Source organism: Otolemur garnettii, unplaced genomic scaffold (genome assembly GCF_000181295.1).
Source record: "Otolemur garnettii isolate 467f Iridium unplaced genomic scaffold, OtoGar3 scaffold00006, whole genome shotgun sequence".
In the NCBI taxonomy this organism is placed as follows: Eukaryota; Metazoa; Chordata; class Mammalia; order Primates; family Galagidae; genus Otolemur; species Otolemur garnettii.
The window spans coordinates 31336751-31408839 of NW_003852401.1; the positions used below are offsets into that span (position 1 = coordinate 31336751).

At 38.6% G+C, this 72089-nt stretch overlaps 1 pseudogene; it reads right to left on the bottom strand.

Moving 5' to 3' along the window:
• Positions 1–8969: 8969 nt before the first annotated feature.
• On the bottom strand, positions 8970–58602 carry LOC100940775 (annotated as a pseudogene).
• Between the last annotated feature and the right edge of the window lie 13487 nt (positions 58603–72089).

Genomic DNA, 72089 nt, shown 5'->3' on the forward strand with positions numbered 1-72089 from the left:
CTCATAGTCGAGGCAAGATGGGGGAGGGGCAGATGACACTAGAGAGCATAATACAAGTCACAGTTACACAACACAGGCTCAGTAGTGAAGGGGCCCCTAACTCTGGAGCAGGGTTGTGACACAGTTTTCTGTATTTATGGTCTATTAGCACACTATCCCAAATCAAGTGCATGAACATCAACACAGGAACCAGAGTTGTCACTGAAGCTTTACTAAATCTGTGTATTTAATTGTGGATTATTGTCTGTGAAATCAGGAATGGAGGAGAAAAAAGCCAGCAACATTCAGCCTCAAATAGCTCAGTGCATATGAAGAGTCAGAGAGAATATGCCTGTCTGTCCAATCTCTGACAGTCAGGCATAAATCACCGTAGAGAGATGGGCCAAATGCTTGTCTGGTGGTGTGTTCTGGTCTCAATGACTTGATTTAAAGGAAGAATAACTTGTAGGTAGGACATCATTTATATGCCTAATTCAAGTTTGCCCTTATGCCATTCAAGTGGAGATGAAGAGATCCAGGTCTGCTACTTAATATAATAAACCTCCCACTAGAAGCAGGAAGATTGGCTAACTTAAAATGCAAAGCTAATTGTTTTCATGCACTTATAAATTACCTTCGAAGTAAGAGTTGGAAAATACTGGGATGTTAACAAATTTAAATTGCTACCTTCAATTACTACAAGAAGCAAACATAAAACAAAAAACCACTCTCAATATAATCAAACTATATATAATATTTTACAGATTCCCACAGCCAAGAGTTTATACTAATTTGGATAAGATATCCCCAATATATTTACTCCACAGTAAAATGATAAGCTGTCTACATAATAAATCTTGGGCTCATGTATATGTGGGAAACAGTTACATTTCTTCTGGTTCCAACCCTTTATAACTGATCAAAAGTACTGCCCCACTGTTTATCTAAGCAACTCCTAATCGTCTGTTTAGGTGTATTCTTAAATGTCACTTTAAAAAGTTTATTTATTAATCTCATAATTGTAATTAAGTTTCCACATATACTCTCTCTTAAAAACTATAAATTTTGAGTGATCCCATCTCAGGGTGGGCAAGGGATTTGAAGAGAAATTTCTCTAAAGAAGATCGGCGCACGGCCTACAGATATATGAAAAAATACTCACCATCCCTAATCATCAGAGAAATGCAAATCAAAACAACTTTGAGATATCATTTAACTCCAGTGAGATTAGCTTATATCACAAAATCCCAAAACTAGAGATGCTGGCATGGATGTGGAGAAAAGGGAACACTCCTACACTGCTGGTGGGAATGTAAACTAATACATTCCTTTTGGAAAGACATCTGGAGAACACTTAGAAAACTAAAAATAGACCTGCCGTTTGACCCTGCAATTCCTTTATTAGGTATATTCCCAGATGACCAAAAATCGCATTACAACAAAGATATTTGTATCAGAATGTTTATTGCAGCCCAATTCATAATTGCCAGGTCATGGAAGAAGCCCAAGTGCCCATCAATCCACGAATGGATCAACAAACTGTGGTATATGTACACCATGGAATACTATGCAGCCATAAAGAAAGATGGAGACTTTACATCCTTCATGTTCACATGGATGGAGCTGGAAAATGTTCTTTCTTAGCAAAGTATCACAAGAATGGAAGAAAAAGTATCCAATGTACACACCCCTATTATGAAACTAATTTATACCTTGCATATGAAAGCTATAACCTAATAACAGCCTAAGAATACGGGAAGGGGGGAGACAGAAGGAAGGGGGGTATTGGGTGGAGGGAGGGGGATTGGAGGGATCACTTCTGAGGTTTATCTTACCAGGGTACAAGTGAATCTTTCTAAGAGCAGAATGTGAACGTTTTAAAATAATAACTAAGAAAATGACATGAAGGCTATGTTAACCAGTTTGATGGAAGTGTTTCAGATTATGTGTGAAAACTCCACACTGTACCCCAGAAGAGCAGTAATGTACATAGTTACCATTCAATTAAAAAAAAACCTATAAATTTTATTCCTAGTTTTTATAGAAGTTTATGATTTTCTGTGTGTGTGCTGACTTGTTCCCTGCCTGTCTTCCTATTGAATGCTTTATCTGCTTGTGTAAATCCCAGCCCCAGTACCACAGTGGAGACTCTACTGAATCTATTTAGTGAATAAATGGGAAACAAAAATAAAGGGGACCATGTGTTCCTTAAGAGAAGCACAGCACAGTGCAGCACCTGTTCCAGGTAAGCCCTGGCTCTGTTTGTTTCTCACCTAGAAATGTCTGTGATTTTACTTGTATATTTGTGATAAAATTCTTTATTCTTGAGCCAGCTGGAATCAGTCTCTGTTCTTTGCACCAGAAGTGTCCTCAGTCATAGTCAGAGAATGGGGACACACTGACATACCAGCCAGAGTGAATATGGTAATAACAAGGGAACATTCCAGCAAGACCATCTGAGGAAAGCAGTCCCCTCAGTGTTATCTTTCTGTCATCTCTTCAGAAACAAAACCCTTCACCAATTCACTTCCAAAGTTTAACCCATTAATAACCTGGCCTCTGACTCCACCTGGTGGAAATAGGTAAACTTGTAGAAATAAATCAACCCAAATGAAGATTTAGAAGGCACTAGATCTCTCCTGTCTCAAAAAGAAAAGACATGGCCCCAAATTCAAATAGATGACCTTCCGGGATGTGCCTCACTCACCCAGAGGTGCTGAAGAAGGAATAGTCTGTGATGATTGCCTGACTGTTGCTCTCAGTCCCCATTGTTGCCCTTCCATGCTCTGGTCTGCATTTTAAGAGTCCAGGGGCCCAGTAGGGTCCATTTTCCTTGTTACCTGCTGCTATGGTTTGAATATTTATTCCCTCATATAAAAACTCATGTTAAAATGTGGGGATGTTGGCTCAGTGCCCACTTATACTAAGGTTGAGAGGGGGAACCCAGCTTGACCCTGCTAAATGAAAATGACAACTGCAACCAAAAAATAGCCAAGCATTGTGGCGGGCGCCTGTAGTCCCAGCTACTTGGGAGGCTGAGGCAAGAGAATCACTTAAGCCCAGGAGTTGGAGGTTGCTGTGAGCTGTAACGTCACAGCACTCTACTCAAAGCGACATAGTGGGACTCTGTCTGAAAAAAAAAAAAAAGTGGGGATGTTGACATGTGGGCTTTTCAAAAGAGACTGGGTCATGAGTGCTCTGCCCTCAGGAATTGAGTTATCCATTCATGGATTTGTGGATTAACTGGTTAATGGATTAATGGCTTCTCATAATGAGACTGGTGGAAGCAGGACTTGAGCTAGCATGCTTACCCCCTTGTCATGTGATGTCCTGTGCTGTCTCCGGACACTGCCAAGAGTCCAGCAGCAAGAAGGCCCTCATTGGATATGACTCTTCTAAAAACAAATAAAATAATGTCATTTGCAGCAACTTAGGTGGAACTAGAGACCATTATCCTAAGTGAAGTTTCCTAGGAGGGGAAAAACATGCGCCAGGTGTTCTCACTAACAAGTGGGAGTGAATGATGGGTACACACAGCACAAAGAGATCTAAAGGACAGTGGAAATCAAGAAAGAGAGAGGCTGGGAGGAGTGAGGAATCAAACTGACCTACCAGGTACGGTGAACACTACTCTGGGGATGGGCACACAAGTGCCCAGACTTAAGCATTATACAAATATTCATGTAACAAAAAATTTGTATTATTTTATTATTTTGAAATAAATAAATAAACTTTTATAATGACAAAGTTGGTTTTATCAATGTTTTTCAATTTTGTTTCTTCCTCAAAAAATATTTCCTTGCTTGTCATGAGGATATTCTCCTTTATTCATTTATTTTTAACAGCTTTTCTTTTTTTTTTCTTTCACTTTCTTGGCCTTGATAGAAGGTCATGGGGTCATAGCTCACAGCAACCTCAAACTCTTAGGCTCATGATCCTCTTGCCTCAGCCTCCAGAGTAGCTGGGACCATAGGAGTCCACCACAACGTACAATGCCCAGCTAGTTTTAGAGACTGGGTCTCACTCTGGTTCTGGCTGGTCTTGAACTCTGAGTTCAGACAATCCACCTGCCTCGGCCTCCCAGAGCACTAGGATTACAGGCGTGAGCCACATTGCCTGACTGTTTTTCTCATGGGAGGTTTTACTCATCCGAAATATGAGGTAAAGAACCTAAGTGGAGGTATTTTCCTTATTGCTTTGTGAAGCATTTATTGCCATACACTAATGTCTTTTACATGTTGTTTTTAGGTTTTTGGTGTTTTTTTTCACTGGAATATTTTGATCATATGATAGAAAGTCCATATGGTCAATTAAATGCCATAGTGTAAGAAAAGTGGGGTACAGGAACATATTTAGTGAATTTGGAAACATTAATACCAATGTATGACCTTAAAGATATATACCTCTTTTAAACCTTTAGCAAAAATTGATCCCTGTCCACTATAACCACTGATATTTATCCAGCTGGTAATTTTTGGTCTTAAAACTATTATGGACTAAAAAGGGTTAGGGTCCTTTAGAAGGTACTTCTTTCCAAGCCATTTGGAAGCAGGGAAAGTTTTCATGGACCTGTATTATCCTGCTTTTGTCAGAAATCTTACAATGAATTTTAAATCTTTTTCTTTTTTTTTCTTTTTTTTGCAGTTTTTGGCTGGGGCCAGGTTTGAACCTGCCACCTCCGGTATGTGGGGCTGGTGCCTTTCTCCTTTGAGCCACAGGTACTGTCCTAATTCTTATTTTTTATTTTATTGATTTTATTTATTTTTTTGAAACAGAATCTCACTCTGTCACCCTGCATAGAGTGCTGTGGTATCACAGCTCACAGCAACCTCAAACTCTTGGGCTCAAATGATCCTTTTGCTGCAGCCACCCAAGTAGCTGAGACTACAGGTATCTACCACAACGTCCAGCTATTTTTTTTTATTATAGACAGGCTTCTCCCTTTTGCTCAGTCAGATCTTGAACTCCTGAGCTCAGGCAACGCACCTGCCTTGGCCTCCCAGAATGCTAGGATTATAGCCATGAGGCACTGAACCCAGCCGGAATTTGAATTTTTAAAAAGTAGTGCTTCTCACAATTTCTAAGTCCAAAACAAATGTTTGTTCCGTGTACATTGCTCCATTTGTTTTGTTCTAGAAGACAGTATCTCTGATGACCCTACTAGTAATATTAAAAACACTTATAATAAAAGGAAATTCTACATATTTACAGCCTTGGGCCATTTGGTTGTTTCTTTTCTTGAAATATAGACAATCCTATACTTATGTACATAACACAGGCTTGTGAAATGGGTTACACTGTTGAGTGTATAAGGAAAGTTCTACTCTCAGAAAGCTAAAATACTATAAAAATCTTCAATAGATAAATTTAATATTTCAGCCTATTACACATTTGTGCTATATTGATACAAAGACATCTACAGTTCCCCCATACTCCTTTGCATAACCTTCGCCACTCCTTAAGAAGTGGCCACTACCCTCCCCTTCCCTTGGAATTTGGTTTGGCTTTGTGACATGCTGTGATGAGTTTAGGCCTGAGTTTTAACAGGGCATTTAGTTTCTACTTTCATTCTCTTGAAACCCTGAGATCACTATGCTGTGAAAAAGTCCAGTCTCTGTTGGGAGGATGAGGGATCGCATAGAGAAGAAGCCAGGTCCCAGCCAACCAATAGGTCCAGCTGCCCAAGAGAGACTGATTCTATCTTGGACAGTCCAGCCCAGGACCAGTTGAATGCAGCAGGTTGATGAAATGTAGGCAGCAGCAGCAGAACAATCCACACAATTCTCTCAATTAATAAGTCAGTATACTTTTAAGTCACTACATTTCAGGGTGAGGTTTTACACAGCAATAGGTGACTCAAATAACAACACATATGAAGTACAAACAATAACAATTTAAAAAACCTACCCTCTCACATCAGTTCAAATTTCTCAGCTTACTAGAGGACAACGTAAATTTTGTAAGAAAATGAGCAGATTTTTACCTCAATTTTGATGGAGGCCTCAGAGATTTCTCACAAAATGAGCAAGAAGAATGTGGAACACCAGATTTTTCCTTACTTTGGTAAATGAATGTATTGTGAAATGTTTCCCTCCCAGCATATGTGTGGCGTTTTCTCTGCGTTTGGGTCACTAATGTGCCTTTGCTGCTGTTTAGTTTTACGTTGCTTAATAGCCCTCAATACTGAACCTCAATACATGCAAATATTTCTCCTTTTGTTTCTACTTCTAAACTTTGGCTTTTACACATAATCAGTCCGAGTTCTCAAGCATAGGCAAAAACAAACTCTGACTTTTTTTTTTTTTTCCAGTTTTTGACCAGGGCTGGATTTGAACCTGCCACCTCTGGCACTGTGGGCGCCCTACTCCTTTGGGCCACAGGCGCTGCCCAAACTCTGATACTTTTGAGAAAAACAGAAAATTATTGCAAGAAAATTGGTGAAAAGATAGAAGATCAGACCTAAGGAATTGAGAACTAAACACCTCCGAAGAGTTCTGCGGGAGAAGCCAGGGCGAACCCGGGAGCTCAGGCAATCCACCGGCTTTGGCCTCCCAGAGTGCTAGGATTACAGGCATGAGCCACCGTGCCCGGTCTGGGTACCTCTTCCTCAGAGGAGTCCAGGTCGTAAGGAAGACAGGTGTGAGCAGTTCATAGATTTGAAGTAAGTTTGCTCATCATAGGAAAGTTGTCTCTAGTCACAGCCTGTCATTTTGAAAGCACAGTATAAATGAAACATGGCATTGAATCAGAAAGATATTAAAAGAATTAGTGCCACAGGAATGGTTCATTGTTATACAAATTTTAAAAATTAAAAATCAAACCATAGTTTGATCAAATTGCTTACCTCCTGGTTGGTGACTAAAGCAACAGTTCAATATAACACCATGCATAGCTACAGCAGGTGAGAATCTTACCTCTCCTTCATCCCCAAACTGTATTTCCACAGGGCCTCCACTTATCTTTTTGCTACAGTAATGAAGTTCCAAAATGGAAAAGTTAAACTTTCTTTTCATTTTTTTTTTCTAGACAAGAGTCTCAAGCTGTCACCTTGGTAGAGTGCCCTGGCGTCATAACTCACAGCAACCTTCAATTTGGGCTAAAGTGATCCTCTTGCCTCAGACTTCCTATTTTTAGTAGAGAGGAGGGCTCTACTTGAGGGCTCAGGCTTCTATTGAACTCGTGAGCTTAAGCAATCCACCTGCCTCGGCCTCCCAGAGTGCTAGGATTAAAGGTGTGAGCCAACACGCCCAGCCGGAAAAGCTAAACTTTCATTCAAGATAGTAGAAAGGACCAATCTTTCTGAAAAATAAAGAGGAGAATTGAGATAAGAAATTGTAAGAAATCCTGGGAACACAAAGGGCCAGCAGACTGGATTTGTGAGGAAGCTCTCAGCACAAGTTCAGTGTGAGAAAGTTCCAGTACAGAAGGTAGGAGAAGCTCTAGAGTATTCTGCACTAGTGTCAAATGTAGACATTTGTTCCCAATATTTTTTGGAAAATTTATGTTTTCCAGAATCTTAAAAAAATTAATTGAGAAATCGAGGAAAAATTAAAGACTAACAATCAACATGGAGGCATTACTAGTTAGAAAGAATTACTGATGTCTAGTTGAAAGCAAGATATTTGGCAGCTGAAGTTTAAGGCCAACATTTCCAGGAATCTACACCAGGGCAGTGTTGCGGTGACTGTTGTCAGTTATGAATGGGTGCCCATGGCCTTGTCTGCTGTTAATGGTGAGTTATTCTTGCAAATAAAATAAATATCAATAAGTTTATCTGTATGATATACTTTAAATGAGTACTATGAATGGTGTGACAAAAAAATAACAAGTTTGAAAAGCAAAGTCTGCCGGGAAATTAGCAACTTCAACTCATCTTTCTGTGCAGTACTGTTACTTTGCTAGCAGATTCTAATGTTATGTCATTCAATGCTGCCCCAACTATATTTTTTATCATTTTTCAGTTCTGAATATTTGCTGTAGACTACAATTCTTTGTAAATATGTGAAGAGAGGAAATGGAAGAAGATGATTTTGGATGCATTCTTTTTTTTTTTTTTTTTTGCAGTTTGGCCAGGGCTGGGTTTGAGCCCACCACCTCTGACCTCTGGCATATTTGAGCCACAAGTGCCACCCTCTGGATGCATTCTTAATAAGTGAACAAACATCGATGCAAAATAAAACTCTATTGGGTTGGGTGTGTTGAAATTCAAGAATAGTAACTTTTAAACATTAAATATACAGAATTTAATGCTTACATTTCTAACTGATTTCTGTTCAGCACTTGTTTTATTTTAACATTCCCTTCTTTCAATTATGTGTTCTATCATAAAATGTCACTGTCAGTTAAAGACAATTTTAATAAGTCATTGAAACATATAATTTTATCTCAATATATCAGTTTATTATAATAATGAAGAAAATTTATGAACTTTTAGTAAAATCCTATTGGAGAAAAATGATTCATAGCTGATTATTATGGTCACTATTACTACTTAAAATATGGTTTTAAAAGTATCTTTAAAATACAGAATCATATCATTTTAGGAATTCTCAAGAATTATTGGGAATGTTGAAATACGTCAGTTTGAATCTCAGAATTCTCAATTCAGTATGATTCATCCATATCTAGTGTCTGCTATAACAATTCATAGCACATAGGGAGTTCCATAGGCTAGACCCACGTCCAGCACTTCACTGACTTAACTCAGCCACCTCCCATAAAACTCTGTTGTGGAAGTGCTATTTTACTACTTTTTGCCATGCTTTGCAGGGGGGACACTAAGGCTAAGAGATGGTGCATCTTTCCCAGACCCCATGGCTAACATGTGGGAGAGCTGGGATTCCACTTGGACTTTAGCCTCCATAATCTGTTCTCTTCACCATTGAACTATAGCACCCCTCCCCCCATGCACACATCCTGTGCCAACAACCCCAGAGCAGGCAGTCCTGAGCTCACACAGTGAAGAGACTTAGCATCTGGGTTTCAAGAATTCAGTCTCTAACAGAGTCAACAAATACATAAGCAGCTGTGATGATAATGATGACGATGAGGATGAGGATGAAGAAGATGATACCTGGCAGATAAGACTCTGCATGGAGACGGCCCCAGCGCCAGCCAAGCTTCAGAGGCTCATCCTTATCTGTAAAGCAAGGATGTCCCTCAACAGAACTCAGAGGAGGGACATGGGGTTGAATGAGTGAATCTATACCAGGTGCTCAGAGCGGGCCAGAAAACCCAAGTTAGTACCATTATGATCATGGAGGAGGAGATGATTGAAGGTGATTGAAATCTGAAAGACTTCTTGAAGGGCTTTAGATTTCAACTGAACCTTGAAACAAGACTTGTCATTTGAAAACAAAACCAAAACCAAAACCCTATAATCAGCTGTAGAAAGTGCTAAATTGTAACCAATAAAGCACTTTCTAGACAGCAAAAGCAACCAAGAAACAAAACAACAAACCAACCGCCTGTCAGTCCGGGAACCGTGAGTGCACTGCTGTATTTGGAGAGTGAGGTTTAAGGAATCCCATGGGAGTGGGAGGAAGATGGAAGCCTGAAGAAGGACTGGATTCTACGCTGGAAAGGCTTCCTCAGGGCCTCAGCCCGCAGGGGCTCATCTTTGGTCTTTACCTCTATAAAATATATTTCTTCTCTCAGAAAATCATATCTTGGTTTTGGTTTATTTTCTATTTTAAATTTAAAATTCAACTTGCAAGCCTGTAGGATCACAATGGCTCCAAACTCTATATTATTATTGTTCCTTTATCCTGGCCTGTAGCGTGTGTTATGGCAAAGTAACTCAAATATATAAAGTAAAAACAATAAGAATTAAAATAAAAATTGGACCCATAAGCTAATATACTGGGTTTTCAGGCTATTTGTTGTATGTTTGCTGTTTGTTTTCACAGTTAGTAATTCCAGGGGAAATAAACAAATAAACAAAAACAAAAAACAAGGCCACATAAGCAATCTCAGCAGGAGAAAACTAACCTACCATAGGATAATAGTTTTAATTGTTGTACAGGTATTAATTATGATTAACTTCATGGACAACTGGAAAAAAAGAAAACGTTGAGCTCCACCTTGTGGCAGCTCATTCTGAGAGTCAAACTCAAGTCCCAGATTCTTGGAGCAGGAAAAGCACATCTTATGTCTTAGTGAGGCAGCAAAAACTCACATTTTTATTAAAGAAGAAAAAGACTAGGAAAGCCTTGAAAAACAGTTTCAGAATGTACAAAAAGGCGCTGTTTATTTGAAGGGCTTCTTATCAGAAATATAAGGTGCATACTGATGGCCTTTGGGCAGTGTCCAACAGATGGCGAATATGTGTCTATTAATTTGTGCTAATTGATAACATTTTAATATTTTGGTATGTGATGTAAAAATCCAGGTTCCAGCTTCCATTTTAAAAGCAGAAGAACTGGGAGCCCTTCCTCTGCAGTAATGAGCTGGGACTGAGTAGTCAACGCCCCTTTGGGACAGCACATGTGTTCATTATAGTCCCCACTAGGCTGCTCATCTGTTACTCCCTGGGACATTGTTGGTATCTTGGATTGTGACTCCTGTTAAAGCAGGAGGCACACAGTAAAAAGGGTCCAACATCTTTGAAAGAGCACAAAATGTGGAATAAAAATTGTTCTGGATCCTACTTCACCACTTCCTGGCTGGGTCTCCATACTCACTCAATTCTGCTGGACTTAGTTTACCAAACAGGGTGGTCATTATGCAGAGTAGGTATGGATTTTACTCTATGGTTTTCTTTCTTTCCTTTTTTCTTATGTATTTTTTGAAATAGAGTCTCGCTTTATCACCCTTGGTAGAGCAATGTGGCCTCCTAGCTCACAGCAACCTCAAATTCTTGAGCTCAAGCCAACCTCTTGCCTCAGGCTCCCGAGGAGGTAGGACTACAAGTGCCAACTACAATGCATGCCTATTTTTAGAGATGGGGGTCTCCCTTTTGCTCAGGCTGGTCTCAAACTCCTGAGCTCAAGTAATCTACCACCCAGAGTGCTAGGATTACAGGCGTGAGCCACTGCTCCCAGCCAGTCTATGGCACTACTTATAAAACAATGTTTATTTCTCTAAAATAAGTGAATGAGGATGGAGCTTCCAACTACAATTATGTGTCACGTAACAGCGTTTTGGCCAATGATAGACTGCATATATGATGGAAGTAACCCTTATTATCCTTTATAATGGCACCAAAGCACAAAAGTAGTGAAGCTGGCAGTTCAGATATGCCAAAGAGAAGCTGTTAAATGTTTCCTTAACATGAGAAGATGAAAGTTCTCAACTTAATAAAAAAGAAAAAATTGTAGGCTGAAATTGTTACGATCTATGATAGTAACAAAATTTCTATACATGACGTTGTGAATAGGATGGCCTTTTTTTTTTTTTTTTTTTTTTTTTTTTGCGACAGAGTCTCACTCTGTTGCCCCAAGCTAGAGTGCCAGGGCATCAGCCTAACTCAGAGCAAACTCACATTCTTAGGTTCAAGTTGTCCTCCTGCCCCACACTCCTGAGTAGCTGAGACTACAGGAGCACACCACAATGCCTGGCTAATTTTTTGCTATTCTTAGTAGAGATGGAGGTCTCACTCTTGCTTAGGCTGGTCTTGAACTCCTGAGCTCAAAGGATCCTCTTGCCTGAGCTTCCCAGAATGCTAGGATAACAGGCATGAATTACATGATAGAGCAAGTAATTAGAGAATAAAAAAGAATATATATACATACATATATATATATATATTCTTTTGAGACAGAGTGTCATTATGTCACCCTTGGTAGAGTGCTGTGGTGTCACAGCTCTTAGCAACCTCAAACTCTTGGGCTTATGTGATTCTCTTGCCTCAGCCTCCCAAAGACTGGGCCTACAGGCACCTGCCACAATGCCTGGCTACTTTTGTTGTTGTTTCAGTTGTCATGGTTGTTTAGCTGGCCTGGGCTGGGTTTGAACCTACTAACCTCAGTGTATGTGGCCAGCGCCCTACTCACTGAGCCTTGGGTGCTGCCAAGAATATATATTTTTTCAGAAAGAAGCATCTGACTTCACCATGCATGTACATGTAATGTTTTTACGCTAATTAAGCTTCCTTTTAAATTGGAAGTTAAATTAGAGCATCAATATTTGTAGTGTACCTTCTTGTGAAAATCATAATAGGCTTTGACTGATTTTCATTTCACTGATGTTCTCAATTACTTCACAGAGTTTATAAGTGTGGTCAAGCAGAAAAATCAATTACGCCACAGCTAAAAATATTCATAACTCCATAACAATGAGGGTGACAACCCTGACTATTATTGAGCTCTAAGTAGATGCCAGGCTTGGTGCTATTTACTTTGCATGCATTTAACTCATTTAATCCCCAATAAAAACTTCATGAGGTAAGACTACTCTTGCCACCATTTCTAGAGAGAAGGAACATGAGGTTTGAGAGGTTAAATAACTTTCTTAAAGTTGCATGATATATGCTAATTTTTTCCATCTTTAGGTATGAACATGCTCTTCTTTAGAAATGTTTTATTGATTAACTGATATAAAAACAAAAAATTCAAGCAATCTGGGTTTTTTTGAATCATGACAGTAGTAACCTGAGAGATGTGGCTTTCATGAACAGAGGCATCTGTTGTTAAGCCATACTAAAATCTCACTGATTTACCTGTTCTCTTTGATTTAGATAAATCAGTTTTTGCTTTTGTTTTTGTTTTTGGAGATGGGGTCTCACTCTGTTAGCCAGGCTTATTTCAAACTCCTGCCTGAAGCCATCCTCCTACCTGGGCCTCCCAGAGTGCTGGGACAAAGTCAAAACGTAAATATAACAATACCAAAATATTTATAAATTAAGTGAAATAGGAGAGAAGTGAATTTCCCAGGTGGCACTTTGGATTGGTTTTCAAATATGGATGGTACTTAATTTGATGCAGTATGTGAGATTTGTTTTCTAAGAAATCAATTTTAAATATTTTCCTTAAAGTTAAAACTTCTTAAAAAATGAGATAGTTCCTGAAAAGATATTTTTTTTTTGTAACCACAAATAAAACAGCATCAAAAGGAAAACTCAGTGACTTCCAGGGCTTATTGCTATGAAAAAACAAACATATTCTTAAGTAATAGAAAGTAATATGATTATGTCAATAAGTTGAACAAAACTGCCTTGAAATGTGCATCCACTGATTTAAAAGTCTATATTGACAATTATTGTGTTTACATAACAATGTTTGCCAAAAGGTCTCAAGTTTTAAAGTTAATATTTAATATTCAAATGAGCAATTCAAATGTACAACAATAGAATAAACTAATTATATTAATATTAAAGAATATTTTAAGGTTATAAATAAATATCCTAAAAATTTTTATGATATAGAGAAATGTTTAATAATAACGTAGAATAAAACTAGATATATTTTAGATCAAAACTATTTTATTGAGTCAGTGTATAATTGTGATTTTGAAAAAAAAATTTAGAAGTGATTCTGAATGGTGAAATTGTGGTGAATAGAATTTTTATTCTATTAAAAATTTTAAAATGTGTTATAATGAACATATATCACTAGTACAAATTTTTATAACCAAAAAGATTTATATAAAAACTTTTTGTTGGAATATATGGATAAGATGTGTGTCATATAATATCTAAGTTTTCAGGAGTCCAAATATTCATGTACACATTTTTGCATTATTGATAGCTGGAAAAAGTAGTCCTGGAAAAGGCACATGGACAAGGGCAATACCTGTGACTCAAAGAGTAGGGCACCAGCCCCATATTCTGGAGGTGGTGGGTTCAAATCCGACCCTGGCCAAAAACTGCAAAAACAAGTTAAAAAAAAGAAAAAGGCATATGGACCATCTAAGGCCAAGTAGCCAAGGTGACCCATTACCAAAGAACTTTAAGAGAAAGAAATTCCATATAGTGGCTTGAGAACTCCTGACACCTTCAAATAATGGCATTTACTTCTTATAAAAAGTGGGTAGGAATGAAGTCTAGATAATAGTTTATTTTTTTTTAATTAAATCATAGCTGTGTACATTAACACAATCATGGGGTACAGTATAGTACAATTTAAAATATTTTCATCAAACCGGTTAACATAGCTTTTATGTCATTTTATCAATTATTGTGTTAAGATGTTTATATTCTACTTTTAGAAAGATTCACTTGTACCCTTGTAAGATAAACCATAGAGGTGATCCCTCCAATCATCCTCCTTCCACCCATCCACTTCCCTCCCCCCCTCATATTCTTAGGCTATAATTAGGTTATAGCTTTCATATTAGTTCAAATTAGTTTCATAATAGGACTGAGTACATTGGATGCTTTTTCTTCCACTCTTGAGATACTTTGCTAAGAAGAACATTTTCCAGCTCTATTCATGTGAACATGAAGGAGCTTAAGTCTCCATCTTTCTTTAGGGCTACATAATATTCCATGGTGTAATATACCACAATTTATTGATCCATTCGTGGGTCAATGGGCACTTGGGCTTTCAAAAGAAAAAGTTATAGTCTCAATGTCTCTTTCAAACAATTCAAGTGCATGGGGACATTGAAAGCTAAGAACAGCTGGGCATGGTGGCTCACGCCTGTTATCCCAGCACTGTGGGAGGCTGAAGCGGGTGGATCGCCTGAGCTCAGCCGAGTTAGAAACTAGTGGAAGACCAACATGAGGCAGAATGAGCCAGAGTGAGACCCTGTCTCTACAAAAAAAAAAAAAGAAAGAAAGAAAAGAAAAGAAGCCAGATGTTGTGGTGAGCACCTGTAATCCCAGCTACATGGGGGGCAAGAGGGCAAGAAAATCGCTAAAGGAGGAAGAAAGAAAAAAAAAAATAAAAAAAGCTAAGAACATTTTTGAATTCTGTTCTTAAGTCTCTTGTTTTTGAAGCCTTGATGATTTATTCTTATGGTACTTTTGGGGATCCACTGGCTAAGAAAACATAACTAAGGTCAAATTTTTATAATTGTAAAAATGGCTGGATATGGCAAAAAATCTGTGGTTTTTTTCAGATGTCAAAAAAAATTCTAAGAATACGATAAAATGTAGTTTTGGAGTTTTTCAAATGGATGGCAAAACTCTTTAGATAAGCAAATACAGTGTTTGTCTATATTTGTCAGCTTTACTATGCCTGAAAGAGTAGGTATAGTCTAGATTTTTGTTTCTTAGCCTAAATTTTCCCTACAGCTTTGGTTATCAGATATGGAAATAAAAATATAGAAAAAGTGATAGCAATCAGATCCTCCTAGGACACGGCTATTTTTTGAATAGCTGTAAGACAGCTTGAGAAGTGACGTCTACTGTTTCAGAGTCCCTGTCCATTTAGCAATATGAAAATATTTTCAACACCTCTCTGGAGACTGAAGGGTTAAAATTTCAAAAAAAAAAAAACCCTTAAGTCAGGTGACTATTTAGATGCTATAAAATCCAACTAATTTTTTTAATTTATAGAAAAATTTTAAACTTGGCATATTCTGTCTGAATGATTGTTCTAAAAGTACATTGCCTTTCAGAGATGAACGTCCTGGGGAAGCTCTTTGTCATCTCTCATCCTCCTTAGGAAGTACAGAAAGAGTATGGGAATGTCATCCACATTGTAAGTTTGAGAGCCCAATATATCGATTCTCTAATTTTGTTACTAAATAGTGCACTAGCTTTATTTACTCATCTGCATTGTAATCTAAGAAGATAATAGCCTATCAAGAGATAATGTATTACACATATTAATATTTTTCATTCAGACAACAGAAGGGTTTGTTTCATAACACAGCTGCTGTAGATTAAATTGATTCAATTTAATTAACAAGCATTTATTCAGTACCCACCTGTGCACAGCACTATACTAGGCATACAAAAGAGTCAGAATATATGATTCCTGCTCATAGGAAGCTTATAGTCTGGATAGTAAAGATCATCCATGCATTCGAGGAACAATAAAGGACCATGACAAATCATATGAAAATCAACATAAGTAAAAGACTCTGAATTAAAGACTTAAGAGCCCAAGGAAGCCTATTAAGGGAATAATATGGTTGGGAATGGAAGATAATCTGGAAAAGGTGATCAGAGGAATTAAGCTTTGACTTGGCCAGTAGGAGATTGAAAAGGAGAAACTCAAAGGCAGAGTAACAAAAGTCAGCAAGTCAATTGCAGGGAATGGCAGCTAAAGTGGCTTAGCTCTGGAAAGGGACCCTGTGAGTTAGGAGATGCAGCCACAGTCACACAGAACAGCTAGTGGGGGCAGTGAGTGTTCCCATTCAAAGTTGATTCAAACTTTAAATGAATAATAATGCTTAAACACATCTATAAACTAATGCTCCCAAATAACAGTGTATTTTCCTAACCTGAACAAAAAGTAAAGAAAAATTATAGACTATTAATATCTAAACACAGAAGACATAATGACTGGAATTTATTTATTTATTTGTTTGTTTGCTTGTTTTTGCAGTTTTTGGCCGGGGCTGGGTTTAAACCCGTCACGTCTGGCATATGGGGTCAGTGCCCTAACCCTTTGAGCCACAGGCACCACCCATGATTGGAATTTAAATGAGCAGACTGTGATGGAACAGCTGTCCCTTGTAGTATCATTTTTTCATTTTTAAAGAGCGCATAAGAAGTTGAGTTATCTCAGACCCATGTATCTCTTCAAGCTGAGAAACCTTCACTCCACTGCTGATCAGGTCCTATTTCACCTGGGATTTTTCTTCTAAAAAACCTATTCATTTTCATACTGAATCCAGCAGAAACTACAAAGATATTGAATTTATATATTGGGGGGCTGTGGATGGGGAAACAGGTAGAAAATAAGAGAAAATAAGGTGTTGATTTCAAAATGTGAGTTAACAAATGATCACAATGAGTACATTATAATGATGTTTCCGACTTTACAGGAAAAAAGAAGATAAGTCCTACATCTAGTTTTAAAAAAGGAAGGTAAGAGAAATGATAAAATGACCTGTCCACATGAGTAAATGTTTTTCAAATTAACCCACCAACTACAACATTACCCTTTAATGCTGCAGCTACTCACTTTTAACTCAAATTGTTAGGAAAAATGTCAAAGAAATAGGGCAGGGGGGAAAGTGCTGGTGCAGAAACAAATCCTTGATTTGGAATAAAATGGAGACTCTTCTGGCCCAAGTAGGATTACTGATGTCTCACATCACTGCCTGACTGTGATGGTCTATCAGTTGTTTACAACCCTTGTTCTCTGGGACGTAACTTAACACTACTTCTTAACAACAAGGCAATGAAAACTTCTGGGCCCCAGAAAGCCTAGGAAGATTACTGGCCACCAGCAGCTGTAAGTTTTCCAAAAATAAATAAATAAGTAAAAGGTGGAGAGTAGAGGGAAGCAAACGAAAATGGAGCTTCTGGTGTGCTTAACGAACCTGAATGAGATGATCTGAAATCAGTATCATTCAAATGTGCTCCAATTTGCCAATTACTCAGCATTTGTATATTGAAAATACTTGCTATATTTCTTATTTTACAAAGTCCTCACAAATTCTAAAAAAAAGAATGAAAGAAAGTTCTGCTTCCTCTTTCTGAGTTTCATTTATTCTTTTGCAAATTTTCCACTGAAAGAGGTCCTCATTGTCCAGGAGATATTCAGTACAGATTTAAACTGAGTGGCTATATACATCATGGGAAAACAGCAGATAAATAGTACACCATACCATTTCATCATTATTTAAAGCAATAAAGAGAAAAACCTTAACTAGAATTCAGATCTTAGAAGTCACAACTTTTTACTCACCATTTTATGCACTAATTTATGGTATTAAATTATATGGACCTGTGTATGATGGTTATGCTTCTACTACTCCATCTCTGCATAGACTAGACAATACTAACCAACCACCCCTAAGGTCAACTCCTTCTCAGGCTCCACCTAATCACAGTACCCCAGCTAAGTGCTATGCAATGAACAGAGTTAAGGTGGAGATAGAATGGAGATAGAACCACTGTTTCCCTTAGTAAAGGCGATACAAAGATTTGCTTAGGCTGTGGAGACAAATAGATTGGATTAAAAGTTTTCCCCCTCCCAAACATGAAAGTGAAGATAATTTGGGAGTGTGGGGAGAAAATGTCATAAACCTACAAGCAAGGACAAAAAAGAAAAGACAATCATGATTTCAAATTCTAGAACTAGAAAGCGGACAGATTAATAATAAGTGACTTATCAATTCTAATAAACTGAGATCCTAAACCAGCCGATGAAAAAGATGAGAAGCAACACAATTTCAGACCAAAGGACAGGTGCAGTGGCTCATGCCTATAATCTCAGCACTTTGGGAAGCTAAGGTGGAAGGATTGCTAGAGGCCAAGAGTTCGAGACCAGACTGAACAAGAGTGAGAACCCGTGTCTCTGTGAAAAATAGAAAAATTTCCTGGGTGTGGTAATGCGTGACTGCAATCTTAGCTACTGCAGCATACGATGCAGGAGGATCATTTGAGCCCAGGAGTTTTAAGTTGCTATGGACTGCTATGATCATGCCTCTGTAGTCTCTAGCCCAAGAAACAGAGGGAGTCTCTGTCTCAAAAACTACACAAATAAATAAAAAGCTTTTAAAACATAAAAATAAATCCACAGAAAAATCTCCAAAAGGCTTTGAAATTAGCAGCAACAGGGTCCTCTGCAAGAGAGGAACCAGTACAAAGAGGATGCTGTGGTTAACCTTTAAAAAGCAGTTAAAGCCCCAGATCTGCTCCTTTACTTGGCACAAAATTTCTGGAAAATTATTTTCCCAGAAAGAGTAAAACAGAAATGTTTGTGAGGTAGAAGACTACAAGGAAAGCCATAGTAAAAATGGGGGCTGAAGTGGGCGTTTGCAAGCTGAAAGCTGAGACCTGGGCCTTCTCTCCTTCTGAGGTGCTACCATTTTGCTGGGCAGATGGGTAGAAGTTTGGAAGTGACTTTTCTGAGGAATCTGATAAGCTTCAGAGGAAAAACCTAAAGATACTGACAAGTTCATTAAACAGCTCTGGCAGAGCCTTCCCATGAAGGCCCATCTGCAAGCCCCACGTACATGCTCAGTGATTCCAAACCTACCTTTGTCTCCTGAGACAGGAGCTGAGCGCCAAGGACCACAAAGCACCAGAGAAAAGGCTCTAACAGAGAACCATAGGGGAAAGGGCCAGAACTGACAAAACTGCTCAGGGGAACAGAGCCTGTGAAAGGCACAGTAACGCCAAAAGGAGTTAATCTTGTGAGACTAAACAAGCCACAGCTGCCATTAAGAACAGGACGCTGTTGTGAAAACAATAATTAGAGAACACAATAGACTGTCAGAATCAAAATTATGAGAGAAGTGAAAGGGAAAATAAGAATATTAGACATTAAAGTTAAGGAAATATTTATGGTTAAAGTAAATAAATAGAGTATAAGAAATAAAAGAAAATTAAAGAACTAGTCCCAAAGGACCAACATCCAAATAATAGGATTTTGACAAAGAGAAAATGGATGGGACTAAATTATTAACAAACAATTCAAAAAAATTCCCTGCAACCAAAGACCATAATTTTCTAGTGTGCCTCGGCCTATTGTTGAGCACATAAGGAAAAAAACAAATCCATGCTAGATACATCATCATGAAATTCTTAACACTGAGATAAGAAGTAGGTCCTAGACTTCCCAGGTAGGTAAATCAAGCAGACAGTCAGAAGTGAAAATAAACTCCAGAAAGACTGGGTTTAAACTTCTCACTAACAATTCTGGAATCTAGAAATTTTCTGAAGGAATGTTATCCTGAAGGAATATTATTTTTAATTATTTAATCTAATCAAATGGGTGTTTTATGCACCCAAACTACTCATCAAAGGCAGGATAAAAGGACACTTCTAGATATGCAAGGTCTCAGAAAATTTACCTCCCGGGTATCTTTCATTCTCCAAAGCATGTAAACAAACCAAGAATATAGAAATTGAAGGAAACAGAAAACAGGACAGAGTGACAGAGACACTAATGGACAGAAATGAAGAGAAATCAGAGGAGGAGGCTGCGCACCAGACATAAAAGGGGAAACGTGAGATTCTGGGAGAGACTTGGTCAAGGAAATGAAATGGATAGAAAACGCAGTATGTCTGGATATTCAGGGTGTTATTCAACTAATAGCAGAGATTTGAAGATTGACTCACTGAAAAATACACAGAAAAATAAGAAAATGTTTAAAAAGAGACAATTATGAATCCTGAAAAACTTAAAAACATGCACAAGTAGTCAGCTTACAACATATGTGTAATTAAGCTATGAAAAGATTATATTTCTGTGATAAAGTGTATCATCCTAGCCAAAATCATAATATAACTATATAGGTAGAATGTGTGGAGAGATTGGGAAAGAGTCTTAAAAAAAGGTAATTGTTTATCTTCAACATAGTTAATAATTTTAATAAATAATACCTAATATTATCAAGGGCTTTTTCTGCATCAATTGAGAGAATCATATGGTCTTTGTGTTTTATTTTATTGATGTGATGTATTACATTTGTAGATTTGTGTATGTAAATAACCCTATTTCTATGTGGGCAAGCGACTTGAACAGAAACTTCTCTGATGAAGACAGCTGTATGGCCCATAAACACATGAAAAAATGCTCATCATCCTTAATCATCAGACAAATGCAAATCAAAACTACTTTGAGATATTATCTAACTCCAGTAAGATTAGCCCACATCACAAAATCCCCAAACTACAGATGTTGGTGAGGATGCTGAGAGAAGAGAACACTTCTACACTGCTGGTGGGAATGCAAGCTAATATGACCTTTTTGGAAAGAAGTTTGGAGAACACTCAAGGAACCAGCACATTGTACCCCATGACTGCATTAATGTACACAGCTATGATTTAACACAAAAAATTAAAAAAAAATAAAATAAAGTAGACCTACTGTTCAATTCTGTAATCCCTCTACTGGGTATATACCCAGATGATCAAAAATTACTTTACAACAAAGACATTTGCACCAGAACGTGTATTGCAGCCCAATTCATAATAGCCAAGAAATGGAAATAGCCCATGTGCCCATTGACCCATGAATGTATTAACAAATTGTGGTATATGTACACCATGGATACTATGCAACCATAAAAAAGATGGAGACTTCACATCTTTTATGTTTACCTGGATGGAGCTGGAACATATTCTTCTTAGTAACATATCTCAAGATTGGGAAAAAAGTATCCAATGTACTCAATACTACTATGAAATCAGTTTATAACCAATGTAAGCATTTCACATTATATATTGAAGCAATACCCTGAACCCCATAAATGCATCAATGTACAAAGTTATGATTTAATAAAAAACAATAAAAAAAATAAAAATACTTAAACTACAATGTCAAGAAATTACAACAAAAATTTGGAGATAAATCCCAAAAGAATAAACTTGGTTGAAAATACAGTAGAATTTCTGTATGTTGACCACTCATGGGACTTTAACAGATTGGTCAACATATAGAGGTGGTCAACATAAGGAATTAGGCCTATTGTACTGATGCATATATGTGGTGCATGTCTAGTCTATGAAAACTAGGTCAACTTAAGGGAGATGGTCCACTATGGAGGTGCTACTGTACTTAACTTTGGGTAGTTGCATGTGGGAGAGTGGAATATAGTGAAATGGTCCAGAAGGGGAAAGGAGAAGCTGTTTTGCATAATAAGCTTTGTAGAATTATATAACTCTAAAATATCTTCATCTGTAGTGTTGATTTTTTAAAAAGTTTTATATAAAGACTAGTCTGATAATTGTCAATCATTGAAGTATTGAATTAAGCAACCAGCAGTTGCCCTTACACTTCTGTATGCCAGATAGAAAAGAGAAAAAAAAGCTGGGCATGGTGGCTCATGCCTGTAATCTTAGCACACTGGGAGGCCAAGGCAGGTGGATTGCCTAAACCAGGCATCCTCAAACTACAGCCTGGGCCACATGTGGCCCACATAGGACATTTATCAGGCCCGCTGAGTGTTTTTGGCGCCACTGCCTGTCCTGCTTAGCAGTCGACTCATCCCAGGGCCTGAAGTCCGGCCCTCCAACGGTCCGAGGGACAGTGAACTGGCCCCTTGTTTAAAAGTTTGAGGACCCCTGGCCTAAACTCTCAAGTTCAAGACCAGCCTGAGCGAAAGTGAGACCCTGTCTCTAAAAATAGCCAGGCATTGTGGTGGGCACCTGTAGTCCCAGCTACTCAGGAGGCTGAGGCAAGAGAATCACTGGAACTCACAAGTTTGAGGTTGCTGTGAGCTATGATGCCATACCACTCTATCGAGGGTGACAAAGTGAGACTCTGTCTCAAAAAAAAAAAAAAAAAAAGAGGGGGAAAAATGAGAGAAAAAAAAAGGCTAAGCGTGAAGAAGGCAACAAAACAATGTCTTGAACGTTTGTTGTTTGGCATCACCCAGCATCCCCTTTCCCTTCTCTTAGATAGACAGGCCCTTCCCAAAGCATTTCCCATCCCTCTAAGGGTGGGTCTGCAACTCATGCCATTCTATTGCTCAGACAAGGGCTGTTCCATTCATGGATGCGTGACCCACTTGGGATGAATCTAAAAGCAAGAGACACTGAGGAATTTCTAAAAAAAGCAGTTCCTATGCTCCTCCAAGGGAGCTTCTCGAAGTCACATTCTATCTTCCTCTGGGAATTACAATGTAAGGATACAGCATTGAAAGTTGTTGCATCCATTCCTGCTGCTGTGAAGGTCAGCCAACACCAAAGGAGGTTAGTCCTTTGGAGGGAGTCACAGAGAAATCAGCTCAGTCCTAACCTAACTACGTTCTAAACTTAGGATAGAAAGTTGCCTGAAGCCACATGTACACACCACTCCCCTGCATTTGTGTGGACTAATAAATTTCTTTCTTTTTTCAAATTAAATTAATGGGAGGGGGGAGGGGAGGGAGGATGGGTGGAGGGAGGGTGATTGGAGGGATCATTTCTATAGTTTATCTTACAAGGGTACAAGTGAATCTTTCTAAGAGTAAAATATAATCATCTTAACACAATAACTAAGAAAATGACATAAAGGCTATGTTAACCAGTTTGATGAAAATATTTCAAATTGTATAAAAAATACCACACTGTACCTCATGATTGCATTAATGTACACTGCTATCATTTAATTAAAAAAATTAAATTGAGTTTAGTTTTTTATTACTTGCAGGGTAGAAAATGTCTCACCAACATAAAATGTTTTGAAGGTAGGAATGAGGGAAAAGTTGGCAAAGACTTTTATTGAAGTCTTTATGCATCACTTTTCCATGGGGAACGCAAAGCATATTTTTAATTTTGGCAAATAAGGGTCTACTTTATTCTAGTATTTTAAAAATTAAGGAGGCTATAAAAGAAAAAAGAAAGGTTAGCAGATTAGAAAAGGCTTCTGGCAATGAATGATAGCAAGTTCAGAGGATCCTCTGGGGATCTTCACAGTGTATAATTCTGAGTATAAAAATAGTCAAACTGGGCAAGAGAGATGCTGCATTTCCAGATGACTGCATGAGTGTTTTCTTCACCTGCTGCCAACTTCCAAGGCCACTTTTTAGTGATTCAAAGATTATTAAGTCATATATAAAAAAAATACTGTTAATTGCATTATCACAAAAACAATGTAAAAACGATGTAAAATTTTGCAAGTGTGAATTAAAAAATTTTAATCACTACTGCTAAGTTTATATTTCTAAATTTTTCTTTCTCTTTTTATTCTCCCCCTGGAAAACAGCCAAACTCCCTGGATAGGATTGGTGCCTGAGAAAGGTTGAAAATGTGGATTGTAGGGATTGACAGGCAGCAAAGCCACTCACCAAAAGGAAGAGCATAGTACTTACACAAACATAAAAACTGCAAACAAAAACTCCAACCTGCTCGGGCAGCTGCCGTTTTCTTGTTTCACATTTTACTCTCCAAAGCTTGCTGCATGGTATAAAAAGGAGAAGAAAAAGATTAAATGAATTAGGTGTCCTGGTATTTTTTATTACATGATATTAATAAAACACAATTTCTATGAAACAGATTATAGCCTACCAGTTTCATCTTCTTTTTTTTAGATCCAGATTTGCTGGCTTCTGGCCTTTGGCAGTGGAGATAAATAATGGTTGGTCAAATTGAATTTAAAAAATAATAAATTTGTGATTGTTTTAGTTCTTCAAGTGTCTTCTTAAATTTACATTAAGCAAATCATGGAATGTTCATCTGGGAATGGATACTAAGATATTTTCTTTTTTAAATATCTTATTTTGTAGTTAAAAACTGAGGTTCAGAGAAGAAATGAAGCACACTCAGAATAACACAGGGAAGAAACTGGAAAGCTGGGTCCCAGGGCTCCTAATCCCCAGCCTGGTGCTCTGTCCACCATTCACATTACCTAATGCTAGCTGCTGCTTCTTGGAAATATACTGACATCAATTTAAATTATAACTGAAGTAATGTTTTTTATTGATGGCATCTAAGAGAATGGAAAAATCTACTGAAGTTTATGGAATATGTCAAATAAAAAGGAAAATGACTTTCTGCCTTAAATTCCATCCTTTGGCCTTTACCAATAATAATATAATCCTCACAGGCATAATTAATGAACAGGGATCTTTTTCCATTGGGTGTATTGTTTTATTGTTTGAATTTCACCTTCCTCAAAAAGAAACCATTTTATAAAGGAATAGTCTTAGATTTTAAACAACATTTATGTTCTAGAAAGAGCAAATTATAGTTAGTTAATTCTGCAAAATATAAGTATGCATATATCTTCACTTAAGGCAACATGGACAAATAAAAAATGCTGTAAAAATTAAAAGATAATGAATATCACACTTTGTTGCAAATAACTGGCTATTGAACACATTTCCTCTACTCTACAACATGACAGAGAATATCCTATAATATCCTTTATGAGCCATCTGGTGCTGGCAACACAATTATTGATGTGGTTTTGCAGGGTTTGTTTATTTCTTAGGAGTGACAAGAGTTTGACTGAAATGCTACACATGAAAGCATCCAGGGCACTATCTAGCATATAGTAAGTGCTCACTAAGTGTGTATGCAGGAATGTGCCTGTAGGTTCGTGTATTTTAAAGATTTGTTTTTACAGAAATTCCTGGATTTGGAAGATGAATTTAAAAATCTCATAAGTCACTCTTAGTTCTGGAATTCACTAACCATACACATTTTTCTATTAATACACCTTATTTTGTCTATTAATACATCTCACAAATCATTTGTTAGTCTCCAAAGAATGAAACTATCTGCCAAGAGTTAACCCGAACTTGACTCAGACATAAAAAAAAAAAAAAAACAAAAAAAAAACCCCAAACACTTGAGCTGATTTGATATGAGCCACTGGGGAAATTATAAATGTTTGTAATATTCTCTAATTAAAGGTAATAAAATGCAAGCCAACTGCATGGGACCATAAAGTAAAAGATGAGATCTCAGGATTTTAAAAAATCACATCAATAATAAATTGAAATTTTTATTCAAAACCTCAGCGCTAACATCCACTTTTCAGGACACCTATGTGACCCATACATGCTGCCATTTTTGTACCAGCTTGTCCAGATCAAGGGCCAGCAAATGAGGGCGTCCAGGCCAAATCTGGCTCCCAAACTGTTTTGTAAAGCTGCTAAACTAAGAATGGTTTTACATCTCTAAATGGTGATGTCAGTCCTTAGACCAGGTTCTTAATTCTTCCTCTTGGCATAAAATGTCTGCTCTCTCGCCCTGTAAGCAAAGTATGCAGACCCTTGGTCTGTACCATTCTTGACACATGCCTTCTAGCCCTTCTGACATTCCAGCTGACCCCAGACTCATCCTGTCTTGTGTGATGGGGATAGAAGACATGAGTTTGAATTCCACTTACTAGTCACTTTATTATTCCAGGCAGATCTTCAATGTGCTATTGGAACTAGGACTAAAGGAACCCAGTGTTTGAGGTCATAGGAATTAAAGCACTCAGTGGGTAGATGATGCCTGGAACAAAGGCAGTGCTAGTTCCTTTTCTACACTCTTGAGACAGTTGATTAAATCTATGTAGTGGCATTGGAACTATGTTGCTCCTTCGCTTACAAACTGGTTTCTTTCTCAATAAACTAAGAATATATTAACTAAATCTGACATTACATATTTTTGTGTGTGCTTTTAGGACAAAATCCCAGTTATGCTACTAAAGGATCCTGACTCTCAAAGGGCACAGGATACTCATCAACCTTTCCTCAGAAGCCACAGTCCCATTAAAGCGCAGATAAAGAGAATCACTTCAAAGGTCAGCTGGTGAAAACACTGCATCCAGCAGGTCATTTTTACTGCATCTGTGCCAGAGATTTACTATCAGATTCTTAACATCAAGATTGAAGTTCTGTAATATTATTAGCAATACAGTTTACTGTCTAACTATTCCTACAGGTTACTAGCTCATGCTGAGAGAAGACATCATGGTGTGAAAGAGTGAACCCTGGATTTACTGTCACAGGATCTATGTTAAGTCTGATATCACCATTCTACCATCTTTCTCATTAGGAAAATCACTTTCCTCCTGTAAGTCAGTTTCTCAACCTATGAAATGAGGAAGATGATCCTGGCCCTCATTACAGCTCCTTTACTTGAAAACACGGGGATTTTCCTCCCTGACGTTTCCTCCTTTGACTTTTATTTAGACAAACCCAACCCTTTGCATCAACTCCGTCCCTAAAGCATCCCTGAGGGTGGTTTGATAGCTGCCCTCCTTGACTGAGAGCAGGGCCAGCTCTACACTTTCTGTTAGGAGGTGCTCAGGGGCTGAAAGCAAGGGCAGGGCACTGTTCTGGACTCTTTCACAGCAAGGATATATTTTTACTTAGAATATAAGTTTGTCCATGGTGGCCAAGAGTCACAGGGCAATGAAAGTTATGTGGGAACAAAAGTCTTCCTCCAAGTCCCCCTTTGGAAATCACTTCTGACTTTGAGGGAGAGACTCAGGGACTTCCCAAGACTCTCCCATCCTCTGATTCTATTGCCATGGATACACACCCCTCTAGGAACAAGGACAGGGCAATTTTTAGACCCCTTAAGCTGCTAGCCCTAAAATACAGCCTTTAGAGCCCCCAAGGGGAATATTAACTTAGAAGCTCATTATTTCTGTATGTTCACAGCCATCTGTTTTGTGGAACAAGAGGTAAGGCCGGGTTTGGGGGAAGCTCCATGTGCTGATTAGATTTAGTATTTAGCATTTATGTGTCCCTTGTTTTAGTTGTTTACAGTTAATCATTTTGGTTACTTGGGAACAAATCTTATAATCCCGGCAAGCAGAGGCAGATGCAGATGGCTGTGAATTGCATCCAACAGGATCAGAACGCAGTTCATGGATTTCAGCCTCTCACCACCATGGAATCCGTGTTGAGTGTGGTGAGGTTACAGCGCAGCCCTCCAGTGAGAGAGCTGGAAAAGACAAAACTTAAAGAAGCCAGAAGAACATCACAGAGGCTCTTTCTAGAGTAGAGAAAGCACGTACACCATCACCAAGATGACAGCAATGACCAGGCCGGGGTTAGAAAGCTGACTCAGGATCTTGGCCATCCAGCTTGGGAAATCATGCTCCAGGGTCTCTCCAATGACTTCAAACAGTCTATTTTTGCCACTGGAAAGAAAAAGGGGGGGGGGAGATTTTATTATGAACATATGAAAAAAACATGAGGACAGCAAGAAAACCAGAAATCTTTTCCCAACACTGCCCAGGCCCTCCTTCAGGTTAGGAATCTGACGGTTAGCTCCAACTCCTGTTATTTTGACTCCTTGTCACCATAATAGATTATATATGAGAAATGCGACCACATAAATATATAGTCAAAGCAGATAGAAAATTAACCACAGCTTCAGATTTTTAAAACTGTATTTCTAAGATTTTGATTGAAATGCATTCGTTTGGCTTGGCACCTGTGGCTCAAGTGGCTAAGGTGCCAGCCACATATACCTAAGGTGGCAGGTTCAAATCCAACCCAGGCCCGCCAAAACAACAATGATGGCTGCAACCAAAAAACAGCCAGGTGTTGTGGCGGGCATCTGTGGTCCCAGCTACTTGGGAGGTGGAGGCAGGAGACTCGCTTGAGCCCAGGAGTTGGAGGTTGCTGTGAGCTGTGATGCCGCTGCACTCTACCCAGGGGGACAGCTTGAGGCTCTGTCTCGGAAAAAAAAAAAAAAGAAAGAAATACATTTGTACATAGTTCCAACATCTGCCTCTGCTCCTCAGGAGAGGACTCTCTTTGGGCTGAGTGAACAGGGCACTCAGTTTGTAGTTAACCTTGGAAATGAACCCAAGGACTGAACGGCCTATCAGAACAAAATCTACAAATAATCTAATATCTCTCTCCACACAATGGCTTCCATCATTTTCCACAAGGCCCCCTGATCAGAGACTTCAATAGGCAACCACACAAGTGATGAGCTCGTTTCTCTCTGTGTTGCTCCCTACACAGGCCTTAATGAGCACCAGCTCAGCTCCGCTGCTAAGACCCGTTAATATAAGAAGTAGTTCCTATAAACTGGAGAAATGAGAGCACTATGTCTTAACTAGGTATGGAATATCCAGAATTGTCTGGCAATACCCTCTATGCCAAGTTATTTTTTTCTGTATGCACTTGTTTATTTTACTATAAAAAGATAAATTCTCAGAGAAGATTTTGGATTGGATTTCACACAATTGTATGCATCATCAGAACAAAGGTGGTTGTAACATTTAATATAATGTTTGGTTTTGCTTTTGTTTTTCAATCCTTAAATATTTTCAGTTGCTAAATAAAGTTTACGTACAAGTACCAAATCAGATGTCTTTTTTTTCCTGATCTAATGCTATTTTTCAATAAGCAAAGAGTGATTGCAATATTGCAACACGGGTACAAATTTTGCTTCACAAATTAAAGAGCTATACACTAATTTGCAAAATCTAAGATATGTAAGGAGGGATGAAGCTTAGAGACAATATACAATTATATCAACTAACTCTAATAAGGTTCCTTCTTCACCACTCCACTGTCATTGTCCATCCCCCCACCCTCAGCCACAAGGGAAGGAGGTGGGTAAAAGGGACCAGAAAAAATATCTCATCCTTTATTCTCCTGCATCTCAGGATATGATTGATGAATGTGGTCAGAGTGGGGAGAGTAGAGACTGGAATTTGACAAAATTATCCCTTCCGCCCCACAGAGGTCTTCTCAGCATCCAGTGTGAAGTGATGCAGAGCCACTGGAGACCCTGGGGATTCTTGGGTACATTTTCCAGGTCAGGCTCTTACTGAAGAAAGGAGTCCAGCCCTCCAAATTATACACATGTTATAGAAGCAACTCCCAGTTCCTGGCAATCCATTCTCCTGCCATGTTAGCCAAAGTGTGTTTTTCACAATATTTTCAGAAGTCCTTTCCAGCTGTCTATGACTGTACATTCCAGGGATGTGCCACTACCATCAATTGATAGGTTGGCTGCAGACAAAGCTCTGTCCCCTCTGGATGAGAAGAGTGAATGAGAAGACCTGCCTGTCTTCCCACTGGCCTGTGAGCACCACAGGACTAGAGTTAATGCTCGAGATGTGGGTTTCCCCGCATGTCCTCTGGTGCTTGGTGCACAGTAAGAGACATCATTCACCATACATCAGAATTCTAGACTACTGTGTCCTGGACTCAGATGAAAATACTCTGTCACCAAGTTCTACAAGTCAGCTAAATTAGTAAGAAAAACACCTGATACCAAATGGGTACAACGAATGCTATGTGGGTGATGGGTGAGCTAACAGTCCTAACTCAAGCATTATAAAAGCTATCTATGTATCAAAAACGTTTGTACCCCCTTAATATTTTGAAATAAATTAAAAATATAAAAATAGACAATAAAAGCAACTGCCATCACTGTGATGTCTCCACTAACCTACTTCAAATTTGTATTTGCCTATTTTCTGCTTGCTTGAAACCAAATAGGGTCAGGTACCCTTCACCAGGCAGGTTCGGCAAACCACCTCAAACTCAGCGTTCCTAAGGATGGCAAGCCAGGACGCTCATGCTTGTTTTCTTACCCTGTTTGTAGAGCAGAACAACACTTTCAAATTTTTAATTCCAGATGTATAAACAAAGCAAACATTCTTTTGCTCCAAAACAAGGAAACTGGCGGGAAAATAAACTATGTGAATATCATAGAGAGACTACTTTCTCGGTACTCCTTAATTTCTAAATAATGATACACAAGCAGTAATTTTGCCTGTTTGCCAATCAGGAAACTCTTGGTCAAAGAGTTAGGTGCCTTAGGTGCAAACTAAGTTCTCAGTAGAAAATCAGAGTAACTCAGAGTGTAACATAAGGAAAACCAGTGGAGTTAGGGTTTAAAAAGCCATAATTGGGCAGCCATTGTGTCTGACACAGTATTATTTGAATGTGCCTGCAGTAAGTATTCCCAGCTCTGTGTTTGTGCTGTATTGTTTCTGTTGTGGGCAGCTAAAGTACTTTTCCACATTTTACTGAGAAGGATCAGCTTCTAATTAAATTAAATGCACATCTAAAATTCATCCTGGATACTAAGTTGTGCAGGTAATTTGCAATTAACTAAACTCTCCTGAACTTTGTATTCTGATATTTATTAAGGGTTTATTAAGGCAAATGTTTTCTTCAGAACTGTAATTTTATATTTAGTTTCCACATGCCATTGTCTGTAATCTGTATTAATTACCTCAGTCTACTTGGAAACACACACACAGAGAGAGAAATGGACAGAGCTTGTTAACATCATTCCTGAGTATGACAGAACTCCCGCTCATTTGCTTTATCGGCTGGCTAAACATTTTCTTTGTTTTCTCATAAAGCAATAACAGTCTATTGGAGTGAAAATGCCTTTTTTATACTTAGTCCTTGGGCAATGAACCTTTTGACTTTAATTAAATAAGTTGGGCGCAACAGCGTGGTGGGGAAATTATATTTGGTTCTTACAGCATCATCCTTGTCACTCACACGACTTTTCACATTCTCATTCCCTCCACTGAAAAGTTGCGATAGCTCAAGTATATGCTGGTTGGTGACTTATCCTGCAGAGATTTTTGGAGGGGTTTGTGGTAGACTCATTTCTAAAGCCCTTAAGGGAATGAAATTTCACCCTCCCGAATCCTAGGGACTTTGCCTTCTGATACGTGCCATAAAGAGAATTCTGTCATAGAGAACTGTAGACATACACATCTCCAACTTGGATCAAAGAGGCTTCCGGACTCTTGATTGCTCACTTGAATGATACTTGGGGAGAATATAGGAGGAACACCAAACAGCTTAATTTTTCTCCCAGCATGTAGCCTTTGAATCAAAACTTGAATGAAAATTTGTGTGATCCACTTTATAGTAATTCATTATTATACTTAATAGTGATTCAATTTTCTAGGTAATGTGTGAGGAATTCTCCCTGTCTTTTTATTGTGGTGGTTCACTTGAGAAGTAGCAATAGCTGACTATGTCTGCAAGTGATGGCCTAGCATCAGGAAAACTCTCACACCCAGGCTAGAGCCATCAAACCTTGCTTTTAGCTATCCCTAAATACACACACAGCTCAGGTTCATCGTCCTTATTTCACCCAGGCAGAGCCTGGAGCAGTATACATTTTTGTGATTCTCAAATGAGAAAATAGATGAAACTTGCTTAAGAATCTTGTCATATTATGAGCCTGAATTCCCTCCAAAGGATCTTATTTCTATTGATCAAAAATGTTTGAAAAAAAACCCATTAACTTCTAATTCAGCAAGCAGCCATTCCCAACTCCACTCCTGATAAAACACTATGCCTAAGTCAAATTCAAAGATAAGAGACCTGAAGGGGCCACAATCAAAGAATGGCGGGAGGGACACGATCATGTATAAGACTGGCATGGTGGACAGGAAGAGGATGAGCAGGAGCATGCCCAGGTAGAAGTTGTTGGATCTGGAAGCTTTGAAGACTCGGGCCTTGGGAACGTTGCAGCACATCACGGCCCAGCACCGGAAGTACATGGATGTGTGGAATCGGAGGATATTGATGCCAGGGAGGCTGGGAGCAAAGAATGAGCCCATCCTAGAAAGAAAACAGAGCTCTGCTCAATGTTGAGTCTCTACTCCATGACAGTCACACTGCACCTGTTTATTTTACATCATGCTTCATTTCCAAAGGCAGAAATATAGTAGGTCTGAAAATTCAGTTCAAGAACTCATCCTAGAAAAAGTGTCACATACCTCATTGCTGAATATAACTATGGTAGCTTTTGAAGTACTCCCCTTGGGAAGCTATGTACTGATGCCCGTGCGTGGCCTACCCTTCAAAACAATTTTGGAACTCTTTTTCTGGAATGGTCATTAAAGCTGTCATCATATGAAATCTGATAATTGTGCTTGATACCTTGCCATCGTGCGCTTACATTAACAACACTGTACAAACAACCCAGTGAGGTTTCAGACCCTGGTATATCAGTATCTCACAGCTGTGTTCATGTTGATGTATGGCAGTACCTTGCCAAATGGCATTCATTATCGTTGCCTGTTTTTGTGTGCTGTATGATATCAGCTTTGATGATCATTCCAGCAGACAAGTCTGAAAATTGCTTTGAAGCTGGACTAGGCACAGGCATCAGCAAATAGCTGCCCAAGAGGAGTATTTCAAAGGCGACCATAATGATTTTCAGCAATGAAGTATGTAGCACCTTTCCTAGGACGAGTTTGTGAATTTTATTGTCAGCCCTCCATATTGCCAATTTCCTTCACACAAACCCTTTTTTATAAATAAACCTGCCTAGTTCATTTCCATCTCCTACATACATTTTACCTTTTCCTGCATTACTGTAGGCACTGCAAACATAATTCCTTCCTAGAAAGAATGCTGTTAGCTATAATCTACTGTCATTGGTACATTTAAACTACCAACGGGGTAAATAATAAGTTCCAGTTGTTTAGTTTCTTTCTTCTGATTCTGTAATTAAATTAAATGATCCTAACTTTCAGATCATTATTAACATAGGTAGAAGTATAATTCTTTAAAAATATGGGAGAACTAGAGAAAAACTTTAGATTTTTAATAATTTCAATATGAAAGATACTAGACTAAAATAGTTATGAAATCACCAGTGAAACTAATCAGGACGGTAATTATGACATGTTTTCTGACAATAAAAATGAAATTCTCGGCCAATCTGTTGTCTCGGCTCAGAAAGAACACAGCAGACACACAGCATGTGTCTAGATGAATGGCACCCTCCAGGCTTGAGGGATTTATGACATTTTGTATAACAGCCACTGATATAAGGCAGTGCTTTCTCATTATTCCAATGGTTACACCAACCATTTTCTGCCATGACAGCAGAGTTCCCTCCAGGAAATGATAGATCAGGACCCACGGAAAGTGTTTCTTTTCTCTCTCTGCAGGAGTCACTCCTTGGGCTACCTCCACTTTCCTCCCTGCTTGGAGAACAAGGGGTGCATTTTATTTTTTAAAGACCCATGAACATGTGATCCACACTTGTAAAACTTAGAAAAGAAGGGAATGGGAATTACATTTTAAGCATGATTGAGAATAGAAAAAATAATCTTGTTTGTAGTAGTTCCTTCATATCGGTTCACCTAGCAAGGCACAGAAATTTGACAGGCAACATAGCAGGATGATGGAGCCCTTGAAGGTGTTCTTTATGGCACTGAAGCAAGACGGCTTTAACACTTGCAGAGGGGTCAGCACCCAAAGGTTTAGTAAGGATTTGAGTAAGATTTGAGGCTTGTTCAAAACCTGAGGCTATCTTAGCTTTGTAATTAGGCCAATGGTGTGGTCGATAACACAATATTGTATCAGGCACATGCCATCAGGATAAAGTGGCTCAGTTATAACTGCTTGTGGGCTGGGGTGCTCTTAGTTCAGAGTGGCAGATTTCCAAATACATGGCCCCCAGATGGATTGCATGCTGTGATTCAGTTTTTAAACTCAAAAATGGTTTATACTGCATCAACTCATCTTAAAGTTCTGGGTTTACAGGCAGAATACTTTTAGTTAATAAAAGATCTGACAATTGTTTGTAGAATTATTATTTGATGTACAAATGGTCCTATGAATCACATTATAAAATGAAACTCGTCTTTTTAACTTGATCTTTCTAAAACAGTGTTTTTCCACCCCTTTTATCTCTTGGCATATTTGAATCTACAGTTAAACTTCGGTACCACACTTATGTTGGTTAAAAAAAAAGAGCAAAGAAAAGAATATACAAAGCATATACATATTGTGCTTTGAACTTTTTTCAAAAATAATTATGATCTTTAAAAATTTCTGTGATACATGTAAAATCCTCTCAAGGCACATCAGTGTGTTACAGCACACTGGTTGAAAATCACTATTCAAAAATACAAATTTAATCTCTGTAAACTATTCAATTTGGTAAGATATTATTTTTAAAGTACTTATGAATTATATTGTTTGATTTTTTATTTTATTTACTATTTCAGAATATTATATGAATTACATTTCAAATATATTTAGTTATGATGATAAAATAAAGTCATTTTCTCAGAAAGGCCTTATGTTAATTCATTTCATACTTAACACATGGTAATGCCATCGTAAGTATTTCACTATGAGATCCTATTGTCACAGAATATAAAAACATAGTTTTCAAATACATCTACCAACCCAAACAGAAACTTCAATCATTTAATGAAAGAGCACTCTGCAACATAGGAAGGCATGTTTTAAGACAAAGATGTGAGATACATCTTAAAAAATGTAAACCATGCACAGCCATTCACCTGGCAAAGATAAAGATCGAGTTAGACACAATACTGGGGTCTCCTCTGACACCAGGCACCAGTGTTTTATGCAACAGTGACTTTGGAGGCTTTTTTAATAAATGTGATAAATGATCCAACCCAACAGCTGGTCTACCAGATCCTGCGTTGGTTGAAGATCAGAGTGAGGACATTGCCACTGATGCCAAATTCAGTGTACAAAGGCTCATTGGTTTAGTATCTCGCAGAGAGGAAATGGAAAGACTAGTGGTTCCGACTAGGCATGATGACTTTCATTCAGCGTCAAGAACAGAATAATCAATACGATAAATAATCAGAGATAAGTAAAATGATTAGAAAGCATTTTTCTTAACATATTAAAACATTTTAAAATGCTGTCATTCAATGCTCTGGAGGTGTGGCAAGACAGGCTCTCTTACACACCGTGGGTGGAGTAAACATCGGAGCAACCTTTCAGAGAAACAGTTTGATGACACGTGTCAAAAGCTTTCTCAAATTTCATTCTGTTTGACTCTGTAAGTCTATGTCTAGGAATTTTTCTCCCCCAAATAATCTAAATGCTGATAAATTTTAACAAAGATGAAACCATCTACATGTTTAACATTAGGTAAGTAATGCGATATATCTGTGCCATGAGAGATGTTGCAGCTAATTATAATTAATTATGAAGGACCATTTATATAAATGAGTAAAAATTATGCTTTAATGTTAAACAAAAACATATAAAATTATAATTCACTATCTGTGTCAGCTTTATATGAAACTGTACAGAAAGACTAGAAAGTAATCAGCAAAATATTAATAACTTAGATGTGAGTGATAACTTATGACGTTTTTTTCTTAAGTTTTAGACATTTGAAAGTTTTTAAACAAAAATGTGAATTTACTTTAAAACAAAACAAATATAGAAAAAGCTTATGACAAAAGTTTAAGAAGTCATTCAACTCAATGTCCCATGTCCATGTCCTGGATAGAATTATGCTCAGCAGTTCCAGGCTGCTCTTTCTTCAGAGAGGACATCAATGCAACAGAAGAGGGTGTCTGTGCGAGGGTGGCTCATCCAGAGACCTCCTGGTAATATTAAGCATCCTAGCCAGAAAGTGTCTATCAGTAGAATTAATGATAATAAACAAAGGCAACAAAACTCTCTCCTATCTAATCTGGGATAAAGAATTCAGAAGACACAGACTCACTGGAAATAAGAGAACAAGAGAGCAGCACATATGGAATGGGCTGCAGAGGCACAAGGAGACCATGGAAAAGAGAACAAGAGACGGGCAGGTCTCCAGCACTGCCCAGACCTTAACATCTCCAGCTGTGCCTCAGACCACACGCATCCCCATAAAACTCCCTCCCCTGATGCACACACATAAAAAAGATGACCTGAGGGAGTCTCTGTTCTTTTTAAACCACAGAACTCAAACATATATTTGTAAGAACATAGAATCCATCCCTGATCTGGAACTCCAAAAAATATTCCCAATTTTTAAGTGCTTTGTCTCAAGAGTCTCATGAGTACAGACTTCAAAATCACCATGTTCCCAAAAGGCCATAGAACTTTCCTATTCAAGTGAAAGACAGAAGCAATTTGCCTTGTAACAATAGCCTCAGACAGTGAACAGCAAGGGACATAACCGGAGTGGTTTATCTGGTCATAACCTCCAGATAAAGCAATAAGATGATACATAATGAAATTATAAACTGGACAATGATAACCTGGATAATTGCGACATAATTTCATTCAATATATGTGGGAGTTAGGTTTGTAGTGTAGTTTGGGCCAGGCATATCTGGAAAGGTTCGTTGACCAGAGTTCAAGTTCTTCAAACTCCTCAAGGCTAGCCTGATGGTTTACACAGGATGTCTGGCACCCTGCAGGCTCAGAGCTAGCATTCAGGAGGTCCTGTTTGACCAGAGTCCAGGTTCCTGTGCCCCTCTCCCCCTAGGTGCTGCAGAAGGCACTATTATTACTTGGTGGCTAAAAACAGAATGCTTGGCCCTAATCACCTGAGTCATGCTTGGCACTAATCACCTGAGTCATGCCCAGGTATAGCTAGAAATCACTGAAGCGATTTAGGCAAGCCTACTCCAATTTGTAAAAGTGTATGTTGTAATCACATGAAATGCTTACATGATTTTACTTTCTTTTGTTTCCCTTCTTTTGACTATAAATGATTACTTGAGGCACTTTGAATACCTAGCATTAATTTCACACCTTACGTTTTCAATATGATTTACGGTTTTTGACTGAATAAGAGACCTTTGAGAGAATGGGCTGGTGCTGAACATGCTAGCTGCGCTTGAGACACTGCTAGCCATAGTGTCTGCCTCTCAGAGGCTCCTATTGGTCATTTCACCTGAGATAACTGAGTCTGAGTTTTTTCTCAGGTCAACTACCCTCAGAGCAGATCCCAGCAAAAGTTCTGGGGGCCCAGGCCCCTACAAAGATACTGTTAAAATTATGAAAGAGTGTTCAATAGTTGGCAGATTTTTTAGAAAGATAAAGCTCACAAAATGCAAAAAAGGTTTCGTTGACAGTTTTTTTCTAAAATCAACAATAAAAACAATGTGTCCATCATGAAATACTTCTTATCTTGCGAACATGAAATCTGAGTCTTTCTGTTTCTATGGACTTACTTTGCTCTGAGCTATCCACACTTTTCCCCTGAAGTCCTGAACGATCACAGATATTGTGTGGCTTATGCTATCTGTGGCCTTGGAACAGTCTTGCTCTGTGTCATTTCAAGAATCAAACCTTCAACCTTGGCCTCTGGAGACTGACTCCATCAAACTAATGAATATGAAGGAGAACTCAACCCTTTGGAAGTCTACTTCCCTTACTGTCTCACACGCACACAAACCTCTTGAGGGTGATTTGAGATAAAGTGTTTTAAAACTAGTTGACTAGAAAACCACAAAAGATGCCCTGGGAATCCCTGGTTCCATACTATGTTTGCAGCAGAGACAGCTGGAAGAATAATATCTCTGATGTGTAAACTGGCCCAATGCACGAAAAGGATACAGGAGGGCCCTATTGTACTAGTAGTTTTGTGGTGGAAACATTTCACTGGGATTCGACCTTGAGTAGTAGACTTGGCCCTACCATTTTCCAGCTGGGTGAGCCAGTGTCATGAGATTTTAGTTTCCTTACAAATAAATTAATGAAATAAACTAGATTGGGGTCAACATACGGTGGCCTGTGCCCCAAATCTGGGCTGCCAGTGGTTTTTCTAAATACATTTTTATTACAATACAGCTACATTCATTCTTTGATGTATTGTCTATGACTATTTTGAACTAAAACAGAGTTCAGTATTTTTAACAGAGATCGCATGGCTCACAAAATGTGAAATATTTACTATCTGGCCCTTTATAGGAAAAGTCTGCTAACATCTGATGTAAATAATTTCTAAGATCCTTTTCTAATCTAGAAATCTGTTATTGGTTGAAATTTAGAGCCTATTACAAAAGAACTGCTTCTCTGTAAATACATTAGAAATGGAAATGTAATACTTTGTCCAATAAACACAAAAGCTCTTCCTAAACATGAAATAAATATGGAAAGAAACCAATTACATATGTACTATAAAATTCAATGATCTGTTTTTTTGAAATTATCTTTTACTTTTATTTACAAATATTAGTTGTCTATTTTTTTTTTGAGACTTTGGGAAAAACAAAATAAGAAGTTAACTGATCAAAGTATTCTATAATAGACATACTTCTATATGACAATGTGAATGTTACTTTCTTCGCATTATTACTATTATTATTGCTTAATATTTTGTTGCAGCAATCATCTGATTTCTTTTCTGAATGTATTTATCTTCATTCGTTCTTTATGAGGTTTTGTTCTCAGTCCTTATACTTGAGATTAAATTTTAAGATTTTTAAAGCAATACTTAAACATATAAATCAATTTGTGATGTATTTGTTTAATTGCCTCTAAAATAGCAAATGCTTGGGGGGAAAAATTGGTTTTCCTGAAACCAGAGATAATAAAATTATTCACCTGAACTAAGTATAATAAACTCACTAATGGCTGCTCACCCTAGTATGAAGCCTGTAAGCTGCCAGCAACAAAAGAGCTCATCTAGATTTGGGCTGAGGTCCGTAAGAGTCAAGGGTTTGGAAATGGTCTTGTTTTATTTTTGGACCTTTGTGGTGTGCTAGAGTCAGCCATCTACCCAGAGGGAAGACATATGGTGCTTACTGGACGAAAAGCCTGGGAACATCCATTCTTTCTCTGCAAGTTTAGTTACTTGGGGCAGATTGCCAACACTGTGCAAGTCAGGAGCACAGAGGGAATCAATTCTGTTATTGCTCTGAACCACCTGACCATCACACAAGTCCCAGTTGGAATCACTCTACAAATGGGCTGGCCTGGGCTGTGGCTCCAAAGCAGTGACTCTTGAGTATGGCCCCAGATGAGAGCTAGCAGCATCACCTAGGAACTTTTAGAAAAGCACCTTGCCCCAGATCTACTGAATCAGAAATGCTGCATTTCCACAGGGGCTTGGGGGATTCTATCTGATGTTTGCTCAAATTTAAGAAACACCAGTTTAAGACAAACCCAGCCTCATCTGCTAGGATGATGCAGCCTTTGGGGCTTTGCTCTTTGACCCAAGTTGGGAGTAGGATCCTGTTAATGCAGATAGACTCTGTCCACATATGCAGTGGACCTTCAAATGCAGCCTGTACTGGCCCTGTTCCCATGTTCTCACCCCCTTGTGGGCTGTCGATGACTCCTTACTGAGGAGTCCATGCTGGACCATGCTGTGTCCCTGAGCCACTGAATAGTATCTTCATGTTCCCAGCTAGAGGACATCAGTTTATCTTCTAATTCTATAACTCAGCCCATCCTGCTAACTCTGTTCTACTGCAAGTAATCTGTCTGAGCCCAGGAGCACCCTCTAGACAGGATCTAGAGGTTTGGCACTTGAATTATTCATGTTTTTACAGAGTTTTTGAAATTTCTGGGTTTAAGCATTACAATGAAATTCCAAAATGATAAAAATTTGGTTGATGGCTTTGAAGTTGATCAGATATTGATCTGAGACCAGCTATGTGCCTCTGAACAAATTATTTAATATCCCCTAAGCCTCAGTTTATCATAAAGAAGGAATAAAAATGCCTACCTCACAGCATTCTGGTATGATTAAATGGAATCATACTTTTTAAATTATTTTGTGGAGTTCCTGACACATAAATACTACCTAAAAATATCAGACAATATGATTCAACTGAGAATTCATTTGGATGGTCTTTCAGTCATTTGCCTCTTACTTATGAATAATTTTTGAGCCTTTTTATCTGACCTCAGGTAATGCACTTATATAAACTGAATGAGGATCACCTTAACAATATAACTATAAATAAGATGGTGGATTTGACTTAACATGCCCTTATCCCAGGCCCTGCATTCAATGCTATTTCTTTCTAGAAATTCTTTATTTGTTTTATTGATAAATGGTGCCACTGAAAAATTTTTTTTTTTTTTTTTTTTGAGACAGAGCCTCAAGCTATCCTCCCTGGGTAGAGTGCTATAGCATCACAGCTCACAGCAACCTCCAACTCCTGGGCTCAAGCGAGTCTCCTGCCTCAGCCTCCCAAGTAGCTGGGACCACAGGTACCCACCACAACACCTGGTTATTTTTGTTTGGTGGCAGCCATCATTGTTGTTTTGGTGAGCCTGGGCTGGATTCAAACCCGTCACCTCAGGTGTATGTGGCTGGCGCCTGAGCCTCTTGAGCCACAGGTGCCGAGCTGGTGCCAGTAAAAATTAAAATGAAAGTAAAGACATCCTTCTCTGAACTGTTGCAGAACACTGAGGAGTTTGTAAGGGTCTTACCTTGTGCTGAATTAGAGCAGTTTAAATCCCTTCTGGGAAAAGCCATTCTGCTCCCCATGAGTCAGGGAACTGTTTAGAAACGCTGAGAGCTCTCATGCTCAGGGAAGCCTTGGGAAATACTAACTTACATTACATGGTCTAGTAATCTGCTCCAAGCCAGTAATTTTCTCACCTTGGTTTATGTTCATAGGTTTTTTGTGATAATACTTTGGCTATAAATTTATTACTTGAAAGATATACAGGATCACTTGTAACCCAACTCTCTCAGATGGAACCATATACAATTCAGCTTAACACAGTATTTTTGTCCAGAAGTGCAATTCATTGTCTTTATTTGTTCTCTGGCTGCAAAAGAACTTCATTTCAATTTACAGACTCAATTTTTCATTTATCAAATATAAACCTTATGGTTGATTATTTCAAAATTCCACCTGACTTTAGCATTGTATGTATCTCGGAATCTGATGCAAGAGCCTGCACAGTTTGGCTTTCACAGATGTTTTTATAATTCAAGTGAATAGGCTTTTTAAGAGGTACCTTCTCTGTGACTGAGCAATTCAACTTACGAGAAACTTATCGTAAGGAAATAATTTCTTCACATCACTATGACTTATCTATGAAGACATTCATTTACATTCAATGCTATCCCAATATTTATCATAATAAATAAGACACAATTGGACTAACAACAAATTTAAAAATATCAATTATAGTATAGTTATATGTAAAATGCCATGTAACCATTAAAAAGCATGGGAGGCTGAACAGAAAGGCTCACATGGAATTCTAGTGCTCTGGGAGGCTGAGATAGAAGGATTGCTTGAGGTTGGGGGTTCAAGATCAGCCTGAGCAAGAGTGAGACTCTGCCTCTACTAAAATATGGAAAAATTAGCTGGGGATGGTTGTGGACACTTATAGTCCCAGCTACTTGGGAGGCTGAAGCAGGAGGATCACCTGAGCTCAGGAATTTGAGACTGCAGTGAACTATGTGTAATGATACCACTTCACTTTACCTGGGTGAGAGAGCAAGGCTCTGTATTAAAAAAAGAAGAAAAAAAGGATAGGAAATGGATGGTTAGGATTTAAAAAAAAAAACAACACTATATAACCAGTTTATATCTATTTATCTATCTACCTACATGTATACATATATCTGTATAAAAATCTATAATATTGCATATAAATGTGTAGTACTTGTTTATCTATATATAAATAATACTAAATACTATTTGATATAAATAATTCACATAATCTCATTAATGGTCAAAATTATCTGTGCTTTTTTACTTCCATATTTAACTTTATTGTTTTTTTAAAAATTTTCTACAATGAATTGTTATTATTTTGAGAATTCAGGTAAAAAAACAAACAAAACCAATGTACTTTTTGTGTGTGTATATGGCAGAAAGTCCACACAGATTTCTCTCTCAGTTCTGATAGAATTCTCAAGTACCTTCTCTGCCCTTCTCAGGTTCTCCTTCCCGTCATGACAGATACTTTCTATGCCCATATTGTCAGTTAGCCAGTCCAAGACAATAGCAGAGAATCAACTTGTCAGCACTCTGTGCTCCCAAACACCTCGTTTTAATGTTCTGCATCTACCCCCACAGGGCCATGTTTTTTAGCTTTGGGACCATGTCTTACAACTGTCCCTCAACCAGGAACTCCTTCCATCTCTTGAAATCCTAATCAACTTTAAATCCCATTCAAATGCTTTCCCCTCCGTAATGTCTACATTTCTACTGGAGCACGTCTCTGCCCCTTCCTTCTCCCTCCCCCATCTCTTCTCTCTCCCTCCCCCTTCTCTTCTCATCTTTCTCTCCCTCAAGTCCCCTAGCAATTGGCTTCTTCTATGGTTTGTGTCTTTTTTGCCCTTATTGATATTACAACCTTGCCAGAAAAAAGAGCAGTGAAGAGTGTAATGAATATTCTAGAGAATGAATATCCTGACTGCAAGGGCCAGTAGTTTCTCAACTCCTGCCAGTTTCTTCCTGGAGAAATGTGGGTCCAGTATTGTCAGGCCTACCAATATGTCAAAGAAAGCAAGAAATTCACCAAAAACAAAAAAAAAACCCCAAAACAAAAAACCCCACAAAACTCCCTTTGTTTAAATATAGCTCATAAAAAAACAAAAACAAGCAGCAACAACACTGGGCAGACTGAACCAAAAAATATCCCTTAGCTGAATCCAGCCTGCAGGCCTCATGTGCAGGCCACAACTCCTCTGTAGGTTACGGCCTAGTCTCTGTGTTCCCTTATCCCCTGGCACAGAGCTTGCTGCTGATAGTTCTCACCTAGTGGGCACTCAGCTGGGTCACCTACCCACGTGGTGGGTCAGTGATAATAGGACCACATCAAAGATCCATCATCCAACATTCTGGTTTTAAAACTTGTTTTGATTCTGAGCTTTTTTCCAAAGAGCCTTCCAAAGGTGACATGGGAGAAAATTCTTTTTCTATGACCTAAAACAGGAACTTGTCTTTTTCCTGTACTTTGTGCTCACCTAATAAATAATAAATTACAGTCACTTAATTACTGCTTTTATGCATCCAGACCATGTTACGCTGACTTCATATTTGCAGGCAAATTTTCTACCACTTAAGAAGAAAGCTGCGAGGCATAAAAGGGAAGCAAAAGCCAAGCAGTGGCCTCAGAAAGAAATGGCCATTTTTATGTCTGCCTCAGAGGAGCTGAATCAGGCAGGGAAAATAGAAATGAAACCAAGCCAGCCCAATACCTCATAGCGGGGACTGGGAAAGAGCCTAGCAGTGTCCCGGATGGGGGCATTACCTCACTGTTGTTCACCGCAGAGCATTACCTGCCTGCTTCCGGCTCAATCGGGAAGGTAGCTGCAATGAGAGTGACCGAGATGACCTCATGAAAGGTACCATCTCCGTGTCGGAGGGCCAGACTGAGGATCTATCCTGGAATCTTGAAAACAGTCCTGAATGTCCAGAGACTAATGGACATGGCGCCAGGGGAGGAGGGGCATAAAGGATGTTCTTTCCCTAATGAGGAGAGAAACATCACTGGCTCAAGAGCACTAAGCCAGAGATGACTCCCGGGCACAGGAGATAGATAGTGCTGCTTTGACAGAGCTAGAATGCAAGGTTCATCTTGTCACACCTGCCACATGCCTACTGCAGTTCAATAACAGAGGTCAAGCTCCATTTTCATAGAGCCCTTGCATTCTAATGGAGGGAGACAGATCATAATCACCTTTTAAAAAGAAAATGACAAAGAATTGCACATCTCATGAGGAAAATAAACAATGTGTTGAAATGGAGGGTGCCTCGTGAGCTACTGTAGATCGGATGGTCAGAGAAGAGCTCAAAGGCAGTGACACATTGTCTCAGTCCTTAATGGCAAGAAGGAATCTGCTATGCCAAGTTCAAGGGCAGTATCCCCTCTTGAGGGAGAAACAGCTAGTGCAGATGCAGAAACCATCTTGTGTTTGAGCATAAAGAGAAGCCTGTGTTTGTGGATTTTACACAGCAAGAGCACAAGTGGTAGCAAAGGAGCTGAGAGAGAAGAAAAAGAAGCAGGTCATATAGGGCATCGAAGGCCAAGGAAAGGATTTGGAATTCATTCTAAGAAGAATGAAAAAAGCCACTAGAAGATTTTAAGCAAATGAGTACTATCAACCACCAAGTCTTATTTCTTGGGATGAGTGGAATCAATTTCATTTGCAAAAGAAGGACAGTGGAAAGCCCCCAATGTGCCACAGAGGGATGTGCACCGCTGCTGTCTTCAGACTCTGCAGCTGGACCTGGGTGCTGCAGAGGGGAAGTTGCTGACAGCCAGCACCAGTGGGGACCCCAGAAACCTGCACCCTTGTTTCGGGAAAAGAAACCACCACTGCCAGAATTCAGCTCCACCACCACCCGTCAGCAAACAGGCCCTTCTATGAAGTTTGTGCAGCTGCCTGCATGCACCCGACCTTTTGTTGACCTCTTATTAGACTGTGAGCTTCATGAAGTAAATATCACATGTATGGAATCATTTTATCCACCCTCCTCTCCAAGTATTCTGCATGCTCGCTGGCACTTGATCATTATCCAGGAGCTTGAAGAATTGCTCAAAAATTGATAGAATATGCACTTGATACTAGCCACCTTGCCCTGCTTCTTTCCAGAAGCACAGGGTCGGGGAGCGACATGCTGACATGCTGACTGACTATGGGCCAAGATTATTTACCGAGTTCAATATTTTAACTAACAGGTTGGACCCATTGCATTAGCTATCCTGTGCTAATTTCACTAGAATATTGTAAAACATGATTCTCAAGTCCACTTTCCTCTACATTATCACCATATTCACTGGTCTTCCCATACTAACATCCAAAAAGGTGATCCCCCCACAGGACTCTGTGGTACCTCCATCTTCTATGTAATTGGGTGTGTAAATGATGATTCACAAAGAAGAGGTCTGAAAAGACAAAAATTAATATCATACTTACATTTCCATATTCCAAATCGCAGAACCAGCAGTAATTGCAAAACCTCACAAAACATGCCAAGATAGTCCCCATGAGGATTGTGATGTAGGTGGTAGGAACACGAGAGACTGTCAGCCACACGAATTCTTATTGAGACAATACCTGTTAAAACTGTTCTATTTTCTAATAGGCTTAGGGTTGGCATCAAAGTTGTCATGCTTCTCAAAAGTTATTGGCTCGAAGACTGAAATTAATGGTAAAAGAAAAAAAGACTAGCCATATTTAGCAAACGAAAAATGTATCATCCCTATTTTACTAGTAAAAGTAATTAATTTTCATTGTATCAAAGTTCTTTTTACGGAGAAACCTATAATTATGACATAAGAATCAAAAACAGATGGAAAGATATTGACCACACAAAAGTTTAAAACTGTTAGATGGCAAATGACCCTATTTACAACGTAAAAGGCAAACTCAGTAAAAGCATTTGTAACATATATAAGAGTTAGTACTCCCAACACATTAAAAACTTTTATAAATCAGTATGAAAATAGATGAGAAATCCAATAAAGAAAAAAATTAGCAAAAGTCACAAAAAATTCACAAAAGACAAGTGTTTACTATAACATTGACAAATAGTTAACATCCCACATTATCAAAATGCAAATTAAAACAATGAGTTGTTACCTCAGAGAATGATAAATTGATTTGAAATTCTTACTTTTCCATGTTGGTGAGGGTGCAGTGACAAGGCACTGGCAGAAAGTGATGGGGAAGTTCAACTGGCACAGTTTTGGGAAAAATTTGTTGAGATCTATCATATTTTAAAGTGTTTGGAATTTGATCAAGACAATTCACCTTTAGAAATTATAGCAATATTCATAAAAGTACACAAATGTATATACAGCTAGAAAGTATTGCTTCTTTCAAACAAAAATTGAAATAAATTCAAATATGCTAAGGAAAAGATGAATTAAATAAAACAAAATGAGTGTACACACAGTGGAATATTGTAAGCCCTTAACACAAAATTCTATAGTTGTGATAGATGCACAGCTGTGTGAATGTACTAGAAACCATTGAATTGTATAATGGTAAATTAGCGAACTTTATGGTATGTGATTTATATCTCAACAAAATTACTTAAAAAGGGCTAAAATGCTATGCTTTTATGTAAAATATTTACTAAATGCTACATGTGGTATGAACTCATTTGTTAGCAAACATTCTATGTTCATATTTATTTTTACATGTATTATGGATGTATTTTCCAAATATTTACATATACACCAAGGAAAGGTCTAGAAAATTAGAAACTGATGTCCATAGTGATATGGCCTTGAATTTATGTGCAAATTCTGGGTGCTATGCTTTAGAGATGAGGTTCACTATTTCTCATGGAACTCACATGACAGCAGGCAATAAATGAGACTAGACATCAATTATAAATTTTTCACATTCTAGTTCCCGTCTGTTCTTCCCTATCTATTCCTTCTCAATAATTTGTGCCCTAAGGATAAAGACATTAAACATCTAACAAGGTTTATTTTGCCAGAAAAACAGAGTGCTCTGCCACATTATGAGAAGTCTTTGTTTTATTTCCAACAGGTATTTGCCCCACTAAAATAACAGGCGAGGAAGAATTTCCTTTCAGGGTAAAGGGCCATTGATTGACTTGGAGTCATTAGTTAGGTTGAGTTCCAGGCTCGTACCTCAGAGCAGTGCCTCCTAAAGCCCAGGCAGCCACCCACCACCTTCATGATTCTTACTGTGTCCAAGTACTAGCTGAAATATCACTTGCTATTTCTTTGAATGTTAATAAGGTTTATTTCAAAAATAATTGTTACTATTATACTTAGGAAGTATATATCATCTACCATAACTATACATTAGCTATAAAATTAATATGATAAAAACAAAGGAAAACACTGAAAGTTAAAAATATAAGACACAGTTTTAGTATTTATTTATTTATTTTTGAGACAGAGTCTCACTGTGTCACTCTCAGTAGAGTGCTATAGCATCACAGCTCACGGCAACCTCAAACTCTTGGGCTTTAGCAATTTCTTTTGTTTCAGCCTCCCAAGTAGCGGGGACTACAGGTGCTTTCAACAATGCCTAGATTTTTTTTTTTGTGGCAGTTGTCATTTAGCTGGCCCAGGCTGGGTTCAAAGCCACCAGCCTCAGTGTATGTGGCTGGTTCCATAACCCTTGTGCTATGGGAGCCCAGCCGACAGTTTTAGTTTTAGCTCCCACCAAAAACAGTGCCTGTGACAAGGGCTGGTAAGCCCTAGCACCTTTGGGGAAGTGATCTTAAAGAACAGGAGTGGGGAGTGGGAAGAATGAAGCAGCAATGGAGAGAAAGCCTTTCCCCCAAGGTAGGGTAGAAGCTGTCACCACTGGGACAGGCAGGTGTCAGTACCTCTGGGAACCCACTTCGTAGACATACAAAATAAGCCTCAGGATTGTCCACTCTGGAGACAGAACAGAGACACATTTATCCACCAGCTCCCATTTCCTGCCAGTCTAAGGTGGCTCTGTAAGTATTAACACTCTACGTGGTGACAGCAGAGGAGGGCGGGGTAAAGGTGGGATATGCTCACAACCAGCCCAGACGCTGTCTGTAGGGGCTGCATGCTGTCCGACTCATCCAGCTCCCTGTCTCCTTCTTGCGTTGCTCTTCCCTTATGTCCTCTCTACTCCACTTCCAATGGCCTTTTTCCAGACCTTCAAACTCCACCCTCCTTCAGTCCATAGTGTTTTTGCACATGGTCTTTGCTCTGCTCCATCATTCTTACTTCATTTCTTTCTTGACTCAGTTTATGCAATTAATATGCGTCCTTATGGCATTGCTAATTTAGCAAAACTTCCTTCACTTCCCTGACAAGGGCAAGCTCCCTATAAAATGTTCTCGGAGTCCATAAATTTCATCCTTGCTATCCTAGGTGCCACTGTGAATTTCCAGTTTTGGCCTTTATTTGTTCCCCTTTATATCTGCCGTGTCTAGCACAATGCCTGCCACGTGGTGTGCCCTCAAGATACATGGAATAAATATGTGGTTACTTCTGAGCATAAGTTTTTCTCTGTTCCACTTGTGTTCTCCTTCCCTTTCCCCAGGTCATGTCGAGTTCAGATTCTAACCACTTAGAGGTAGGCTGGGGGGAGGGAGGAGACATATTTTTACATTTTTACTGCCAGGTATGGAAGACTTTCATAGGTGAGAAAACTCTTCACAGTGGTGGGTAAGTTCCCTTCCTCTTCCTAATCAACCTCATACCAGTGGTTGAAATCTTATTCTTTCCCAAGTATAGAAAGTTATGTGACCTTTCACATAAGATGCCTGAAGAGGATTTAAAAAATTAAAATTTAAAAAATGTTTATTCACAGACCATAGGAGAAATACAATTTAGAGGAAAGGGAATTCAAAAATGTTGACTTAGCCCATGTCAGGGATATTATCCAAGGCCAATTCCTAGTGTGCTTAGCTGGACATCAGGTCCTGGAAAACAGCCTCTTGTTGATCACCACGCCTAAAACTTTTGCACTTGTAACACCTGGTCAAAATGTCTGGGCAGCTGTGATGAGTAAACCTAATGGAATCAGTCATTGGTGGTTAAAGGGAAAATGTCAGGCAAGGAGCATCAAGAAAGTCCACAGACTGCAGTGTTCCCGGGCAGGAGTGGGCAGAGTGTGCACTGACACTGATCATGTTTCTAGGGGACAATTCAGCACTGGGAATAAGGATACAACTATAAGCAGACTATTAGGCTTGGATTGGGCTCCTGTCACTGACTGCTGGGAGGTCTGGAACAAATTGCCTCTCAGTCTCCTTGTTGATGAAATAGTAATATAATATAACATATCTCAGAAGTAACTTAAAAATGGTAACGCCTGGCATATGAGAAATATTAAATATATTTTAGCCAAAGTGGTGACTATTTCCAGCTTTTTATTTCTCTCCTTCCCCCAAATGCAGAGCTCAGTATCTGGCATCAATAGCTACCCCCAGGAAGGGCTCTGCTTGCTGTCTGCCTATCAAGTGCCGGTGGAGGAGAGACTGAATGACCACTTGGGAATCTGTGAGAGGTAAAGAAGTAGTCAAAAATCTTTTCTCTTTTTTTTTTTTTTAAAGTCTTGCTCTGTGCCCCCAGGCTGGAGGGCAGCAGCACCATCATAGTTCTTTGGAACCTTGAGCTCATGGCTCAAGGGATCCTCTGACCTCAGCCTTCTCAATAGCCAGGAACACAGGTGTGCACCACCATAGCTGAGTCAATTTCAAATTATCTTATGTTCGAAAGTGAGAGGTCCTTGAGTCCCACAGGATCCTTGAGGAGAATCAAAGCAGAGGGCATCCATGGAGCAGAGCAGAAACATCTGGAATGTTCTCACAACAATGAATGAGGCTTTAGGGTGCACCTACAGTATTAACTGCATAGAAGCTGCCCTTACTATTTATTCTGGAGTCATATTTTCAGTAATTAAAGGATAGGAATTTTCCAGATACATGGATATAGATACTGATCTCTCAGAAGCCAGACCTGCCAGCACTCAGAGATCCATCCTGTATGCTTTATGTGTTCCCAGGGATTCCACCTGCCTCATCAACATTCCAGTCGGAGCCCAAACCCTTCTCCAGGCAGCTCCTGCAGACCTTCCCACAGGGCTTCATGCTCCTCTGGAGAAGGAAAGGTGAAAGAGAAGGAAATCCCAGTGTGAATGGCAGCAAGGAAAGATGATGAAGCCAGAAGAATCCCTACAGGCAGGAGAAACAACAGTAAAGGACAAGACAGGCTGCAAGTCCAGGGGCTTCATGAGGAAGACCCAGTGAGTGGTATTGCCTTTATTATTTTAAGTCAGTATGTGTGGGAATATTTCAAAATCTTCTGCATCTGAAATGTTAATCTTCTCCTTGATTGCACTGGCATTTTGGCCTTTATGTCCAGTTAATCCACCCCTGTTCCCCAGAAGATACCACGTGTGTCTTATTCTTTATAGCTAATTCTATTAACTCTGTCCGCTAGGGGTTTGCCTGTTAATTGTCTTAGCTCTCATACCTGCCTTCTAGGATTTACAGAAGGGAACGTGTCACGTCTTTGAGTTTGTAATAACTGTCCTTTCTATTTTTGTTTCTTTTCTTGAATATTATGCTCTAGATTCAGGGAGAAGCTTAGATGTGATAAAACAGACCCATGTTGAGTCATGTGACCTTATTCGCTTCAAGGAACTTTGAGACATGAAAACCTGTGAACCATTGTGTGCTCATTTCCTATTGCTATTGTAACAAATTACCACAAATTTAGTGGTTTAAAACAACACAAATTAATTTTCTTATAGTTCTGGAAGTAAGAAGTATGAAGTCAAAGCGCCAACATGGGGGGAGAATCTGTTTCCTGCTTTTTCCATCTTCCAGAGGCTACTTACATCCTTTGGGTCTTGGCCTCCTTCTCCATCTATAAAGCACGTCTATCCAACCTCTGGTTTAGTTTTCTTTTCTCAGATTTCTGACTTTGGTCTTTCTGTCTTTCACTTATAATGACTTGTAATTTCATTACATCCACTCAAATAATCCATGATAATTTTTCTAACCCAGGATCTTTAACTTAATCCCAATTACAGAGTTTGCTTTGTCATATAATGAAACATATTCATAGTTACAGAGATTAGGACATGGGCAATTTCAGAGGTCCATTATTCTGCCTGCTACACTCTAAATCACAAGCCCCTCTCTACTAAGTACAAACAACTTTTATTCCATCTCATTTCATTTATTTTGTCATACATAACATATTGCTATAAACACATATGAAATTTGCATATCTGCAAATCAAAACTAACACAAAGCAAGAGTAGATGATTTAATCTGATCACTGAAAGTTTAACAAATAAAGTACAATAAAATAATTATAGCACTTTTTTGTATAAGTCTTTGATGATATATGTCTAATTATATGAATTTACCTTTTGTCTAATTATATAAATTTACCTTATTTTTTCTTCCACAATTGAAATCATAGTTGATGGCCTTAAGTTTGTTGAAAATCTGATTGAGGCTAAAGATATATAATGATATAAATGTTTGTTTAGGCTTGGAACCTGTAGCTCAAGTAGCTAAGGCACCAGACACATACACCAGAGCTGGTGGGTTGGAATCCAGCCCAGGCCTGCCAAACAACCATGACAACTACAACCAAAAAATAGCCAGATGTTGTGGTGAGTACCTGTAGTCCTAACTACTTGGGAGGCTGAGGCCAGAGCATCGCTTAAGCCCAGGAGTTGGAGGTTGCTATGAGCTGTGATGCTATGGAACTCTACCCAGGGTGACAACTTGAGGCTCTGTCTCAAAAAAAAAAAAAAAAAAAAAAGAAACTTTGTTTAAATTATATGAGTTTTATAGGACTAATCTTAACTTCAATTTTTCTCTCATCTTACACAAAAGAAGTACTCTAAAAATTATTCAAATAATTTCACAAGGACTACATTACTCCTGAAACGAAACTGCTGTCTAACACAGAAGCACTATGATATATTTAAAATTCTCTGTTTTCAGTGATAAACTCAAGTGCCAATCAGCTTATGAAATGCATGTTAGGGATGTCAATTCTAAGGAAATAAAATGATAAGCTCTTCAAAATGAAAATTAAATTCTTACATCAATAAGAGACTTAAAGTAGTTTTTTTGTGCTTTTTGTTTAGCTTGATTTCCCTTATTGGATGGAAACCCACATGAAACATTATTTCTTTACTCTGGTAAAATATCACTTAGTCTTGGACTGTGGTCCTTTACAAAATCATCAAGAATGAAAATATCTTAAAATAGTATTTCCTTTAACCCTTAAGGGAAAATAATTTGACAAAAATTGACATAATTAAAATTAGCATTATGGTGTGCTCCTCACAAAATTTATTTCTGTTTTGTTGTATAGCAAACTAGTAACACTAGAGTATCATTTAAATATTTGCTTGGGCCTGTATTTAAATATGGATGCTTTACTATACAAATAGATAGTAAATAGATAGTAATAGATACAAATAGATAGTAAACCCCATATCATTTGAAACTATCCTTCTTATATATGCAGATGAAAAAGGGATATAAAAATAATAGTATTACCTCAAGGGAGGTATGTAAGCACTGCATGCAGTAATATATATGAAATTTGGAGGCACCATTCAGTAAATATTTAATAAATCTTTCCTATTTCTGTTAATAAGCAATACAAAAAGCCACTCCTTTGGGAGAGATATTGACTGTGCTGTTTTTTGAATTTACTAATTTCTATATAATTTGATGGTAGCATTACCTCTCCCATTGTTGTTTCCTCAAGGCACATCTGCAAGGTGAAAAAGAAAGGGGGCCCAGCTCTATTTCCAGAGAGTGATGTATTGTAGACCTTGATCATGTTGGTTGGCTAGCCACAGGGATACTGGCCTTTACTAGCTTTTCCTCTTTAATCTAAAAAGCAAAGTGTTGTTGAAGGGTCTCATGGAAAAGTGATGTGGCAAAGAATAAGCATACTTATTGAAATTGTGTTTTAAATAAAGGTGACCATCTGCTCACTCAGGCAAAATGGCAAGCCTTCTTTATTTGCTGGTGGTTTATATAGGCAATCTTGTGCATGTGCACTATACAGCAATGACCTCATTAATCCATTTAAACATCTTATGACCACCTGCCTTGTAAGTAGCTCCTCCCTGGTAATCTGATAATCCACCCAACATATATCTTTAAGTATAATCCTTTCAACATAACCTGGTTTAACATAACTTAATGAAGAACATGTTTTCAATTATTACTCTCTTTGTTTTTATCTGATGAAGCCTGAGGCTACAGTGGAAAGAGACCATTTGAATGTCTGTTCTACTAACCATGACATTTGGAGGCAGTTACTTTGAATCTTTAAGCAAAGCATAGAGAAACTTCTTAGGCATACAGAAATTTGTGTGCAAACCTCTGCTCCCATGTAGGCCTTAAGTCAGGGGTTTTTTTGCTGGAGACTTTTATAAGAAATTCTCAGGCTGGACTTCTCAAAAGCCTTTCATGAGCCCAGGTTTCATCTGTGCCATTAGATACCTGTATGCATTGGGTAAATTCCTCTTCTCTTGAGGTCCCCTAGCACATTTCCGTTCCCAGACCCATCAGCAAGTGACCTTGGTCACTTACCACAGATCAGGAAAGGTTACTGATGGGTATCTGGCCAGTTTTCCAAAGGCCTTTATCATAGGCCTTATAAAGTCAACCTTAATTCCTTAGCGCAGTCTGGAAATGCTATTCCAGCCAAAGCCTTGGTCATGTTAGGCCTGCAACTAACCTGGCCACATGGGATTCTGCCTCAGTTTCTTACAAACATGCTTGCACAAAGTCTTTTCACTGCTCTCTCTCAAACAGCTTTTTTGGCCAGAGGCATATAGGCATTTTACCTATAGCAAAGAGATGGAAACAACATAGTTTTCAAAGGCACTTTTGACAATCTTGAAACTGGGAATTTAACTGGCCCCAAGAACAATCCAAACAATGGCTTGCCTTGCTAATCTTATCCATCAAGCCAAGAATGAATACATGCAAGTTGCCTAAGACAAGAGCAAAAATGTATCCCAATAGCCATTTCAAAGCAATGAGGGGATGCTAATCTTCCAGCTCAGCAAATAAGTTAAACAGTGTTGGGCAGAACATCTCCAGGAGGGCCATCAGTATGTTCACCTACAAGGAGACCCAGGAAGGAACTATGTTAAAGGTGTTTAGAAAGTATTATTGTTTTCCTTCAGAACTTTGAGAGATTCTCAGCTAGGTTTCTTTAATTTATTATAATGTTAGAAGTATTATTTCATGCATTTTTAGTGTTAGAGCTGAATAAAACAACAAATACAATATTCACCTCATATTCTCAACATATACACATGTAGGAGCTTGTGTATGTGCCAGTAGTGGTAGTCTGCTTCCCAGGATAGTGAGGAACACAATTTGCACCACTGTCTACCCAGAGAACACATATCATTCTACACAGGAGCTGATTCTAATATGGCAATGCACTTCACAAGACTTCTAAGGGAAATAGAAAATGATTTGCCTGAAGATGAGATCCAAATTGCAAATACTAATTTTATAATCATCAGCATATGGGCTAGTTCAATCAGTGAAAGTTGTTGAACTCCCTGAGATGGACTCAGGACTAAATACTGAATCTTGGGGAATGCAAACTTTTAGGAAAAAAGAAAAGGATAGGTTTTATTAAAGAAAACAGAAGAAATTCAGAAAAATCAAAAACACATAATGTAATGTTATAGAATCCAAAGTAGAGAAGATTTAAAAATGAAAGATTGATCTATAAAGCCAAAGGCAAGAGAGCAATGCAAGAGAATGAGAGAGAGAAAGAAAAGAGAGGGAGAAGGAAGGAAAGAGAAAGAGGACAGAGAGAACAGAAACATGAACAGAAGGCAACATGGTTTTTATTTTATGTCTTGGCTGTTCTGTGCCCTTATGATTATATTGTTAGGCTAAATTAAGTCAAGGAAAAGAATCTAAACATGTACTAATTTTACAATGGGGGGAAGATTTTAAGAAACTCTGGTGACTGTCTTTCCCAATTTAACTCAGCTTGTCACCACTAACATTTCCTATTTTCCTCTAAGGCTCCATATTTTGAATGACTATAACTATCAGGCTATATGTAAAAAATAGTTGTTAATATGTTTGTGTCATTTTTTAAAGAATATTCTATAAGCATAAGCAATGGAATCCAAACTCAGCATGATACAAGATAAAATCAGCATGGTATAGTTTCAGCCCAATGTATTAATGAGAATTTGGCAGATTTTGTGCAATTTTATGTTAGATAAATGTAATTTGTTTTCATCAAATTTATAATGTTCTTCATGAATTCTCATTATTATTTTAATTGTCCCCAAGGACTCAGGGGTTGAAATGAATGTGAAAGAAGTTCATATAAAGAGTGCTTATTGGCTCAGCGCCTATAGCTCAACCAGCTAAGGCGCCAGCCACGTACACCTAAGGTGGCGGGTTCGAATCCCCAGCCCGGACCCGCCAAACAACAATGACGGCTGCAAGCAAAAAATAGCCGGGCGTTGTGGCGGGCGCCTGTGGTCCCAGCTACTTGGGAGGCAGAGGCAGGAGACTCGCTTGAGCCCAGGAGTTGGAGGTTGCTGTGAGCTGTAATGCCACGGCCCTCTACCCAGGGTGACAGCTTGAGGCTCTGTCTCAAAAAAAAAAAAAAAAAAAAAAAAAGAGTGCTTATTTATTTATTTCAGGTTAATATGAGGCTACAAAAATGCTGTCACCCTCTCACAATGGCACCCTGCTAGCAGCTGAACCACTGAGCGTTTCATCCCACCTAATGGTTCAATCCCAGCAGCCAGGCAGCATTCAAGTTCACTTGCTCACTTGAGCCCTCCCAAGGCAGCTCTGACAAGCACCTAAGTCCAAAAAAACTGCAGGTCAGGACTTCCCTGACTTTAGCCCTTCACCAGAGGGCAGGCCAGCCTCAAAAAACACCCAGGCACTGGGCATCAGAACTGATCCAGAGGACAGAATCCAGAGTGGTAACCAATGCAGAGGAAGTTGCTTTCACAGAGGGACTACAGATATGTGTTTTAGTAATGACCCACTGCAGGAGCTGGGCTTGGTAGCTCATTTTAAACATTTTGATGATTATTTTGGTCAAGACGTTGGACTTTTGAGGTCATGTTTTGAGGCAGAAATTTCAGTGTCATGCTTGTGACATAATTCATTAGCAGGTGGCCAGGACAATTGTCTACTGTCAGTAGAATAGACAGTTTCTTCTTTATTTCTCAATCAATACTGCTTGTCCACTACTCCAATAAGGTACCAGTCATTCACATGCATTTGTTTGATCTCTAAGTAAAAGGGAAGTCTTTGGGCTTCAGATTCTTGAATGCATGTGGCTTTGTGGATTTACCAGTCAGTAGGGGCTTTAATTTCTCTCCAATTGAGCTACCACAAAGCAGAACTGTGAAAAGTTCTTTGGAAAGTTTTCTACTCTTACAGTTGTCACATTTCACAACAAGGCTCCTGTCAGGCATCACCTTGAAAATGAGTCCAAGTTTGTTTATATTTTCAGATGTTGCTAACTGTGGTCTTGCTAACACCAAAATGTCTGCCATCTTTCTTTGGATGCTACTTTCCAGAAAATGTAGATCAATCTTTTCCTTCATTGTTAGCTCTCTGAGTTCTTTCCTTCGGGCCATCAAGTCTTGATGAACTGTAAAATTTTTCAAAATTGTAGGATTTACCTACAGTTCAGACCAGTCCTTCACACTGAAGTAATCTTCTGCAACACATGATAAATTATAAGATGTTAGGCCTAATACAACATGTAGTAATAACCAAACATGAAAAAAGAGTCTAAAGAAAAAATAACTAAGGTAAAAAGCCCACATCTCCTATACTTTGGTGTAGAGTGGGCTCAAATGGTCAAGTTATAGAGGGTAAATTAACATTTTGTATCATAGTCCAAGTGGTCAAGATACAACCTACAGAGGTGGTCAATATATAGAGGTCATTCTATCACTGAGTACATGTGGTGTATGACTAGTCTATGAAAGATAGATCAACTTCAGGAGGTGACCAATACAGGGAGGTGGTTGACTATGGAGGTTCTACTGTACTTATAATGTTTTTATTTGGAGTCTTTTTGATATGTAGATTATATTATTTGCTTTTCCAGATATTTTAGGACATTCTATACTTATAGGGACTTATTTTAATGTTTAAGTCCGTAGGGTTCTGCAAAAGCTTCAGTATGGGAAGTCTGTATTTCCTACAGCCTAAATCTGCACATACTTTGAAAATGCTTGAGTTCAAACTGATGCCACATTATATACTAGAACACTTTATGAAAGGGAATAGGTCCTAGCAACAACTCATGATGGATGATACCTTGCTTCTAAATATCTATATCTAGTTCCTTTCTCTGATCCACAAAATGGGTGGATACACTAAAGGCACATATTAACAACAATAATACATTTTAATTCCTGGCAAAGAGCTGTTTTTTCTTATCTGAATGCCATTTCGAGGGAGAGAAAGTAAGTCAGGGGAAGGAGATGGAAATGCACAGTTAGGCTTCTAGTGAAAAACAGAGGGAACCCTAAAATTGTCCAAAGTTAGGGAGGACATGTGAATTATTCCAGTAAGAGCTATGCAGGGACCAAGGGTTGTATCATGTCTGTTTCAACGAATTCAGTCAGCAATTGGATCTTTCAATGACAGATGTGGGATTTAGGAAGGAAGTAACGTAGGGTCATGGGAGGAGTCTTGGACTTGAAATCAAGACTCTTAGGTTTTACCCTGACATGTCTCCTAACTCTGTGAACATTAGTATATCACCCAATCTCTTGAGAGTCATCAGTCCCATCCATAAATTGTGATGGTTGGATTGTGTTTTCTAATAGCTCTTCTGACTCTATCTTTTCATCAAGTTATAAAATGAAAAACAGATAGTATACACTTAGAAATAAGACTGGAATAGAGTGGAAAATGTGCACTCTAAGATCGCTTAACTGTAAGACAAGATGGGGGGAAAGGTAAAGAGTGGCCTTATTTAATATTTTATCATAGAAGCAGAAGCCAAAAAATAACAAATGTCAAGTTCTATGCATATAAAGAAATGAACTTCATTTTTTCCCACCACCCAAAGGTGTCAGAATCTTGCAATGCAAATTCCTGGGATTGCTTCACAGACCAAAAGATGAGGGATCCACTTCTGCCAAGTGTTAGAAACACAAAGAAGTTAGCGAGAAACCCTAGGAATCTGATCAAGTAGACATTTTCTTCTACTTGAGCCACTCTTTTTTCTATTATAGCTTCCTATACCCAGGCAAAACAAAACAAAACAGAACAAAACAAAACAAAGAGGACTATCTTAGCTACAAAAAGTATCATGAACACAGGAATTAGTTTTTGCAAACATCAAAATGTGAAGAATGACAGTTTAAACTAAACCTGGGATTTCATAGACCAGGTGAATATTGCCTACAAGTGATGGCAAATGAGAGAAAGCAGAAAGAAGAATTCTTACAAACTCTCACTGTTCTGATACTAGGATGGTCTTCGTTCAAAAAATTATTTTCTTGTAGTACATTTTTTAACTAAAAAATAATGTTTTAGAGTCAGTCTGAATACTGTCTCAACTCATTCCTGTAATAATTAGTGAGCATTCTTCTATATCTGATTCTGATTACTGATGGCCTCCTGTTTCAAACAAGGAACATTATTTTATTACCATATTTAAATAATAAAAGTCCTTAAGGATTAATAGTACTTTTATAGCTCATTGGATATTTTCCAGTCATAATCAGAACCATGCCCTGATCCCAGTAAGCAGAAATGATGAGTTAATTTTTCTTCTAATTGTCAAAATAACGCACTCACTAGGCCATATAGGAAACCTCCAATTTTGTTCTTAGAAATACAAATAATGTGCTTTTAAAGTTCATGTCATTACCTTTAAAGTTCATGGTGATAAAACTGAATTTGTTGTCTGCTGTTTCAGGATTGCCAATCAGGTAGTCCAGCTGGTGAATACCTTCCAGCTGAAGTTGAATGTGTTTTCATCACCACCTACATCATCACCAGTATTTTTGGCCATCCTGTAAATCCAGGAGGCATAACACATCATCCAGAATTAAAAGAACAAGAAAAGAAAGAAAAAAAAGAAGGGAAGTTAGGGAGCAAGAAAATAGGATAATTATAGGTAAATTGGATAAACTAACTTAAAGACATATTTTTTAAAAACTTATTCTAATAACCAGAAAATAATTTTTTTAAGTTTTATTTTTGTTTAATTTTTAAATTGTTAATTTTCCACAGCTTCAAAATTAAAAAAAAGCTACTAGGCATTGATAATATTAACAACGGGTACATAAAAACACGTATTTTAATTTGTTTTCTTAAGCTGAGACATTAATGTCATCTAAATGGTTCTTAACTTTTTCTGAGATAAGGATACCCTAAAGAGTCTATTGAAAATGAGAACGGTGCCGGTGGCTCAGTGAGTAGGGTGCCAGCCCCATATATGGGGAGGTGGCGGGTTTGAACCCCGCCCCAGACAAACTGCAACAAAAAAAAATAGCTGGGCGTTGTGGCAGGCACCTGTAGTCCCAGCTTCTTAGGAGGCTGAGACAAGAGAATTGCCTAAGTCTCAGAGTTGGAGGTTGCTGTGAGCTGTGATGCTACAGCACTCTACCCAGGGCAACATAGTGAGACTCTGTCTCTGAAAAAAAAGAAAGAAAGACATATGAAATATGAAAGAAGGAGACACTTTTAGACCATTTGAACTCTATGAATGACTAAATCAGGCCAAGAAACTCCAGTATAAAATTTAATTCTCACTAGAATCTCCTCCCAAAGAGCAATTGCCTTGAATGCATCACATTTCTACTCTATAATTCTTTACCAAAAAAAGAAAAAAAAAAAAAGACTTGTACAACATTAAAGTTAAGTGGTTTTATATATATATATATATATATATTCTAATCAGTGATTTTTATTTTTAATTTTTTCACTTGAGGAATGTAAAATGCATTTACTTATAAGCTGGAGATATATATTCCACTTACTCTACTTCCCTTTCTTCCCTGTCATATAAATAGCAAATTTAAAATTTCATATGACACATATGATAAGAGTCCCATAAGGTTTTGGTTTTTTAAATATTATAGTCATAAGGAACCAAAAAAAGAAAGGTAAGCAATAACATAAAGCTGACAGTGTAGGATCACAGGCATTTCTAAGGTCATTCAAATTCCCCATCAGTAGTCCCACTCCTTACGGAGGTTTATATATTTTAATACATTAATATGCTAAATATAGCAATATTTTAAATAGGCTAACATGTTATGTAAAATAGTCATAAGTAATTATTCCTTTCTTCCTTCCACTACTTTACCCTTTGCAAATGATGATTATGTGTATTTACTTGTTCTCCTCAAAAACTTAGCAAGATGTCAGATGAAAAAACTGAAGCTCAAATATATGAAATAAATTTCTGGACATTATCCCAAAGTGAAGCACAGAGATAGGTCAAGGTCTAGGGTCTTCTGATTTTGCTCCAGTACCCAAGCTAGGGCACCATGAGATCTATTGAACCATATAAAATGCCTGTTTTACAGGTCAAAAATGTTTGAAATCAGACATTCCCTATGGTTTAATGTCAGGAGAAAATGATTTGTTTCATTAATGTACCATAGTCCATTTTTTGCATGGTCATTGAGCAAAAGTTTATGGCCTCAAGTAAAAATGGCCACTGGACAGATAAGTTTCGAAAGGAGTTTTATCAATAACAAGATTTTATAGATGAAGATGACCTACCTCCCAGACAGGGTGGGAAAACTGGGAGAAATAATGTAAAAAGGAGTGGAATAATGAAAAGAAAAAGGAAGGATACTGAAGACCAACTCCTGCTCATGGCATGTTTTTGTTGAGATATAGGCCTGATAGCTAGGAAGTATTCCATGTACAGAGCTAATTTTTACCTAGAGAGCAAAAAATGTGCACATGAAAATTTCTTCTTTTTCAAGAGATCTATAGTTTTAAACTACTATGTTTATGAGTAGCAATCTCAATATCCCATTTCCTTTGTCAGGGCAGTTGGGGAAAGAAACTGTAGTATTTATGCTGTTGTCAAAGAATTTTATACTGAATTTCTTGCCTTGGTTCACAAGTTTGCAGCTCCAGTTATGCCCCAGAGCCATTTGGTTATTTCATGGATTCCTGCGGATGTTTTTAAGAGATGAGATAAATACTTTCATAAATCCTAAGCAGCAGGGCACTATAATGTAGCCTCTGCTAAAATGGAAGTCAGGATGAGGAAGGAGAATGAGAGGGAGGTAGGAAACAACTTTCTATAAGTTCACAGGATAATACCAGTACACAAGAAAAAGGAAATTACTGAAAGGATAATATTAATCCAGCCTCCGTTATTTGAAGTCTCAGTTACCAGCAATCAACCTCAGACCAAAAATAGCAAATGGAAAATTCCAGAAATTAATTATTCATAAGTTTTAAATTGCATACCATTCTGAGTAGTACCGTGATGGAATCTCACCCCACTTTATCCTACCAGGAACTTGAGCCCTCTCCTTGTTCAGCAGACATGCTGTCTATACTTCCCACCTATCAATCACTTAGTAGCCATCTCAGTTATCAAATCCACCGCTGTAGTGTCATAGTGCTTATGTTCAAGTCACCCTTACTTTTACCTCATAATGGCCCCCAAAGAACTAAGGTAGTGAAACTGGCAATTTGGATATGCCAAAGAGAAGCCATTTAATGCTGCCTTTAAGTTAAAAGGCCAAAATTGTCAACTTAATGAAAAAAGAAAAAATCATCTACTGAGGTTGCTAAGATCTATCGTAAGAATGATCCTTTGGAAGACGTAAGGGTCTTGTGAGACAAAAACTTGATTTTGATAGGGTTTGATTTTGTTTTTTGTTTGGATTGTTTGTTTGGATTGTGGCCAAAATTTTTGGCCATAGGAATCACTTCAAGGTCATAAAACTCCAAGGGGGTGTCCAACCTGTACACTATCAGCCACATGCACATTACTTGAGAACTGTTTTGCTTATCTGTGGTGTTGGATATTGCAAAAATTATGCATGGCCCTTTTGTTTTTCCTCATCAACTTTAATTAGTGTCTGTCCAAGACAACTCTTCTTCTTCCAGTGTGCAGTAGAAAAGAAAAAGTTAGACACCCTGTGAGTCGCAATAGACAATGAACATTTAATATAGAATTTAAGAAGCTACCCAGGAAAAACTAGTGACAGGTCCTTGTCATTACCAACATAGATATGAATCCATATCAGGAATCATAAAAAAAAAAAAGTGCTAAAATTAGAGGATGGTGCTGTTCAAAGCTCAGTTTGGTGATTTTTTGGCTATTTTAGCTTAGTATATCACCAAATTCTGCAGAGCCTTAATTTTTCTATCTGTCCAATAGGAATAACTAATACCTACTCATTCCAGTTTACAAGATTGGTGGAAGAACAAATTGACCTGTGCAAGAACAATACAGAGAGAGGTAGAAGATACTTTTGCTTTTTTATAAAGACAGGATCTTCCTATTGCCTAGGTTCGAATTCCTGGCTCCAAGCACTCCTCCTTCCTCGTCCCAAAGTGCTGGGATTTACAGGTGTGAGTCATCATGCCCACCCTGGTAGAAGATATATTTTGAACTAGAAAAATCTAAGTTCAAATAGATACTCTGGTCAAGTGACCTTACGCAGGTCATTTAGTATCTCAGGTGTTTAGTATCTGCAGGTTATTTAGTTTCCAGCAGCTTAACTTCTGGAAAGCATACCTGCATGAAACCCAGCATGAAGATTCAAGGCAGGGTTGAATGAGGTTGAAATTTTCCCCTTTATCTCTGCCTCACTGCTTGGGCTGGGACATCTCATCTCCTCCTGTCCTCAGAATGAGATTCATACCATAGCCTCTCCTAGTTCTCAGGCCTTCAGACTCACAATCACACCAGGGGTTTTCCTGGGTCTTCAGCTTACACATGGCAGATCATGAGACTTCTCAGCCTCCACAGTTGTGTAAGCCAATTCCTCAAAATTAATCTCCATATATATGTAATCAATGTATTATTTGTATTAACTTATAAATTGTCGATGTCAAGATTTATAGATAATAAATATAAATAAATTATATATAATAAATTTATATATGTATATATGAGGACTACATATACACACGCTAACACACACACATTAAAGTCTGACAATTAAGTTTATGAACTCATCCTAGAAAAAGTGGTACACACCTCATTGCTGAATATCACTATGGTCACCAGATGGCCAAGGGGAGGACTTTGAAAATGATTGTAATGACATTCAGCAATAAGACATAAAGCACTTGTTCTAGGATGAGTTTGCCAACTTAACTGTCAGACCTGTATATATTTCCTATTGGTTGTAGTTCTTTGGTGAATATTCAACCCAAGAGAACACTTGGGAGGCTGAGGCAGGAGGATCACTGAATCCAGGAGTTCAAAATCAAAAGAAAATTTAGGGCTAAATGACAAGTGGAAACTCAAACAGAGCAGATAGGCCAGTCTCATGTGCAAGATAAGGAACCAAGTAGATGTGAATTGGCTGGATTGGCCACCTACCTAAGACCCAGACATTATTATTCCAGGAGAATCCGTTGTAGCAAGATTTCCAGCTCCCAGGTCCATGCTGTCTTGTCTTACATTCATCTGGTTAAGGGCTCTGCTTCCTCTCCCCTGTGTTAAATCCCACCTCCTGTACCCTGCCTTGAACCTTCATACTGGTCACTCTGTCCCAGGGTGAAACAACTGTAGAATGTGGTTAGTATAGACACTTAAACTCTTTGGTTTAAAGGTTATACCCTGAACTGCCTCCCTCCATAAAGAGATGCCACATTCTTTAATGTCAGCTTTAACAATAATAAAGGTGACATGTTGACCTCTATCTGTTCTATCCTTTGTTTCATTTCTGGTTAGCTCATAACTTGGTTGAACAATAGAGGAGGTGTTATTTACTGTGATCTCCCCCCTCTGTACACTCCCAAAGATTCAAAAGCTACTGTCCCTACACCTATTTCACAGATGAAAAAAGTGAGTCATAGAGAGGGTACATAACTTGCCCAGGTCTATATAGCCAGTAAGTGACTGAATCAGAACTTAAATGAGGTGTAATTTCAAACTTTTATACTTAACCACTGTGCTATCTGCCTGTACTATGGTTTCTGTATCTCCCAAGACGCTAGGGCCACACTTTTCCAGAGAAAGAAAGAAACAAGGGCCCCCGTGAACCCAAAATGGACTGTGACCTACACCCCTCGACTGGTCCCTGGTGGTGCAGATCCTCTGGAAAGGACCCCAGACACCCTTTTAGAAAAGCTTCCAGAGGGCCTCCTCTCCACATTTATAAATATTACAAGCTGATATCTTTTTCTAAATTCATAATAACTAACTGAAATTAAAAGATAGCTTAAAAATAATATGGAAGGAGAAAGTAGATACATAACAAGCATCTGGTGAGCCTGTTAGGTTGGCATAAGAGCGACTGGGGCAGCGGGCTCCTCCGGCACTGGACATTCAGCATAAACTCTGTGGCTTGTACTTCATAAATATGTCACAACCAAAGGGGGAGGGCTCTGCTTTGGAGCTGGGGGCAGAGAATCCCCATTACTTCACAAATGTTTCTTCAATTTGCCTATTTGCTATAAATGCAGATAATGTAAATGAAAGAAGTATTGTTAAAGAGAATAATTTAAAAACCTTTATCTAATCCATCTCAGTAGCATAGTGAGGGGTAGCTCTAACATGACTTGAAAAGCTTGGAAGGGGAACACCCCTCCCCTTTCACCCAGTGGGCACGCCGCACTCCACTCATCTTTCTCCTTCCCTTGAAGCTACAGCAGGAGACATCTGGAAGTGACTAAAATAGCAATGACTCCCACCCTAGCCAAGGTTCTATTCAGTTTCCATGTCAGCGCATGCTGCTCTCTCACCCCAAAATCTGTGACAGAGGAACCACAGCCAGAGTGGAGCTTCCCATCAGCACAGAAAATTCCTTTCCAATTCTGGGGGTTCCATGCTTGCATATCTCCCATTAAGACTCTAACTTCTGTTCAAAGGTTGCATCTGGTCTGTTGAGTCCACAGTCACATATTTCCATAAGAAAGAGAAGGCTTTGATTATGTGGTTGCTAGGAATCAATTCATGCATTTATTTACTTAATTAACATTTATTAAGAATTTATTATATGACAGATATTATATACCTAGATGCATTAGGACACTGGATTACAGAGGGCCCCCAAAGAGTTCGGCAGGCAAAATATCTCCTTCATTAGTATTTTCATCTCACATTGTCAGAACTGCATCCTTTTGATGTTTCTCATAATGAGAAATAAATATCCCCTGTGAAAGAAAACATGGAGTCCCCTGATGGTGACTAAGCTCCATCATCTTTAGTAATTTTTCTTAATTTTTCATAACTATCATATCATTTAAAAAAATTGTGAAGTCAAAAGTGGTGGAAAAGGAAGATACAATTTATGAAGCATGTCTTCTGAGGTAGCACAGGAATCAAGTCAGAGTACGGTTCTTTTTTCTGAGTGGTTACTGGTCAATTACACCTTAGTCTTAAGGAAAGCTTCAAGTGTGGATGACAGATAGAGATTATCATTTAATATATAATAGAGTAGGACACAGGAACAAAACAAGAAGTGGAAAGGCTAAGGACAGACTAAATAAACTTTAAGTACCTTCACAAGAATATCAGCCAACCAGCCCTTAGAGACAAGTGGAGACCAGCCGGTGCCATTCCTCCTTCTCTCCATCCAGACCCACTGGGCTTTTGCCTAATGGTTTCCTCACCTCTCAGTCTCCTTTCCTTGCACTCCAATCCAGACCCAGGAATGTGAAGCAGAAGCTGAGTGGCTCTTAACAGGAGTGTGTACATTACAAAGAGGAAGCTGGGCTGAGCCTTAGCAGATCCTCCTATGCTCAGTAGAGGCGGTAAAGCTGTCTCAAGGACAATAGATCTTTGTCAAGTAGATAGTTTCTTTTGGTGTCTATCCACATATTCGTGCCCATGTCCCCTAGCTCCTGCTTAGACAGGGAACGTTGCTGCTGCCCCCCTTCCCCTTTCTAGCTGTGGATACAGCCTGTTTCCTTGTCCCTCAACCAACAGGAATTTTCAGGAGTTAAGTACCTTGAATAGTAATTTACAGAAAGGAACATTTATTAAAAATCTATCATGTTCCAGGGATTGTGCTAATACTTTACATACATATCTGATTTTTTTATACCAGACTATGAGGTAGGTAGGTATTAATACTACTGTGTTACACACAGGACAACTAAAGTTTTAGGGTGGTTTTCTAATAGCTGCTTGGTAGTGTGTGTCAGGATTCACACCCAGGTCTGTCTGAATCCTGTGAGTGAGTTTGTTTTCCTTATGCTGCACTGCACTTTTAACTCTGCTGTTTCTTTAAAAAGTTATTTTATTTGTGTTTTGTGTCATGGCCCACACCTGGGACTAATGGTGGGACCTCTAAACCCTATGCCCAATGTCATTAGATATCTCACTCCACCTGAACGTCCCACAGGAAGCATGCACATAGCATATTCAAAGAAGTTTCCCAAACCTGCTTGTTCCTCCTATCTCAGGGAATGGCACCACCAGCCTCCCCCAGGCTCCCAGACCAGAAACCTGGATATTTTTATTGTCTTCCCTTTTTCACCTGTATCTCCTATCTAGTCACTTGCTAATTGCTATAGCTTCTGCCTCATTGGCACAAGTGACACTGAGCTCCTGCAATGCTCTCAGCTTAGAATACTGTTCCTGGATTGCTCTGCCCATTCCAAAGCTTAATCCAGCCTACTCTTTAATTTGAACTAGATCCCTGTCTCTCACTATATATAAAAGTTAACTTAAGATGAATTAAAGACTTAAAAGTAAAACCTAGAACAGAAAAAGTCCTAGAAGAAAACCTAAGAAAAACTCTCCTACATATTGGTCTAGGGAAACAATTTATGACTAAGGCTCTAAAAGCAAATGCAATAAAAACAAAGATAGACAGCACTTAATTTAGCTAAAAAGTTTCTGTACCAAGAAAGAAATAATAAAAAGAGTAAATAGGCAACATGCAGAAAAGGGGAAAATATTCACATTTTATGTGTCTGACAAAGGACTAATATTCAATATTTACAAGGAGCTCAAACAACTGAGCAAGGAAAAAACCCATTCAAAGGTGAGCAAAAGACATGAAAAGACATTTTCAAAAGAAAATGGCCAAGAAACATGAAAAAATGCTTGACATCACTAAACATTAGGGAAATGCAAATTAAAACAACAATGAGATGCTATCATACTCCAATTAGAATGGCATTAGTAAAAAGTAAAAAATAATAGATTTGGGTGTGGTACAGCATAAGGGCACATACACACAGTTGGTGGGAAGGTAAATTAGTCCAACTCCTATGCAGACTTTTCAAAGAAGTAAAAGTAGACCTGCCATTCAATCCAGCAATCTCACTGCTGTATATCTCCTGCTCAGAGGAAAATAAATCATTATATCACAAAGATACCTATATTCATATGTCTATCACAAGACAATTGCAAACATATGGCATCAATCTAAGTGCCCATCAACTGAGGAGTGGAGAGAGCAAATGGAGCTCACATATAACATAGAGCCATAAGAAATAATGAAATAATGTCTTTTGCAGCTACCTGGATGGAAATGGAGGTCATTATCCTAAGTAACTCAGGAAAAGAAAAATAAATGCTACCTGTTCTCACTTGTAAGTGGAAGCTGAACTGTGACTATAGGATGGTGCACAGAGTAGTATAATGACATCATAGACTCAAAAGGGGAGAATGTAAGGGGGGGAGGGATGAAAAATTACCTATGGGGTACAATCAATGCTCACTACTAGGGTGATGGGTGCACCAAAGGCCCACACTCAGCACCTACGTTATATATATATAGAATTCAACGTGTACCCCTAAATCTATTTAACTAAAATTAAAAAAAGAAAAACTGGGAATGAATTAACTGGGCTGGACAAGCCCAAACATAATTTTCTTCCTCCAGGAAATAAGCTATTCCCAGGGTAAATTGGCCTTGAATTTGTGCTGCCAAATTGGGAGAGAAGCACATTGAAGAGAATGGCAACAAGGAGGCTGTTGGAAGGAGCCGTGGTGAGAGCTGTGAAGCCACCTCCCTAGCCCTGCAGCTTTACAAGCAGATGCTGCAGCTTCTGTGAGATGGAAACTTGCCTCCCTTGGGGCAGGTTGCAGAGGATGAACTCCACACAAGCTTGACTGGGGGAGGGCAGGGTATCAGGCCCTGATCGCTTCCTCTCACAAGCTGCACCATTCCCCACTATCTCACCCCAAAGTTGGGGTGCACAAAGGGCAAAGGAGATTAAGTCCGAGGCTGGCCCAGAGAAAGCTGCAGCTCAGGACAAAAGGGCACAAGCCTCAGGGTGATGCTGAGTTGGGTGCTAGGGACAGGCCATGAAAAATATAGCCTTGTGGCCTGGAGGTGAGCAGCCCTGGCTGCTGGTGGCTCTGTAAGGTGTGTCCATCCTTTTCAGTTCCTTTGCTGAAGTTGGCATTGATAGTCCATAAAACAGGGTGCCCTTAACATCCAGCACAAACTATAAAAAGCACCCACCATCAGTCTGCTGCCCAGCTCTCAATCAATTCCTCTCCAGCCTGTAATTTCATATAGTTCACACAAATCAGTGCTAGCCTTTCATTCTCTCCACACGGAGGCAGCATGCTATGAGGAAAAGAATGAATGCCACTGGGAAAACTTCACTGTTGTAACTCGCACAGCTGAGAAAGAAACTCGGGCCCTACTTGTTACAATTAATAGAAATTTATTGCACCTATGCAGGGGGCTGCTGCTTATGAAAAACAGCACCCAAGTAGGGAGCAGGCTGTCCTTTTATATTTTTGTGTGACTGAGTAAGCATGCTAATACAGAAGTGAGACATGGCTGGTTATCCCAGGGTGGGGTTACAGCTGGGAATTACAATTTGGGTAAGTTTCTACCATTGTTTGTCCACCGGGAACTTGAACTTGGGACTTTTCATGCTTCCTTGTTTTAAAGCCTGTTCTCAGAATTAATTTTGGGGGACAGAGGGGGCCTAGGAACAAGCTAGGAAACCTATTTCATTCATGTCCACTCACATCTGACACCTAGCAGTGTCACAGTAGCTGGTGACCAATGGAGGAGTTTCAGGTCTCCTTAGAGTGGTGGTTCTCAGCCTGTGAGTCGTAACCCTTTGGGGGTTGAATGACCCTTTCACAGGAGTTGCCTAAAACCATCCTGCATATCAGATATTTACATTATGATTCATAACAGTAGCAAAATTACAGTTATGAAGTAGCAACAAAAATAATTTTATGAAAGAATTGCTTTAGGTGGGTTTGCTGAGGGAGGAGTATCAGAGAAGATGATGTCTGAGCAGAGATCTGAGGTTTGATGAAGAGGTAACAGCACCTGGAGCTGGGGAAGAGCCGCTCAAGCAGAGGAAAACACCAGAGTAAGTCTTGTGAGAGGCAAGAGCTTGGGGGGATTGAGGAAGACAATTTGGGCTTGTGTAGATGGAGTATGATGCAGAGGAAAGTGGTCACCGACGAGGACAGAGAGGACAAACCACAGTTTGTCCCCCCTCTTCTACAGCAAGGTAAAGGGGGGAATTTTATTTGGGGTGACATGGGAAGGCACTGACAGGCTGATAAGCAATGGGGTTGGAGGGTGGGGTATGGGTGTAACTTTTAAAAAACCACTTCAGAGTTGGGGAAAGAATTGAGAGGAGACAGGTGAGAATGTTCAGTCAATTCCTACCCGCCCAAACACTGAAAAGCAAAGTGATTGGTCTCATCTTTATTGACTGAGAAAAAAATAAATACATCCTCTTAAAGCAGAGAATGGAAGAAGAAGAAAAAATAGAACTTGAAGTCTTAGGTTTAGATTTCATAGATTTACAAAAGACAAAGTGTTTTTGGCAACCAGTTAAGATTCAGCATTAAGTTGCTAACTTTCCCAGTCTCCCCAGTTATCATTTTCAGTTTGTCAAGAAAAAGCAATGAACAGCCTCAGCCACTACCTGCATCAGCCACCTCGTTCTGTCTCATTCAGTGAGACAGAACCTGTCATGACCAGTGGTTTTCTTGAGCCCACTGGCTCTGAAACATGATCAGTGGGAAACTATTACAGGAAAGAGAAAGTTTATTTTGTGAAGCAAATTCTAGCCTCTACCTACTAAGATGATTCTAGCCTCATGTGAGAGTTAAGACCTTGATTTCTGGACTTTGTTCTATTCTTTAGGTACTGTCTTACTTAGTCTCATGATACAGAGGCAGGTTTTGGGGTTTTTTTTTTTTGAAACTTAAAGAAGTTAATATTTATTTTAGAAGAAATCAGTGATTTTTGAAGTCTGAGGACTTGTTTTCTTTAAGCTTAAAAGAGAAACTTGGATTTGTTTCACATTGTAGAGGGGTGCAGAGTTCTATAAGATTTCTAAGACTATGTGGTTTTGATACAAACGTCCCCTAGACGTGTAACCAGGCAGACTCATCCATCTGCAGAAATTCTAAAACAGACACTTCTAGGATATCTGAGGCTCAGAGCTTAAATGACTAGCTCAAAGTCAAACAGCTAATCAGTAGCAGAGCAAGGACCAAATCTTTTTTTACATATACTTAGTGTATCAGGGTCCTATGCTCTGAATGGCCTTCTGTTCTTCAAAGCCTTTCAAAATATCATAGTTCACCTGTACAGTTGAAACCTAAAGATTTCATGTTCTTTTGTGGTATATCTAAATTTTTTTCTCTATTTCCCAGTGGGAGCTATTTGGAAAATTTGTCTATAATTTTATTCAACACATATTTTCAAGTGTTAAGTGGGATCTAAAGGTGAGCAAAATAAAATCTCTGCTTTGTTGTGCATTGAGAAAAATTTACATAAAACAAAATGAAATGAGATTGTATTTACAAATTTAAATTAAAAATACAGTATTTTAGATAATCATGTGTTGAGAAGTAAAATAAAGCAAGTAAAGGGTGGCATAAGGAATGTGTGGTGGGAAATACAATTAACAAGCTGATGTATTTTAATTTGTGCCGGTTAATTTATCGCCATCTGATAATGAGAGGCAGAGAACTAACGACTAACCACTCCTAAAACGTGCCCAGTCATGTCTGGGGAGTATCTATCAGCCATGCTATCTCCCTGCGGAACCTCCACTTTAATTAGGCAACACCACATTGAAACAGCAGGAAAACCTGCCTTTGATCTGGAGAGCCATGAATGAAAATCAGACCCTAGTTAAGACCCTTAGAAAGCAGAAAACATCAAGATTGTACTCAAATTGTTTGAAATGTCATCCTTTTTCCTTTACACTCTTTACTACTTTTAAAACTAATTTACTATTTTTACTCATATTATTTTAAAATTTTATTTGCCTTATTCTAAGCCTAGAGGACTAAATTCATTGGTGTTTTGATTGGAGACATTCTCCTGCTTTTATTGTACACTATGAATATTCGCAAAATGAAGGCCTGATACACATATTCAGATGGCCAGTTCTGAATGATTATTTCTTCTTCTACTTTACAGACTTGAAAGTGAGGTTTTAAGGCTTCTTCACTTTTTTTTGACATTGTTCATTTTGATTACTGTCTAACATTCTTTGCAGTATATGTTTTCAATGTCATGTTCACTGCCTTCCAAACAAAATGATCAACTTTGTTGTGCACAATAGTGACTTCCCTGTGTAGGAGAGAAAACAGTTCAGAATGGGAATGTTCTGGTCTAAGACAGGACAAGAGAGGACCATCTCCACTACTCTCCTTGGTAAGTATGTTTGGTTGTTTTTGTTTTTAATCTTCCCCCAAATCCAGAAAGTGAGAAAGGCATCTGGCTTATGGGACATTTACCCAGGACAAGCTTCTCTATCTGAGTTCTGATGAACACTTACTTTCAATTGTCTTGATTTTATTTGCCCATGGGACACAAACAGCTTTGAAATTCCCAAAATCTTGGAGGAATTTCATCCATTTCTGAAGCCAACTACAACAGCAAAGCCCCACTTCTTGGTTTGTCAAGATGTTTATCCCACACTCCACGATGGCACAAGGCAATGGGCTTGGAGAGAGCTCTCTAGCACCAAATACAGCTTTCTCGTTTCAAAAAGGGGAAACAGTAGGTTTTATTTGCTGCCCTGTTCCTTATCGCCCTTAGACAAGTTTAATTAAAAAGAATGTTTATTGGCCTCATGTTTTATGGAAAATATGCTGACCACTCAGCAAGATCTGTATATCCTACTAGATGATATGAGAACAGGGACTGTTAGCACATAATAAGGTGATTGGCAAATAGTATGTGTTTAATTAATCTTCATTGCATAAAATATTAATGAAATATGAATGAGACATAGTTCCTGTCCTGAAAGCCTTCCGATGTCCTAGAGTAGATTGTATATGAACAGATAACTTCAGGATGGAATGGGAAGTTGTATGACATGGGACACTTCATTCTGCTGGAGGCAGAACAGTCAGCTAAGTGCAAAGGCATGAATAGT